This window comes from Lactuca virosa, chromosome 7, assembly GCF_052849685.1.
Source record: "Lactuca virosa cultivar CGN04683 chromosome 7, Lactuca_virosa_CGN04683_v6, whole genome shotgun sequence".
Classification (NCBI taxonomy): domain Eukaryota; kingdom Viridiplantae; phylum Streptophyta; class Magnoliopsida; order Asterales; family Asteraceae; genus Lactuca; species Lactuca virosa.
Window position 1 is genome coordinate 256,858,319 of NC_136432.1, and position 72,089 is coordinate 256,930,407.

General features: G+C 38.8%; 1 protein-coding gene across 1 annotated transcript; it reads left to right on the top strand.

The window, feature by feature from the left end:
- The first annotated feature begins 33,427 nt into the window (after positions 1-33,427).
- On the top strand, positions 33,428-38,669 carry LOC145124195 (RING/U-box superfamily protein). The gene is made up of 6 exons (XM_079059453.1): positions 33,428-33,939; positions 35,232-35,401; positions 35,509-35,558; positions 36,422-36,447; positions 36,532-36,964; positions 37,868-38,669. Exons 1-6 carry the CDS (start codon positions 33,783-33,785, stop codon positions 38,334-38,336), a joined length of 1,305 nt encoding a protein of 434 aa, XP_078915579.1. The 5' UTR covers positions 33,428-33,782; the 3' UTR covers positions 38,337-38,669.
- The last annotated feature ends 33,420 nt before the right edge of the window (positions 38,670-72,089 follow it).

Genomic DNA, 72,089 nt, shown 5'->3' on the forward strand with positions numbered 1-72,089 from the left:
AATCGAAATGCGGCTTGGTTTTATACGCTTTACTTCTCTGTCCATTATCTCAACTGGCTCTTCGACGAACAGGAGATTCTTGTTTACCTCGATCTCATCCAGGGGAACAACGAGGGTTTCATCTGATAAGCACTGTTTCAGATTCGACACGTGGAACGCGGGGTGTACGTTGCTGAGCTCTACAGGTAGCTGCAACCTATAAGCCACCGGACCAATCCGGGCAATAATCTCGAATGGTCCGATGTATCGCGGATTTAGTTTTCCCCGCTTCCCAATACGGATCATCCCCTTCTAGGGAGAGACCTTCAACAGCACCCGATCGCCGACTTGAAATTCCAGAGGCTTTCGTCGTTTACCAGCATAACTCTTTTGTCGGTCTGGGGATGCTTGGAGTCGTGCCTTGATTTGAATTATTTTCTTCGTAGTTTCCCGAATGATCTCAGGTCTTGTAAGAGTGCTATTTGGTGTTTGTCCCCTTGCCAACTGGGTGTTTTCCCACCTCAGCCCAGCAAAGAGGCGATCTACATTTGCGACCATACAAGGCCTCAAAAAGAGCAACCTTAATGCTCGTGTGATAGTTGTTATTGTACGAGAAATCTATTAAGGGCAAGTGGGTATCCCATGCCCTGCCGAAATCAATCACATAGGCTCGGAGCATATCTTCAAGCTTTTGAATGGTTCGCTCGCTTTGGCCGTTGGTTTGAGGGTGGTAAGCGGTGCTCATGTCTAGTTGTGTTCCCATTGCCTTCTGGAGCGACTGCCAAAATCGTGAAGTAAATCTACTATCTCGATCCAAGATAATGGATATCGGCACTCCATGGAGTCTCACAATGTCTTTTATATAGATTCGTGTTAATCTCTCCATTTTGTACCTCTCCTTTATTGGTAGAAAATGGGCGGATTTAGTTAACCAATCGACGATTACCCAGATAACATCCAATCCGTCCGCTGTCTTAGGTAATTTGGTTATGAAATCCATGGTGATCCTTTCCCATTTCCACTCGGGTATTACTGGTTGTTGTAACAATCCCGAGGGCTTTTTATATTACACTTTAACCTTGGCACAAGTGAGACACTTGCCCACGTAAGTGGCAATCTCTGCTTTCATGTTCGGCCACCAATAATGTTGTTTAATGTCCAGGTACATCTTATCAGAACCTGGATGGACGGAGTATCGTGTTTTGTGCGCTTCGTTCATGACTACATCCCTGAATCCTCCATATTTTGGGATCCAGATACGTTCCATGAAGTAGTAAGCTCTGTCTCCCTTAACTTCTAGATTCTTATCCATTCCGCGCAGTGTTTCATTAGCGGCGTTCTCCGGTTTTAATGCCTCCAATTGCGCTTCCTTGATTTGTGAAGTTATATGAGAGTGGATGGTTATCGATAATGTTTTCACCCGGTGACCTGAGTATTCTTTCCTGCTCAGGGCATCGGCTACCACATTAGCCTTGCATGGGTGATATTTGATCTTGCATTCATAATCATTTAACAGCTCAACCCACCTTCGCTGCCTCATGTTCAACTCCTTTTGATTTAGAATGTGCTGGAGGATTATGTGGTCCGTGAAGATGGTGCACTTTGTACCGTAGAGGTAGTGCCTCCAAATCTTTAGGGCGAAGACCACGGCTCCCAGCTCGAGATCATGGGTGGTGTAATTTACTTCATGCGTCTTCAACTGCCTGGACGCGTAAGCTATCACCTTTCCACGCTGCATAAGGACACAGCCTAACCCTTGGTTCGAAGCATCACAATATACTATGAAGTCCTCGGTTCCCTCTGGTAAGGATAACACTGGAGCACTACAGAGGCTCGCTTCAAGGTTTGGAAAGCAGCTCCTTGCTTGTCCGTCCAGTTGAAGGGTACACCTTTTGTGTTAGAGTGGTGAGGGGCTTGGCTATCTTAGAGAATTTCTGAATAAACCTTCGGTAGTAGCCTGTGAGTCCCAAGAATTGTCGGATTTCTGTTGGTGTTTTCGGAATCGCCCAGCCTTCAATAGCCTTGATCTTGGAAGGATCCACATGGATTCCCTCATCACTGACTACATGACCCAAGAAGTTCACACGGCGAATCCAGAACTCGCATTTGGAGAGTTTTGCATAAAGCTTTTCAGCTCTTAGTGTTTCCAAGATCTGATGGAGGTGTTGACCGTGCTCCTCCTTACTTCGAGAGTATATGAGAATATCATTGATGAAGACGATTACAAAGTTATCGAGGAATGGGCGGCAAACTCGATTCATGAGGTCCATAAATGTTGTGGGGGCATTTGTCAGACCGAAGGGCATAATAACAAATTCGAAATGGTCATATCGGGTTCGGAAAGCAGTTTTTAGAGTATCCTCTTCCCGGACTCGGAGTTGATGATAACCGGATCTTAGATCTATTTTTGAGAAATAACTAGCACCTTTAAGCTGGTCAAATAGATCATCAATTTGTGGAAGTGGGTATCGGTTTTTGATAGTGAGTTTGTTCAATTCTCGATAGTCGATGCACATTCTGAAGGATCCGTCCTTCTTCTTGAAAAACAAGACCGGAGCTCCCCAGGGTGAGAAGCTTGGCCTGATGAACCCTTTGTTTAGAAGTTCACTTAATTGACTGGATAACTCCTGCATTTCGGCGGGAGCTAACCTGTAGGGTGATTTGGCAATTGATGTGGCTCCCGGTATTAGGGTGATTCGGAACTCAACCTGTCTTTCTGGGGGTAATCCCGGAAGGTCTTCAAGGAAACACATCCGGAAAGTCACATGCCACTGGAATATCTTTGATGTTTATTTCCTCCTTTGCCTTATCTACAACGTGAGCGAGGAAGGCATAATTTTTCTTGTGCATGCATTTTTGTGCCTTAATACACGAGATAAGACGAAGATTGGCGTCATGTTTATCACCGTAGATTATTAAGGTTTCGTGGTTGGGGAGGTGAAGGCGAACGGCCTTCTCGTGGCACATAATATCGGCATGGTGGGGGCTTAACCAATCCATGCCAATTATAACATCAAAACTCCTAATATTAACTGGCATCAAATTTGTTTGAAATGAGTGGTTCTTTAATGTTAATGTGCATCCTACATAAACGTCTTTGGTTGTTTTGGTTTTCCCATTAGCCATCTCCACCGTGAAGGCTTTGCTTAGCTTCTAAGGTTGTTGGTTTAGTAATTGTTTGAATTTATTACTCACAAAACTCCGCTCAGCTCCACTGTCAAATAGAATGCATGCATAAGTGTTGTTGAGGAGAAACGTACCAGTGACTACCGTTGGGTCTTGAACTGCCTCTCCTTGGCCCAAGGTCAGGACCCTGCCCGATCCTCCTACCCCTTGGTTGTTGGATTTGGGGCAATTGCATATGAAATGGCCAGTTCCTCCACATCCATAACAAGTATGGCCGGCCCGACGCTGTTGTTGTTGTTTGGCTGTTGGTTCTGTTGGGGTTGAGATCTGCAGTACCGGGTGGTGTGCCCCTTGCGGTTGCAGTTGGTACACTGCATTTCTCTGCACTCTCCATGGTGGTGAAAGCTGCATTTGTTACATTTTGGTAGAGTTCCTGAGTATTGCCTGGTAGTGGTTTGCGTAGTTGAGGCTGGAGCAGTTGGTGCTGACGCAACTTGAGCAGTAGCAGCGTGGACTGCTACATTTTGCTGCTTTTTGGAGTTTCCCTGGTTCTGTCGCCCCTTTCATTTGTTGTCCTTGTTTTTCTTGTTATCCCCTTCCTTCTTGGTCTCAGCTTCAGCAGTTTTGGCTTCTTTCTTGTTGCCATGGTCGTAGAGCTTTTGGGCTAGCCTCTTTACACTGTCAAAAGTTTTCGGATTCGCCGTAATCACATTTCCTTGAATTGGAGAATTTAATCCCCAAATGAACCGCTCGATCTTCTTCCCTTCATATGTGATGATCCCTGGGCACAGAAGGGCTAGTTCACTGAACCTTGAGATGTAAATCTCGATATCTGAATTTTGTACTGTGAGGTTCCATAACTCCTGCTCCAATTTCTGTATCTCCGCACGGGGACAGTACTCCGCCATAAACATTTCCTTGAGCTCCTCCCATGGCATGGCATTCGCCAGTGGGAGTGTCATAGCTTCCACATGACCATTCCACCACGAAAGTGCTTGATCGACAAACGTGCAAGCTGCAAATTTCGCCTTGCATTCCTCAGGGCATCCGCAGATCTCAAAGACTGAATCGATCTTTTCCATCCATCGCTTTAAAGTTATCACGCCTCCCGTTCCACTAAATGTTCGTGGTTTGGAATTTGAAAAGTATTTGTCGGTACAAACCTTGGTTCATTCCTTGATTCGAGCTTCCAGTTCCTTGACCGTTACCGCCACCATTGTTCCCAGTTTGAATGTGCGCCAAGGCTGCTGTGACTGCAGCCGAGACTGCTGCTTGGAAAGCAGCAGAGTTCACTTCTGGTGGAGGTGGTGGTGGTACCGTGTTGTTGTTTCTGCGATTCGGTTTTTGAGGCATCTTCTGTCATGGAACTGAAAGATGATGAGCACATAGTAGTTTGTGGTTTCGAATTTCTTTGGCATATAGCGGTTTTGGTGGTTCGGTGGTGCACATAAGTGAATTCATACAATATCATGTAATAGGGAGAATAGAACACATAACAGATAACAACATCACCAATAAAACACAACTGCTTCATTAATAATATAATATTCGTAGTACAGAGCATAAAAATTTGCCTTTTAAAAAAGAGCATACAGTACATAGAGAAAATCTATAATCCGTCAGCATAACGGCTTTATGAGTACTGTAGTCACTTAATCATAAAGTCGATAGTACATATAATAGTACATAAAAAAGAAACATAATAGTAGTGATGAGAGGTGGAGTGGGTCCTAATCGCGACGGGAGGTGTCAGATGCCGAAATAGCGCACCAAACGGTCAGCTAACTCACTCATCTCCCGAGTGATTTCGTCTCTCTCTCCTTCCGCCTGAACTGCTCTTGCTTCTACTGCAAAAAGTTGTTGCCTGAGAACAGCAACTTCCTCCTCCAAGGAGCGCGTCTGAGCTGTGGGGTCCTCTGGTGCTGTGTGTGGATCTGATATCATCCCTAACGGGTGGGATTCACTAAATACTTCCTCAACTCCCTCTACTTCTTCAGCCTCCTCATCAGATCCCTCGTCCCTGTAATCCGTCTCTAGGTACTCCTCAGGTTCTATCCCTGGACCTGCCTCCTGAACCATTTCAGGTTCCTCCTCGATCCATCCATGGGCCACCTGGGCCTGATAATAGAGGTCACCTTACTGGTGCTCGGCCATGATGTCTGTGCGAGAAATGGAGGTATGAAAAGTGCATAAGGGAAGTGTATAGCATACCAAAATGCTCCTATAGTATTTTAATTGTTTATGTTTGATTCCTTAAAACTTTTGGATAATTAGATGGTAAGTTTCTAGATTCATTGCCCACCATGATCACTCCCAAACACATGTTGGTCATATTTTGAATAAATATAGTTGATCAGGCTCTATTTATCCCCAATACGACTACATAACTGTCCGGGTTTAACCACGATGTTCAATTCCTCCAAGGACTCTTATTGTTATTGTAATGATGCACACATAGGTATGTATTTTAATTATTTTGTTCAGAGTAGTTTAGTCCCGTTGTATTTATAGTTGCATATCTTGTATGATTAGATATGTCATTTCACTATAAACAATGCTCTGATACCAATCTGTCACACCCCCAAATCAGGCAGCGGAAACGTCCGGGGGTTGGGTGACTTCATCTTGTAATATCATCACAGTGAATATAATAGAAACAAGGCAAGCATCATCATCACACGTATAATAATACAACAATACTGAGTTTACATCATTGTAATTGTTTACAAAAGTTACATCCCAAAAATATATGGTTTTAAAATAGCAACATAATGCAACAAATTCCACATTTTCTCGTTGTCCACTTGCTTAACGATTTCCTGAGAATACAAGTTATTTTGAAAACGTCAACATATATAATGTTGGTGAGTTCATAAGCATGTTTGAATGAAAAGTTTCGTATCATTTAGTAACACCAGAAAAACCGATATTTTCTGTAAAATGGTTTGAAGGTTTTGTATCAAATCTTGCGTAAAGCATGTGTGTTTATGTTTTGAACATGTATAAAAAGAGTATTCCAGAAATTCCTATATTTTCCGTTGTAAGTAGAAGGTACTGTATAATTGTATGTTTTCCCAGAAAATCTGATATTTTCTATTTATAAAAGTATTGTGGTCTCAAAAACCCTAAGACCGGGTACCAGTGTATGTATGTTTTTGTATCATCAAATTAGTATATGTATTCCGTAAATTTATAATGGATTTATTCTCTATGTGAGTCGTTATAACCATACTTAATAATGACTGATCCACCTGTCATAACGTTTTTCAGACACCGACTTGTTTAAGGTAAGGTTTCTCACCCTAGACTGGCCTAGTCTAGCTGTAGCGATCAACTCAGATGTGGGGTGTCACCCCCGTATAAATCTATACACAAACTCTCGCTCTCCCTCCAGAAGACTCTGGTTATAACTACAGGCTTAATGTTGTACACTAGATAGGTACGAATGAATGAAATGTCTCACAAGAGCCTTAAGTGTATTCACGCGAATATTGTATTACACTATGTAACGCAGTGAATAATGGTCCGTGTATGTTTTACGTCTACTGGGCCCATCAAGCATGTAAATGGGCCAAAAATGCCCAAATAACATGTAATGTATATTCCAGGCCCAATAAGCATGTAGTTGGACCACAAAGGCCCAATAGACATGTAAGGTGTTTTCCAGGCCCACTTAAACATGCAAATGGGCCAATAAGGCCCAATAAGCATGTAAGGTATATTCCGACCCAATTAGAACATGTAAATGACGTATTTAGTCTGTTTGTTGTTACGTTGGTTATTTAAACTCAATTGTTTACCAAAATGACTTAAAAGTCCCAGTTTTTGTAATAATGACATTTTTGGTCCATAAAACCGAAAATTTACAATTAAGGCACATTTTTGGTAAAAATGACACTTTAAGTCCCTTAAGACCAAAAATTTACATTTAGGGCTTGTTTCAAAATAAGACGACATTTTTAGCCCACATTTATTAGAAATAACATTTTCGACCCAATTTTATGAAATTTGACACTTTCGGTCCAAATGTGTATAAATTACCTTTTCGGCCCAAGTTTGGAATTTCCAGCCCTTTTAACCGAAAATTAACAGTTTTGGCTCAAATTTGTTTAGAATGACAATTAAATCCATAAGAGTAAAAAATTTACAAATTTAGCCCATGAAACCGTGAAGGCCCAATTTGAGGCCAATTTTGTGAAAACTTACACTTTCGGCCCTTTTAAAACCATGAATATCATAAAGACCCATTTTTATTTAAAAATGACTCTTCTAGTCCTCTTAAAACCGTGAGTTGACAAAACGATCCTCACTTTTGTTTTTTTTGTCAAATTTTGGCCTTTTACATGATTTTACTTAGTTTCAAACATCCTTAACATGTTTTAATCCTTTCATCTTCATAATCAGTTGCATGGAGTGTTTTAGTTTACTAATATCACCATATTTTAGTAGATCTATCGAAATCTATGATGTTCCAACACATAAGCACAACATATAACATGAAAGAACACACATAATCATGCTTAAACACATAGATCTACACAAAGCAACTTGTATCCTCCCCTAAAACATAGTAAAAACCGAAAATAGGGGGTATGAACTCACTTTGGGGTTGATGGATCGGTTTTGGAAGAGAATTGGAGGAGTTTTCTGTCTTGATGCTTCCTTGAGATGAGATCTTCGAATTCTAGGAGATTTTAGGAGCATGAATCACGATTTGGAATGTTAATGTGTGAAAGATTTGTCATATGATGAAGTTAAACACTAGAATAGAAACTATCTTACCAAAATGATGAACCTTGATGATGTATTCTTGAGTACACACACACAAGCATACACGAAATTTATGGAAGAATGGATGGATCTTGCTTGGAGTTCTTGGAGGAATTTAGTGACTTAGTAGTGAAAAATGAAGGTGGTTGTGGGATGCACCTTGGCTAAGATTAAGAAGAAGAGAGATAGAGGTTTAGTTAGGTTAATACATGGAGGGTTAAACATAGATGTATGGGAGATATTAATGAGGTGTCATCCTCAAATTATCCCCATAATATCCTTTTTTTATATACAATGTGTGTGTATATATATATATATATATATATATATATATATATATATATATAACCGAGAATGAGAGGAAGGAAAGAGGAAAAGAAAGGAAATGTTTGGGCTAGTTTTGGTTATACTCGAAATTATAAGGCCCAATATGGAAGTCTTCGGCCCATTGGGCCCTCTTATGAATTCACGGCCCAAAAGGGGTAAATACAATGGGTTTTCGGCCCAATAAAATTCAAGAAGACATTTATGGCCCATTAAGGCCTATGCAGACAAAGTGAGACATTTTAGGCCCAATAAGGCCCATAAAAGTATTATGGCCCCAAAATGTTATAGTTTAATGAATGTGGGTCCATTTAGGCCCCAAATGTGGGTCCATTAGGCCCAACACATGATTCCTGGCCCAATAAATGTTTTGAACCGGGAAGTTAGGGTTACAAACCCAAAGTCGAGTGAATGTAGTATATTGAATTAGGTTTAGGGCTTCATGAGAGATTTTTGATTTGAATAGTTGTTTTTTGAATGAGTAATATGTATATCATCAAACTTTGAATTACAACATACATTGAGAGTTGCTCATCCATGGATAGAATTTCTTAGACAGAAATGCTAGTTGTGACAAAGTGCAAGCGGCAAATTTCACCTTGCTTCCTTCGGGGCACGAGCAATCTTAAAGACTGCTTTAGGTTTCTCTATCCATTGAGTTAGATACATAACTCCCCCAGTCTCATTAAAGGTCCTAGGTTTGGCATTTGTGAAATCCTTATATGTACACTCCCGTGGGTGTCCATGACTTTCACCATGATTTAAGGGATGAGCACCACTCCCAGATCCACTGGCACCGGTTGTATTTATGTGTGACATGGCAGCTGTCACAGTTGCAGTGACCGCTGCTTGAAACATAGGAGCGTCAAATTATGGAGGTGGCGGCGGAGGAGGTGGAGATGGTATTGGTGCTGCCTTGACATTGAAACATCTTGGATTTCTCCTTGGAGGCATCTTTTGCTTTAAGATTCAAAAGATAAAAGGTAGTAAGACATCAATATAGATTTTAAATCAGATGTCTTTGAACAAAATACACTAGTCCAGCATGAATTCTGAAAGGAGTTTATATAGAAGTCTACCACAAGGAGTAACTTGCAAAGCGATTATATGAAATAGAATAGTGAATTTTCAAAGGAAATAAGATGTCTGTATTTTCATTGGTATATTAGATACATAGAGTTCGGAAAATTTGACCTTGAAGTAGGTCTACAACATACCAACTTAGCGGAAAACTTGACAGTATACCGACCTATCGAAAAGTGAAATTTCGAGGTCGTACTATGTACATGAAAACATCACTAGTATATGTACGTAGACTTAAACTATATACGAAAGAGTGAGTAGAGTATGCTCTACTCGCGAGGAGTGTTGTTTGATTTCCTACTAGATTCAGCCTTGGATTTAGCCAACTGGCGTTCTGTTGTAAACATACGGCTTTCTAGTGTCGGTTGACGTTCTCGAAGTTCTCCAATTTCAGTTCGGTTTACAGCCAGTTCTCTTTGCAAGACTTCGGTATGATTCCTGGTCGTTCCATGGTTTTCAATCACATGGTGAAGACGGACTGTGTTGACTCTAGTGATAGCATCAACCTGCATGACTCGATCAATGACAGCTCTTCCTTGTTCGTCATTACGCGTAACTCGAAGAACTAACACAGGAAGGGCTCTGTCTTCTTAGCCTCCTTCGTCAAGGTTGTAGAAAATTCGATCTCCATTGTAAGGACGGTCCTGACCCTGCTCATGACTCCACATATCTAAGTTCACTGCCCATTGCGGCGTCGGACCTTGAAAGTTCTGACGGGGATTGAGATTTTGGGCAATTTGAGGTGGATTATAGACTTCTGGTTCTAAGTCAGAATCTTCTGAAGAATCTTCTTCGAAGTCTTCTTCAATCCAACAATTGTTTTCTTGGTTAGGAAAGTACGGGTCTCCCGGTAGATGAAATCCAACCATGTTATCTATGCGCGAAATAGGGGTGTAAGAAGCTTCTAATAGATTTATTTAAGACGAGGAAATACTTTCAAGTTTCTATATAAGAAAACTTACAGTTAACAGTTAATGTATTCTATATGGTATAACTCATACTGGGTCCCCCTATAACCACAAAGTGCATACCAATTATATATAACTTGGGTCAAATAGACCTTCGAATATATGATCCAACTCTACACCCACATCCAAACAAGGAAAAGAAAGTAAAGTTAAACCACACATTCTAAGTCTATAAAACCTTAATTATATATAACCGTAATATATACACTTAGTACGTATAGATCTACCAGTAGGAGTCCTTTGTTTTCACATAGTTGGTTCTTAGTATTATAGTACCTAAAATACTCCTATAGTATTTTAACTTTATGTTCTGTTCTAGAATTCTTCTGTATATGCAGAGTTTGTAAGTTTTAGACTTGTCGCAACACTACCATCACTCCCAAACACATGTTGGTCGTATCTCAAATAAATATAGTTGATCAGGCTATATTTATCCCAGATATGATTACATAACTGTCCAGGTTTAACTGCAGTGTTCAACATCCAAATACTTTTATGTTGTTATGACTATGATGTTGTTCTTGTATGTATGAGTGTTAGTATACTTCTTATAAAATACTTAGATTTTAATAGTATACTTGTAGTCAGTGCTCTTTAGCCCCAATGTATTTATAGTTGTATATCTTTTATGTATTGATATACTAAGTTCGCTATAAACAATGCTCTAATACCAATCTGTCACACCCCCAAACCGGAGCGGCGGAAACGTCCGGGGGTGGATGACTTCATGTTAAAGTATCACAACACATGCATCATAGTAATCAAAGTACAACAACATTGCATTAATAATGTATAAGTTTTACATATGTTTTTAAGTCATTGTATATATATGACATCAAAAGTATTATAACAAAAGATAGAAGACATGACTCTATACTGCTCCGTCTTCTCAAAAATACCGGGAAAGTACCTGTCTACTGGTTCCCTGAGAATACAAGTCTTTTGGAAAGAGAGTATCAACATTTAAGTTGAGCGAGTGCATAAGTATTTATGTTTAGAAGTTTGTTGTTTGTTTCTTGAAATAGTAATCTGTCACACCCCTGAACCGGAACGGCGGAAACGTCCGGAGGCGGATAACGTCATTGTGCAGTATCATAACAATTGAATATAAATGAAACATTAGAAATCCAAACATCATACATTGAGATAACAAACTTACATTGTTTTTACATCATGTATTTGTTTTCACATTACACAAAAAGATATTAGTAAGTAACTTCCAAATTACAGCAAAATAATCCAGAATCCGCGATCCATAACCTGCTCACTGAATTCCTGAGAATACAAGTCGTTTGAAAAGCGTCAACATATAATATGTTGGTGAGTTCATAAGCACTTTTGTATAAAAAATCATGATAGTTTAGAAACCCAAAAAATCCAATATTTTCTTGTCAAAATAGTTGTAAGTCTTGTTTCCAATCAAGTATAATTACGTGTGTGTTTTAGTTATAACTTTTCGAAAATTGTATAAACTTGCTTTTCCCCAGAAAATCCTATATTTTCTGATATACAAAGAAAAATAGCAGTCTTAAAACCCTAAGACTTGTGTGATAAAGTTTCATTCAAGTTATTCCAAAATCATATTTGATTATGAACAAAAGGTGTGATCAGCGTAAATTGTGTAATCGTTTGTGATCTTAAAACCCTAAGACCAGAGTAGTGTGAGTAATCAACGGGTGTTTGTGGATAATCCGCACAATGCATGTGGACGAGCAACACAACAAATGTGGACAATCAATGTCATGCATGGGGATGATCAACACAATGTGCAAACTATTCGAAATGGGTTCTCACGTAAATTCCAAATAATATTGTTATATTCTAAGTGAGTCGTTATAACCATACTAATATGACGGAGTGCCTGTCTAGACATTCTTCAGGCGTCAGATTCGTTGAAGACATTTGTCACCCTAGACTGGCATGTCTAGCTGTAGCGAACATCGAAGGTGCGGGGTGTCAACCTCGTATAGATCTATACACAAATTCCCGCTCTCCCTCCAGGAGACTCTGGTTATAACTTTTACAGGACTTTAAACGTACGCTATTATATAGGTACATTGAAGATGCGTCTGACTAGAATACTAACAGATATTTATGTAAATAGTTGAAATCCGTTATTTATTTAATAAATAACAATAGTTGTACTCGTTGACCGGATGTTTCGTTTCGTTTCATAACCTTAGTTGTGCTCGTTGACTAGGTGTTTCGTTTCGTTTCATAACCTTAGTTGTGCTCGTTGACTAGGTGTTTCGTTTCGTTTTGTTTATTGAAATAATTCACTTTGAATCATATTTGTCAAAACTGACTCAATATTATCAATGTGTCAAAGGTGACCCTTCCTTTTTATAATTTATCAAATAAGACCCACAATTTTCAAAAGTGTCATGAGTGATCCAAAAATACGAGGGTTGTTGAAAATAGCCCATTTCTTCTAAAATACTCATTTTAGACTCATATTTAAGAAAAATGTCCAAAATGACCCTTATTTATTGGATATTTCCATTTTTGGCCCAATTTAAAATCGAAATCTCAAATTTAGCCAACATTTCAAAAATGACCTTATATATATATTCATGGCCGAAAATGGTCCAAAATAATACAAATTTTCATAATTTTACATCTACCAAAATTTTTATGCCAACAACTTTGGTTAAGCAAATTTTGAAATAATTCCTTGTGGTTCTTTGCATAAGGTTTTATGGATTAGTTCATAGTTCAAATAAACACTAGTTTTTGTTTCAAATCAACAAATAAGATGTGGAATATAGTCCAAACTCTTGAGACTTAACCAAAACCTCGAGTTTTTGGACTATTCATATGGAGTTTCATAACTATAAACATACACAACATAACATACATGTATAGACAAGCAATTATACCAAGATTTCACAAGACCTTGGACTTGTATACTCCCCTAAAATAGTGAAAACTCAAAAATAGGGGTATGAAGCTCACCTTGGTTTGGTTTGGTGGATGATTTGAAGAGATGTTGGGAAGTTTCCAAGTTCTAACATTTGAAGAGTTTGATAAACTCTTTGAGCCTTAGAACATCCTAAGAATATTAACACATGACCTTATGTGTAAATATGATGAAATAAACGAAATAATATGTAGAATCACTTTACCAAAACTTGAAATGCTTACTAGGATCTAGGAAATGCTTTGAAGGATTAAGACTTGAAACTAGGATATGTTTGAGAGTGATTTAGGAGTTCACAGAGAGTGAAAATGAGTTTGTGGAATGAAGAATGGGGTTTACGCCCCTTTCATATGGAATAGAGAAAATTGATTTGATATATGCTTGGATTACTGGTGGATAAAGCTTTGTTATACTTGGGTATTGCATGGTAAAATGGCATTTGACAACTCACCATCCGTAAACACTTAAAATATCTAAGTGTTTATGCCCAAGATGCTCTTAGGGAAGTGTTCATGGTCAAGTTTTGGAATCTTTATGGAGTTTATGCCCTAGATGTTGCCTAGGAAGGTGTTCATGGTTAAGGTTCGGAGTCTTCATAGAGTTTACGCCCTTACCTCACATCATGGAGTAGTTTACGCCCAAGACACCTCCTAGGAAGGTGTTCACGGCCTAAGTGGGTTTTTCACAAGTGTTTACGGCCAAAAAGGTAGTCCCTTATGGAGTTCACGGCCAAGACTCATACCTTAAAGGTGTTCACAGTCAAGGCTTTGATGTTTAGGGTGGTTCACGGCCAAAGGGGTCCATTAGGAGTAGTTCACGGTCTTGGTTAGTTTCTAGGGAATTGTTTATGGTCTTAGTTAATAGTAACCTTAAACATGTTGTCCTTATAATTCAAGTGCTCAAAATTTGTGACACCATTACAAGTTCTTGTGTCTACACCCTGTGATCCTTGTTTGATTGCATTGAAGATTGAATCCCAATTTATTTGTCCCACTTTGTCTTGCTTAACTTGTTTATTTTTCCAAGAGGTTACCTTATATGTGACTTTCTAAGTGTATACTTCCATATACGTGCACTTATACTCTCATGGTTTTCAAGGTTCTCATTGCAATAGGGTTACAATTTAGACCCTGCTTGATCCTAATATTTCGGGTTGTCACATCATCCCCCCGTTAGAGGGAATTTCGTCCCGAAATTCAAATTCTCTGTGGAATATCAAGGGTTGAGGAAAGATGTGTGTACTTCTGTTTCTTTTGATTCTTCATGTGGCCTTCCAGCGGATTTTTGCTATTAGTGTTTGACCTTGTTCTTTTGGTTTCCTAGCCTATGATCCCCACGTGTTCCTCTTCGGGGCGTGGGTTCTTGTTTACTAAATCTTGTCGAGTGGGGTTTGCTATAGCTTTGGTGCTCAAACACTCATTAGTGTTGAATACGTGGAATGTGAAATGTACAAAGTTGAGTTCTTATGATAACCGAAGGTTGTGGGTTACCGGACCTATCTTGGTGAGGATCTCGAATGGTCTTCTAAGGAGCGTGCTCCTGATGTCCTAGAAGTAGAGTTCATAGGCCTTATGGGTTGGCACTATTGTTACCAAGGTTGAGGTTGCGTGTGGTGTAGCTGACCTTATGAGTCTTAGGTTACCTTAGGAGTTTTCTTCCTATGGGATCCCGAGCTAGAGGTAGGTCGACCTCTGCCCGTTCTTTGATGTTGGCCGAACAAGTCTCTGATTCGGGGTAGGGAGTATCGATCCTTGAGGATGGGTTTGTTTGACTTCTTAGTAGTCAGTGGTTCTATGGGCAATTTACTTTTCCCCTTGTGAGTCATATGGGTGCTTCCTGTGGTTAGAGGCTTGGTCTAATGTTTTCCTTACCTATTATATCGTTCTTGTGGTCAACCACTATCTGTTTTCGTGACGGTGCTAAGTGGTATCGGTGGTTTGGTTATTGGGATGGTTCCAAGAGTCGAGTCGATTCCAAACTCGACTTATCACATGGTTGAGGTTTCCAGAGGGATTTAAGGAATATCTGGGGGAAGTTGTAAACCTATGGGATTCCCTTGCATGACTTCTCTTTCTTGTTACCATTTTTATTGTGGTGGGGGGGGGGGGTTAGGAAGGAGCGTGATGTCTCTTACATAAGTACTCATGTGCCCGAATGTTGGGGGTTTGTCATTATAGGTTGAAAGAGTTTTGTTAATCGATTGGGTAAGGCGGAAAGTCTCTTTGTAGTGCTTGAAATTGGTATGGTGAGGATCAACCAGTTCGTAACAAGTGACGAAGTTGGACTTCTTATTATAACAAATTTTACGTCGTTTGGGAAGAAATGGTTGTTAAGAATGATAGGGTGCTCTTCGTTCATGCTCTTATCACTACCAGTTTCGTGCTTGTTGTTACCACTACGTCTATCTTGTTTATGCCTTTTAGGTGTTCTAGTAATACGAGTGCTCTGATGTAAAATGATGGAATTTGCAGTCTGATTTCTACTAGGTTTTTCAATGATAGTTGGGTGTAACCTAACCATATATAATTAGGATTGAAAAGACAGTCGACTGAGTGGCTCAGCCCTATTCCAAAATCAGGCTAGAGGCAGAAAATGAGGCGGGATCACTCACTCTTAGTTCGTAGAATCCTAATTATATATGACCCTAACGCTTACACGGAACCATCCTGGTTCACCTGCATGGATCTCTAGTTTCTTAGTGATTATCATGATTTGCTCGGATGAGGAAATAAATTTGTGATTATGTTTTTAATTTCCAAAACCTTTTGTGAAAATCATAAAGTTTATCATTTGGGAACGTACCAAAAATCTCGGTAGGGTTCCTTGTTGTTCCTTCATGTCCAGTTGTCAAACTCCTCCGGCGCCTCCGTCATTCTTTTCTGTTGGACACTCCCTTTTGAAATGTCCTGTTTCACCGCATGCATGGCATACTGAGCATATATGAGCGTTGGGGGTTGGAGTGATGCATTGGGTCGGGGCTCTGCAGAAACGGGCGATGTGCCCCTTCTTGTTGCACCTATTGCAGTGTAACTTCCGACAGTCTCCCTTATGATGGATGTTGCACTTGTTGCATTTTGGGAGGTTTCCCATATAGGGTTTCCTTGGTGTTGAGGTAGTAGGATCAATGGGGTGGGGGCTTCTAAAGCTTATTGCCTTTTGGTAGGTCCTTGAGTTGAGTAGTTCCTTTCCTTTTTCTGGGACTTTCGTTTCTTGTTCTTAGATTTGTGGGTTGAGATATCCTTGTAAGCAGCCATTTGTTGGTGTCCTTGGTTACTATTATGGTTGGGATTATTGCCACTGTTCCTATTTCCGTATGGGTTGTTAGCGTTGAGTAGCGCCATGATGGCTGTCACGGCAGCTGTGACCGCGACTTGAAATGTGACGGAGTCTATCTGTAGAATTGGTGCTTTGCCGGGGTGCTGGTTATTCTCATGGGAGGGCATGATTCTGTTGCACGGTGAAAAGCGAACTTGTAAGGAACCATGGTCATCTTTAGTCATTTATATTTATATATAACTTCACGTGTTGTTGTACGATTCTCTTGGTTTCAACTTACATCCCTATGATGTATTTACGATAGAGAGTAGAAATAAGCATTGTATGAATGTTATGTTTTATCAAAATAAGGTATAGTCACCTATACAATGATTGGATTCAGATTACATGGGTTCTTGGAGGGCGTACCTCTCTTGGTTTACTACTACTGGTTGTGGTCTAAGACATTATAAACCTAAGGCGAGTAGTGGTGATTCTCCTATGCCGAAATGGCGCACAAAGTGCTTGGCCATTTCACTTATGTTATGAGTGCCCTTTTCCGTTCTTTACTCTGCTAAGGCTGTCCTAGCCTCGATTACAATGAGTTGTGGTCTCCAGATGACCACTTCTTCCTTTAAGGAGTGTAGATGGTCTGCATAGTTTCCTGGTCCTACTTGTGGGTTTCATAAGGCTTTGGAATGGTGTTCTTGTTACTCGTGGGGGAGTCGGGTTTACATTGTCGTATATTGGGCTTTGCCTACAGTCTCCATTACTCCATGACGGAGAGTTGGAAACCGGGAGTCTAATCGGGTTACTTGTGGCCCAAACGGAGGTGATGCTTGATTTGTGAGGGTGTTGGGGATCGGAGCACGGTGCATGTCTATCGTGGATTGTTGGCTATTAGGCGTGTAGTTGGGTTCCCCCTGATGGCAAGGCATTTTAAATCCAATAGGTGTCGGTCACGAAACTTGTACTTGCATGGGCATTAATTTATTACTAGGTATGTCTACTCCAAGAGTATTTACATTGGGTGCGCTACGTATCTTGGGAGGAAGAGGTGAAGGGTTTCTTGCCTACCTTTGATAGGGTAAGACTCGCTAAGAATTTCTCCATCGTCTTCATCTTTATCCGATTCTTTATTAGAATCCTCCCCCTTCTTAGTCCATTTCTTGGTATTCTTCAAGATTCACTTCTAGGCTCTCCTCAATCCACCCGTTGGTCATCGCGGTAGGGTAGTAGAGGTCTTGGTGAGGAATTTCAGCTATGTTGTTTGTGGGATCATAGAGGTACGAGAGCTACTTAGAGGATTTAAGTATGGGAGGTTCTATAGGATCCTAAAATGCTCCTATAGCATTTTAATTGTTTATGCTTGATCCTGGAGTTTCCTTTGGTATGTATTAGACTCGTTGTTCACCACGACTCTTTCCCAACATATGCTAGTTACACCTCAAATAAATGTAGTTGATCAGGCTACATTTATTCAAAGTCTAATTACATATCCCAGGGCCTACCCGTAGTGTTCAACTCATCACTACTTTTATAACATACTTATTATGACACTGCTCCTAGCACGTATGCATGCAGGTATACTTTTATGCTTATTTTTAGAAAAGTCTATTTTTAGTCAGAGTGTCTTAGTCCCGTTGTATTTATAGTTGTATATCTTGTATGGTTCGATATACTAGTTCACTATAAACAATGCTCTGATACCAATCTGTCACACCCCCGAATCGGAATGGCGGAAACGCCCGGGGGCGGATGACGTCATTGTGCAGTATCATAACAATTGAATATAAATGAAACATAGCAAATCCAAACATCATACATTAAGATAACAAACTTACATTGTTTTTACATCATGTATTTGTTTTCACATTACACAAAAAGACATTAGTAAGTAACTTCCAAATTACAGCAAAATAATCCAGAATTCGCGATCCATAACCTGCTCACTGAATTCCTGAGAATACAAGTCGTTTGAAAAGCGTCAACATATAATATGTTGGTGAGTTCATAAGCACTTTTGTATAAAAATTTGTGATAGTTTAGAAACCTAGAAAATCCAATATTTTCTTGTCAAAATAGTTGTAAGTCTTGTAGGGTTTTGACTGAAACCCTAGCAGCACACTTATAAAAGGAACCCTAGGGCATCCAAAATCGGCTACCAGTGAAACCCTAGAGTTCTTAGAGCCGATTTTGTGCCTCCATCTCCTCTCTCCAAGATCATTCTTCTTGCTTTGGTGTTTGTTAGCCATAAGAGGTATTACATTTGTGATACTAAGCTCTTGAAGATTAAAGATTCTTGCTACTCTTGAAAGGTATTCATATAAACCAATTTGGTTATAGATTTCGATTTTAGTATGCTAGAATTAGGTTTTATAAGCTTTGGATGATTTGAATGTACAATAGAGAAACCAAGATCCAAAGCTTTAGGGTTTTGCATGTGCACCATAGGATTGATGATTTGCTCAAAACCCATCAGTGGTATCAGAGCCTTGACTGGTTTCTATTGTATTTGATGTTTTTTGTAATCATTCATTGCTTGAAAAATGAATTTTTCTGCCTTCTGAGTAGGAAACTCTTCGAGTCACCTGATGAACTCGATGAGTCCAAACAGTGACTTGGCGAGTCGGAGTGTCAGACAGCAGAAATCTCGGGATTTTGACTTATTTTGACTTGGGATAATTACCAAAAATGTTTTTGATTGATAAAATCCGATTTCTATTAATATGATGTGATTATCCTTGTCAAAATAAAAGATAATTGTCAATTAATTGGATAATCATAGCCTTATATGATAAACTTTAATTATTTAAATTATTTGATTGAATTATCTTGCCATGAAATTGGATTAGGTCAAATTTAGATAATCACTAACTAATTGTTTAATTAAATTATTTTTAATTTGATCTAGATAGTTTTGAAAAGTTTCAAAACTTACCCTCAAGTTTTGGAATTTAAATTTTTGATTAAAAGTTTAATTTTGAAATATTTAAATTCTAAACCCTAGAATTTTACAAGTTTAAAATTCAATCCTTATACTATTATAATATTACAAGATTAATAATATATATATATATATATATATATATATATATATATGTATAAGATTAAGCTAGTCTTACCGTTAGTAGGCCTCATTCACAAAGCCGATCTATAAGGGGGGTATAAGGTTGCTGCCTATAAAATGGCAGTTTAATGGGTGTCCACTCTTACCCACCGCTTCCTTGATTGGTGGAGGGTCATTAGCCGAACGGGTAGGATAGGGAAACTAATTCCTCATTATAAGTATAATGATTAATAAAGTAACTAAATGTTTTTACAAAATTCTCAATCTTAGTTACTTTAGGAAAATGTGAAATTGTAAGCTATTCCATGAAATTGCACTTTGCACCTTGCCACGTCGTTAGTGGAGCGTGCGTGGCTAACCAGCACACTAATTTGGGACTAGCTTGGGTGGAAAAGGGTGGCTCGATGTTTATCATAGACTAATGGAGCGTGTGTGGTTAACCGACACATTGGTTAGGTGGTAAATGACATCGAGAGCACCAAGCACATTTGCATGGTTATTCACACCTTGTTTGTGATCCTCGGTATCCCAGTCACAAACTTGAAGGGCATAATCGAGATTTAAACATGTCATTGAAAAGTTCAATGAATCTCAAAAGAATCTAGGAATTTCAATTCATTTAAAACTTAAAGTCTTTTTCGTTTTTCATGGTGGAAATTGGTAAATCGTCATTTACCTACCTTCAAATTATTTACAATTAGATTACAGCATCCCTCTTCTGAATTAATGTTGTTGGGTCCTAGCCCTAATTTCTCATTTGGGTGTTTAATTGGGGATTCATATCTAATCAAAACTTTGTCTCTTTTCTTTCTCAGATGTGTAATCAGAACAACAACGCTTCAAGCTCTAACGCTTTTGGCTCCTTCTCTCTCATGAACCTTTGTGGGAGAGTGATCTTCAATGGCACCAACTTTAACGAATGGATTCGTAACATCAGAATGGTGACCAGATACGAGGACAAATAATATGTTCTCGATAAGGAGCTCAAAAGGAGGTTAATGTCAATACTGCAACTCCTGAAGAGATAGCTGCCTATGAGGCACATGAAAGGGATGCAACGAAAGTCCATTACATCATGCTAGCTACTATGACTGCAGAACTCCAGAAGTCCTATGAGGACTACTATCCCTATGAGATGCACCAGGACTTGATGGAAAAATACCATCAAAGTGCCAGGCAAGAGAGGTATGAGATAATTGCCTCGATGATCACTACCAAAATGAAGGATGGAGAGTCCATCACGGCCCACTTGCAGAAGATGTAGAGATATGTGGACCGCTTGCTGAAGTTAAATGTTAACTTCGATGAGGAGCTGGCGATTGATATCATTCTCCACTCCTTGCCTCCTTGCTACGACCAGTTTCGTATGACTTATCACATGAACAAGGAGGAGGTCACACTAAGCAAGCTTCAAGGCCTCTTGCGAACTGTTGAGAGCAGTTTAAAAGGCAGATCTGTTGCATCAACTCCTGCTGATGCTGCCCCTGTCCTGGCTATTGGGCAAGGTAAAGGGAAGAAGAGGAAAGCTCCTTCTAAGAGCTTCAAGGGCAAGACCCATGATGGATCCTCTTCTAATGGGACCAAAGTTGGTTCTGCTACCCCCTCCACCAACCCTAAAGAAGCAGAGTGCTTCTACTACCATGAGAAAGGGCATTGGAAGAGAAGTTGCCCGAAGTACTTGTAGGATATCAAGGATGGTAAGATAAAGCCCTCCTTCGCAGGTATTTATACTATACAATCTAATAACTCATCACAAGATATTTCTTGGGTCCTTGATATAAGATGTGGTTTTCACATTTGTTCTGATTTGCAGGGTCTACGAAGAAGTAGGGATGTGGAGCATGGGAAGATGAACCTGATCATGGGGAATAGGAAAGCGTCGCCTGTCACCAAGATTGGAGTTTACTCTTTAGTGCTTAGTAGTGGGTTAGGTTTAGATTTAAATGATTGTTGCTACTCGTCAGAAATGGCGAGAAACATTATTTCTTTTCATGGTTTGTACAGACAAGGTTTTAGATTTTCGTTTAATAATGAAATTGGTTCTATTAATGATTTATTGAATGGTACTTTCTATTTTGAAGCATTGCCTTGTAATGGAGTATATGAAACTGTGAATATTGTTGATAACTTAGGAAATAATGTGTTGCATATAGATTCGTCCAATAATTTGGACAAAGCATGCTTGTGGCATTGTCGTCTTGGACATGTTAACAAGAAACGCATGGCCTAACTCCAAAAGGATGGAGTGTTGGAGTCATTTGACCTAAAATCAGATGACACTTGCGAGTCTTGTTTACTTGGAAAGATGACCAAGTCACCCTTCACTGGTACTTGTGAAAGGGGTGAGGGTTTGTTGGATCTCATACATACTGATGTATGTGGGCCCTTCAGATCCACCACAAGGGACACTTGTCGCTTCTATGTGACTTTTACTGATGATTATAGCAGATATGGGTATATCTACTTAATCAGGCATAAGTCAGAAACTTTTGAAAAGTTCAAAGAGTTTAAACAATAAGTGGAGAATCAGTTGGGCAAGAAAATCAAGATTCTTTGATCCGATCGAGGTGGTGAGTACCTTAGTCTTGAATTCCATGATTATCTCAAGGAATGCGGAATAGTTTCGCAATTGACGCCACCTAGAACACCGCAGTTGAATGGTGTGGCTGAAAGGCGTAATCGAACCTCGTTGGACATGGTTCGTTCCATGATGATTCGTGCTTCGTTACCTATCTCATTCTGGGGGTATGCCTTAGAGACTGTCGTCCATATCCTTAACCTAGTCCCTACAAAGAAGGTTGCCAAAACACCTCACGAGATGTGGACAGGGAAAGCTCCTTCGTTGGCACATATCAATGTTTGGGGTTGCGAGGATTTCGTAAGATGAGAGACTCACGACAAGCTCGAACCTCATAGTGAGCGGTGTATTTTCATCGGCTATCCATAGAAGTCCTTTGGATATCTCTTTTATAGACCAAGTGACAATGTTGTCTTCGTTACGAGGATAGGGGTTTTCCGAGAGCGAGAACTCATAAGCCAAGGAGACAGTGGGAGGCAAATCGATCTTGAAGAGCTTCAAGAATTGAACGATGAAGGAACCTCTAACGCTGGCGTTCAACCTGAGGAGGAAACTCCTGTTGAACCTGTTGACGAGTCCCTGCCTCTTAGATGTTCCAGTAGAGTTAGTGTTCCACCGGAGTTTTATGGTTTTCATATTACTACTGAAGGTGATACGTTTATTAGTGATAGTACACTAGTAAATTTGGATGAACCTAACAGCTACAAGGAAGCCATGGCAGGCCCGGAGTCTGCAAAATGGAAAGAGGCTATGGATAGCGAGATTCAGTCCATGTATGACAACGAAGTTTGGAATTTGGTTAACAATCTGCCACGTAGTAAGACGGTCGGGTGCAAATAGATCTTCAAGAAGAAGACCGACATAGATGGGAAGGTACACACTTATAAGGCGCGATTGGTTGCGAAGCGGTTTACTCAAACTCCTGGAATTGACTATGATGAGACCTTCTCACCAGTTGCGAAGATAAAGTCTATTAGGGTGATGCTAGCCATAGTTGCATTTCATGATTATGAAATATGGCAGATGGATGTCAAAACCGTTTTCCTTAATGTAAAGTTGGCTGAGGATGTTTACATAAGTCAGCCAGAGGGTTTTGTCGATGTGAATCATCCTAATAGAGTGTGGAAGCTTGAGAAATCCATTTATGGATTGAAGCAAGCATCTCGCAGATGGAATCTTTGTTTCGATGAGAAAGTTAAAGAGTTTGGCTTTACAAGGAGCGACGATGAGTCCTGCGTATATGTCAAAGCTAGTGGGAGTATAGTTAGCTTTCTCGTGTTGTATGTGGAAGGCATACTACTCATAGGAAACGACATCCCAACCTTGCAGGAGGTTAAGTCCTGGCTTGGGAAGTGCTTCGCTATGAAGGAACTCGGAGAAGCTGCCTATATTTTGGGGATAAGGATAATGAGAAACAGGAGTAAGAGACTAATAGGACTTAGTCAAAGTACTTTCTTGGATAAAGTGCTGAAACGTTTCTGCATGGAGAACTCAAAGAAGGGGGAGTTACCAATCCAAAGCAATACCAAATTGACTAAGACTCAGAGCCTGAGTACAGAGACTGAGATAGCAGAGATGAGCCGAGTACCTTACGCTTCCGCAGTTGGCTCAATCATGTCTGCTATGACTTGTACTCGCCCTGATGTGGCCTTTGCTTTGAGCATGGTCAGCAGATATCAAGGGAACCCTGGTAGATCCCATTGGACCGCAGTCAAGAATATTCTTAAGTACATACGAAGGACCAAGGAATGGTTTCTTATCCTCGGTGGGAGTGATGACTTAAGAGTACGAGGGTATAGTGACGCCAGTTTTCAGACAGACCGAGATAACTACCGATCTCAGTCAGGCTGGGTCTTTATTCTCAATGGAGGAGCAGTGACTTGGAAAAGTTCCAAGCAGGAAACTGTGGCTGATTCAACGTGCGAATTAGAGTACATAGCAGCGAGTGAAGCGTCAAAGGAGGCAATATGGCTGAAGAACTTCATCGGAGACCTTGGAGTTGTACCTGGCATAAAGGAGCCTATGAAAATTTTCTGCGATAACGAAGGTGCGGTTGCCTTGACCAAGGAACCAAGGGATCATGGCAGATCCATGCATATCGACAAGAAATATCACTTTATTAGACATCGCGTAGAAGAGCGACTCCTCGTAGTGAAGAGGGTATCATCAGAGGATAACCCAACAAATCCCCTTACGAAGGGACTGAGTAGGGTCAAGCACTTGCAGCACGCTAGGAGAATTAGGCTGAAGGATGATATTAGTTTTTGTGATTAGATAACTTTTACAGGACTTGTAATAGATAAATTGTGATCAACATTTGATGATTAAATAAAAGGTGTTTTATTTATAGTAAATTTACTGTTTTGTGTTAATTATTTACTATTATTTCATTTCGCATGTTTTGACTTCCTGAATAATAAGATTACTCGAACCATCCACAGTCGATCATACATTGGAAGTAGGTATGAAAGAAGACTGTCATGAATTGGCTTGTAGACTGTCTAAAGTGTTTGGACATAGCAAAAGATTGCTACAACGTTAATGAGTGCTTATGAAATAAGATTTGAGTATTGGATTAAACTCGCGCTTACCTGAATCACTTCATGGAATTTAATCACGAGTGATTGTAAGATGATAATATCATATAATCTTTAAACCTAGATATATGAGTTGTTGTTTGTGAGTTAGTTGTGCATTGATAATGCGTAAACGCATCAGTAACTTGATGTTATAAAACGTATTGTTGTGTACGATTTGATAAGCAAATAGTACAAGCATATGAGTCGAAGTTTATTTGTTCCTTTTATCCCACAAGGATAAAAGCGATATCTTGGGCCCCTCGATGATTTGGTTTGACTTATGTGTCGGGCCCGGTCAGGACTAAGTTGATGTGTTCAATTAAGTTTTATGTCGAACAAATCAGAGATCGAGAAACAAACTGCTGGACAATAAGTATGACTATGTTCAATGTGATTGTCCACATGATATCTTGTGAACGGAGGATTATACGATCCCTTATCTATAGGACGTTTCATTTGACTGGATCAGGGTTGACAGAGGCTTTTTGAGAGCTACGATTGTTGATCAGATTCTGAAGTCATACTAGCAATTATAGTTATTAGACTTATCCAAGTGGGAGACTGTTGGATTAGGTGTCTAAGCCCATAACTATATTTGGTATGTACTTGACCCGATTATGAGCATGGTCCTTTTGGGTTGCCTTCATCAGAGCAACTTGATTGAATGATTAATGGAGAGAGAGGATAATATGGTTTATTAATATATTATAAGAATAATATATTAAAAGAGAAATCATATTAGTTAATTAATATTGGTCAAGAATTAATTAAGAATTAATTTTATGATCAAAAGATATTAATTGAACTTAGGGGACTGGAATTGCAATTATAAGATAATTGGATCTTCGGCTGTAGATCCCTATGGATCAAGGGGTGGACGAAATTGGGGTGAAAGCCCAACTTGAAATCGTCCAAGGCCTTATTCCAGAAGGTTCTTTGGACTGCTTAAGGCCTAAGTTATCCAATTAGGGTTTTGACTGAAACCCTAGCAGCACACCTATAAAAGGAACCCTAGGGCATCCAAAATCGGCTACCAGTGAAACCCTAGAGTTCTTAGAGCCGATTTTGTGCCTCCATCTCCTTTCTCCAAGATCATTCTTCTTGCTTTGGTGTTTGTGATCCATAAGAGGTATTACATTTGTGATACTAAGCTCTTGAAGATTGAAGATTCTTGCTATTCTTGAAAGGTATTCATATAAACCTATTTTGTTATAGATTTCGATTTTAGTATGCTAGAATTATGGTTTATAAGCTTTGGATGATTTGAATGTATAATAGAGAAACCTAGATCCAAAGCTTTAGGGTTTTGCATGTGCACCATAGGATTGATGATTTGCTCAAAACCCATCAAAGACATCGGGTGGTCATGACACCATTTGGGTAATTGTCGATAGATTAACCAAATCTGCTCACTTCGTGCCAATAAAAGAAACATACAAAATGGAGAAATTGACCTGAACTTACATCAAAGAGATTGTACGACTGCACGGTGTACCAATATCTATTATCTCGGATAGAGACAAAAGATTCACCTCGCGATTCTGACAGTCATTACAGAAATCCCTGGGAACTAGGCTGGACATGAGTACAACCTACCACCCACAAACCGATGGGCAGAGTGAGAGAACTATTCAAACCATAGAAGACATGCTGAGAGCCTGTGTGATTGACATGCTGAGAAACCTAGATTCAAACCATAGAAGACATGCTGGGATACCCATTTGCCACTTGTAGAGTTTTCATACAACAATAGCTATCACACTAGCATCAAGGCTGCCCCGTTCGAAGCCATGTATGGCCGTAAGTGCAGATCCCCTCTATACTGGGTTGAAGTGTAGCTAAAGGGCAAGTCCCTGACAGCACTCTCACTGGCCGGAAAATCATTCGAGAAACCACATAAAAGATCGTCCAAATCCGAGAACGATTGAAAGCCTCTAAAGACAGAAAAAAGAGCTACGCAGAAAAAAGACGAAAACCCTTGGAATTCCAGGTTGGTGACCGCGTTCTATTGAAGGTCTCACCTTGGAAGGGCATGATACGCTTCGGAAAGCGTGGAAAACTAAATCCAAGGTACATAGGGCCGTTCGAGATTCTTGCTAGAATCGGCCCAGTAGCTTACAAACTCCATCTACCACAAGAACTTAATAACGTACACCCTGTCTTCCACGTGCTAAACCTAAAGAAGTGCCTATCCGATGAGACTCTTGTGATTCCACTCGATGAAATCGAGATAAACGAGAGTCTAAACTTCGTGGAAGAACCAGTAGAAATCATGGATAGGGAAGTAAAACGAACAAAACAAAGTCGCATACCAATAGTGAAAGGTTCGCTGGAATGCCAAGCGGGGACCTGAATTCACTTGGAAGCGAGAAGACCAAATGAAACAAAAGTACCCGCTTCTTTTTCCCTAGTCCATGATGTACTCACTATAGAAATAATTTCGGGACGAAATTCCCTCTAGCGGGGGGATAATGTAACAACCCGTTATTTTGAATCAATAAAAGTCAACAAAAGTCAAACCAAAAATCGAAAATAGTCAACTAAGTCAAGCAAGGGTCAAATAAGAGAAACCATTTGATTTAATAATAATTATATTTATTTATTTATGTGTATTTGTTAAAGGAATCAAATTGCCCCAAAACCAAAACACCTTTCCTTTAGAACTGAGAACCCTTGCATAGGGCCCCACCCTCAGACCGAAATCAGGTTTTCGGTCAAGACCAAAAGCATGAGAAGGGACCCACTTCGGACCGAAAACAGTTCTCGGTCAGGACCGAAATCAAGTCTTGCGAGGACCCACCTAGTGCACCGAAATCCTTCGTTTTTGGACTACTTTCACACCGAAATCACTTCTAAAGCCCATCCAAACAAACGAAATCATTAAGTTTTGGCCGATTAGGACCGAAAACACATCTTTTATATATATATATATATATATATATATATATATATATATATATATATATATATATATATATATATATATATATATATATATATATATATATATATATATATATATATATATATATATATATATTTATATTTATGTGTGTGTGTGTGTGTGTTTTGCCGAAAACATAATTCATTTCTCAACTTTTAGGCCGAAAACACTCCCATTTTGCTCTCAAGTATCATCCGAAAACCCTCAAATCTTCATAAGGTTTGGCCCAGAATCTTCAAATCTTCAACCGAAATCATCAAGAACATTCATCACATCTTCAAATCTTCATTAATTCTTCATATCTTCAAGATGTTTCCCCAAGAACACAAGAACATCATCAAATATTCATAACTCCCACCGAAACACCCAAACACACCGAAAACGCCTAGAACACTTCTAAATAATTCCTAAAGCCTTTTGTAAGTATTTCTTACATTATTAAGTGTTGTCTAACACTTTAATTTGTTATTTATTATTTAAATCAATATCTTATTAATTTAAATACGAAATCGTGTATAATTATTATTAGGATACGACTACGCACACGGGTTCTAACCCGAAGATCACCTCTACCACTTCGTATCCAAACGAGAACGCACATTCGAGGTGAGTTCATACCCCTACGTTTTCACTATTTTTTAATGTTTTATGGGGGGAATACAAGTAAAACACAAGGACTCTTGTGTTAATGTTCAAACCGTTTCAAACCATTTGCAATTGTTTCAAACCGATTTATGGCTGCATTTTATCAATATATATATATATATATATATATATATATATATATATATATATATATATATATATATATATATATATATATATATATATATATATATATATAAGGTTCAACAGACTTAGAATTGGCAATTCCGCCCTAAATCCTGTTCCTTGTCTAGTTGTGGGTTTAGGATATAATTACTTATTCGACTGTCTTTTCACTCTTATTTATATGTGTTGTGAATATATATGAATATAAATTGTATTTCATTATATTGATAACCCTTTTTGTAACATGTAGAGCAAAAGGGTATTTTTCACAAATCTCTTACTACCGCTTTATACACATCGTTAAATTGCAAAGGTTTTTTCGTTCATTACAGAGCATATATTTAAACTATAATAGGTATAGTTTGAGAAACACTACACTATCTTACAAACTCAAGAACACTATACAGAAACAAGTATATAAACTATAATAGGTATAGTTTATGGAACACTACTCTATTTCACTAATTCAGGGATACACTACTAAAATAATTATTTAAGTATAATTATTTTACATCACAAAGTGCACTACTACAAGGTAATACATACAGTTTCAAGTACAAAAGAACACTATAATACTACACGTAATCTAGTTAATACAGGGTTGTGAGACACTCATTTATTGTGCCTGTCAGGGTACAAGTTCAAGTCCTACAAATGATAACCAGAATCTTCTGGAGGGAGAGCGTGAATTTGTGTATAGATCTATACGGGACTAACAATCCCGCACCTGAGTTGTTTGCAAGAGCTAGGCCGACAGGCCTGGGGTGACAAATGTCATAACATTCCGACGCATGAAGAACGTCGTAGAGGCCACTAGTCATTTTAGCATGGTTATATGAAACTCACAATAGTATCAACTAAAACATTATTTACGGGATTTACACTACTTCAAAGGTTTTATTTTAAATGATGAAACTACAGTACACTATTTACACTACAGTTGGTGGATTCCAGACACTCATACAAAAGGTTTTCATACAAACACTACTATGATACACTACTTTCTAGTACAGAGCACACTAGTACAACATACAATTTAGGGAAACATTTATGATATGGTTTTATTTAGTAATAAGACTACCATATACTATTACAAAGTACAATAACAAACATACGTTTTGGTCTTAAGGCTCAAGACTACATTTCATTTACTATAGAAAATATTGGATTTTCTGGAGGAACATACTAATATTTTTCAAAGAACAATGACAAGCTTTCCATTACAAAAACATACTTATGAACTCACCACCTTAAATGTTGATACACTTTCAAAATCACTTGTATTATCAGGGAACCGATAGACAGGTGCACTACAGGTTTTTGAGAAGACGGAGCTTTATATAGTCGTGTCTTTTTACTTTTGCTATACATTTTCGGTGTCATACAAACAATGTTATGAACAGATGTAAAAACTTTACTTTATGAAAGTAATGGTTGTGTTTGCTTTGATTACTATTATACAATTGTTGTGATACTGTACATGACGTCCTCCGCCCCCGAACGTTTCCGCCGTTCCGGTTTGGGGGTGTGACACTAGTTCAAGTGGGGGAGAATTGTAACACCCCGACTCCCATGTATAAGTTTTAAAACCTTATATACATGTTTATGGACCTACTCGACGAGTTGGTTGCCCCCAACTCGTCGTGTAGAGTCGGGTTAGCCCGCGTGGATTATTGGACCTACTCGGCGAGTCGGAGGACCCATACTCGAGGAGTAGGAGATGGAAAATGAAACCCTAATTTCCGGGATTTTGCACCCTATTTAAAAGGTCATTAGCCTCCCTTACCGTCCCCCTTGAGTCCAGAAAACCCTAATCTCGAATACCCTCCATTTGTGTGTGTGAAGAAGCTTGGAAAATGGTTTTTGTGAAGAAGGCTTGAAGTTTAAGGAGCTTGGAGCAAAGGAAAGCTTGTAGATATGACTCTACTTTATCTTGGAATCATTTTGAAGGTAACAAGTCGTTACCTTGACTTTCCTCTATCTAGATCTCTCCATGCTTAAGTTTAGGGCCATTTTGGCATGTATGTGAACCAATTCGGGTATTAGTCATGATATGAAGTTGTAACATCAGATCTGGACTTCTCTAAGTCTCTATAGCCATAAAGTTATCCGATTTAGCAAGCTTGGGCCTTTCTCTTTGGATTAAACCTTTCCCCTTAGTTTGGTTTTGGCATTTAGGACCATGCATGTACGTAACGTTTGCAACTTTACGTGGGAACCATGCCCTAAGAGGTTAGATATGCAATATGGAGCTTTGGGGTGGTTAAAAACGTCTGGATAAGAAATGGACTGCATGAACTCGACGAGTTGGATGAAGATTGCCCGTAATTGATTCTGCATGAAATCGATGAGTCAGTAAGAGGACTCGACGAGTCAGTTACGGTTTTCCCCGACATCTAGACACGCATGGACTTGACGAGTTGGTTGGAAACTTGGCGAGTCAATTACGACTTTAGTGATTTCTGAGTTCTTAAGGAACTCGACAAGTTGCTAGCTGCACTCGACGAGTCGGGTCAACATGGACTGTTGACTTTGACCGTTGACTTTGACCTTGACCAAGGGTTGACCAATTGGACTTTTGAGGGTATTTTGGTAATTTGGGATTCTGATGGATTTGGTCTCATGGTGGTTATAGGTGGTTGAGTTTGTGGCTGTGATTCGAGAGTTTGATTTTATCATTACAATTCGACAGTTGTGAGGTGAGTTTTCCTCACTATACTCAAGGGTCTAATGCACCAAGGACAACCCTTTTGGATTGTTATCCTGATATGTTATGTTGTTATGATCTGTTAGATCGGTATCCTGGTAGATAGGATGTTATTATGCTGTTATGATCTGCTAGATCGGTTTGACTGTCTATAGACTGTTATGTGATTATCTGATATATGTGCACATGTTTGATTGGTGGTTGAGGCTTATCTGCTTTGTACGAAAGTCAACAGACCTGGGCATTCCAACCCAATGGTTGTGGGCCGTGAGTATTCCATGCCGAGGATGATTGGACTCGTAGTATGTGGGCATTCCAACCCGATGGTTGTGGGCCGAGGGTATACCATCCCGAGGATGACTGGACTCGTAGTATGTGGGCATTCCAACCCGATGGTTGAGGGCCTGGGGTATTCCAACCCGATGGTTGATTGGACCCATAGTATGTTGTTTGTGTTTATGTGTATGTTGTTGTGTGTATGGGTATTTTGAGGGAACCCACTAAGCTTCGGGCTTACAGTTGTTGATTATGTTTCAGGTACTTCTGATGATCGCGGGAAGGCGAAGGCGTGATCGTACAACTCCTCATATTTTATGATTTTGATTTCTGGGATACTCTGACATGAACTATTTTGAAAACAAGTTTTGTAATAATCATTGGTTTTGAAATGTTTTAAAAAGTTTAAATTTGGCATGATTTTTATGGATGTTACATTACGTGATGATTTGTTAACTATGGTTTTATTAGTAATTTAAAAACGAAATTTTTGGTCCGTATTTTTGGGATGTTGCACATATTTTGTTTCTTTTATCATGAATTTGGTAAAGGGTATCGTGATATGAGAATTTTTTTTGAATGATATGACGATAATATCTTGTTAAACCAAGAAAACTTTGAACCTCAGTTGGAGTCCTTAGTGTCCATTTCATCACCACTTCAATCTTTGCATTATCTGCTTTAATTCCAACATTGGATACGACATGTCTGAGAACTTGGACTTCTTGTAACCAAAAATCACACTTCGAGAACTTATCATATAATTTCTCATTCTTTAAGACTTGCAACACTTTCCTTAGATGCTTTTCATGTTCACTTTCAGTCTTTGTATATATGAGAATATCATCAATAAATACTATAACCGAGCTGTCAAGAAATGGCTTACACATGCAATTCATCAAATCCATAAACACGACAGGAGCATCTTTAAGACTGAATGACCTCACCAAAATTCATAATGACCATAACGAGTTTAAAACGATGTTTTTTCAACGTCACTACCCTTTACGTGGACTTGGTGATAATTGAAACGAAGATCAATTTTAGAGAAGTAATAATCTCCTTGAAGCTGATCGGAAAATATCATAAACTCTCGATAATGGATACCAATTCTTGATTGTAACTTTATTGAGCTCGTGATAATCGATGCACATTTACATGGATTCATCCTTTTTTAACGAATAATATTGGTGCAACCCACAGTGAAGAACTCTGGCGAATAAAGTCTTATCAGGAAGTTCTTGAAGTCAAGACATCAATTTACGGATTTCTATGACTGTATTCCAAAATTTTAAAATGTGTATGGATGTACTCCAACATGTATTATGAAATTCTAGTAGAAATGTGTATGTAATATCTTGAATGATTGCATTCTATAGTTGAGTTATGGAAAATGCTAGTAATACCAAGCCTTTGGACCATAATGAAGAAAGTGATGGCTCAATTGAAGAAATTGTACCCACGAACTCGAATTTGACCCGTGAACCCGTATAAATAATTGAGTTAGACAGTTCGTGTTCAGGTTTGGCTTATCTGTGTTAGGGTTAAGCAGGACGACACTAATATTTATATGGTTCGTGACCGGGGTAAGCTTTTGACCTGCTAACCCGTCAATCCGAACACGATATAATTGTCACTCCTATCAAATTCTAGTTTAGAGATAATTTCAATGCTCTCCGAGACATTACGCTTTATCTTGTCTACTAGGGCTTATGAGGCGATGCTTACTCTCAGTTACCTCAAAGCTGTAGACATATAGGAAAATATTTTTATTTTGATAACATATTGAAACTATAAGACTAAAATCAATACTCTTCTCATCCTTGTGGACTAGAACAACATTAAAATAAATATCAAGGATCCATCTGAGCTAAATCGTATTCTCGAAGGTATTGTTATAACATTTAGAAAAAAAGCTAAACGGAGGATCCGGGGGGTGTACGTAACGTGTTGTGTCATCTCATCTAAATCTATGTTACGTCAGGCATCGGCTAAATCCTGACCGTCGAAGGGAAATTATTACAACAAACAGCGGTAAAATTATCTGGTACGGACCAAATCCAACGGCCGTAAAACAAGCAACGAGAGGTGTGAAGAGGAAAGAGAAAATGCGCTAAGGTTCAGTTTCATTTCATACAATCGTGAAATGATCTCTTCGTTTTCTCATTTCTCTCTCATCGGCACTTGCGATTGTTAAATTTCAGCTTCCAACTCTGAAACCCTAAGATTTGAGAGCTATAATCGGTTCTCTTTTTCGTATTTTATTGATTAATTTAAGATTTAAGATAGAAAGACCTAAAAAGGGGGATTCTTGATTTCCCGAAGGTGCTGTCGGCCAAGTAAGGAATTTAAGGAGATTTCTCTTTGTGTTGGAAGTTCTAATTATAATTTCCATATAGAATAGGGCTAGCGATTTGCGTGTTTGGGAATATATGGGGTTGGAGGATGCAGATCTCGTAGATGATGGAGATGCTGCCGGAGGAGGAAAAGCTGCTTTTTCGGTTTCATGCTCGATTTGCCTCGAGGTTGTCACCGATAACGGAGATCGTGGTTGCGCAAAGCTCCAATGCGGCCATCAATTCCATCTGGGTCAGTAACTTCTTTTCTTTTCCTTCAATTCATCAAAATTTAAATTGATTGTCACCTGAAATCGTTGTTCATGGATTAGTTGTATCCCTGCAAATTCAACTCGTTTTGGTGGTTTGATCTTTATGAACCTTGGGAATTGTGAATTGTCTCGTTATTTGTTAACCTTTCAGTGGTAATAAGATACAAAACATGGTTTATTAGGGACCTCGTTGTTATTGATTTGCTTGTTGTTAGGGATTATCAGATAGCATGTAAAAGGATCCTCACTTTGTAATTCAACAGTTGAAGGTGTTCAGGGGAGTTATTTTGAAGATGCGATTGGAATAGTTGAACATCCTTCTTTAGCATTAATCTCTGTCTTTTTTATCAAAATAATCAGTGTAATGCTATGTTGTTACTAAGAGATTGCTTTATGGATGCATTTCACTCACTAAACCCCTATACTTCTCTTTGATCTGGGATGTGTTTTCTTGGTTTCTTATAAAACAAACAAGTTATCATTGCGAGCTCGCTATTATTTCCTTAAAAGGAAAGTTCTTCAAATGGATTTGATATAGGGATAAAAGTAGATAGCTAATCTATGGTATAGGAAGGTGCAAATATATGGAAAACACTAAGAATATTGCTGAATTTGTTTGAAAGGGCACTTACTGAAGTTACTAATTTACTATTATGAATGGATTATATTTGTAAAGATGAAGTAGTTGCTTAGGTGGCCCTAGCGCGAAGTTATTAGACCTTTGTTCATTGATTTATAAATTGTCGGTTTGTACGCTTTTTGGAGATATTTTTTCGCCAACTTTTCGTGATTAATTGATCATGTCATGGTACTTTGATTATATCGTGATACTTTGAATTTTGTGCTATATGTTTGAATTCTTTTGAGAAACTCTAATTGTTCTAGGGACAATTTTGTAATTTAAAAATATACCTAGACAAATTTCAACCCATATCACCTGTTTCCTTTTTAGCTAAATTCTTTGATTTTCCCATTTGACTCGATAGAGTTAAAAACAACCCAAATCAACTCATTCATAAGTAAATGGGTTGAAATTGCTTCTAGTGATTAATATGACTAACCATCATTTTCGTGGTTAATATACGTATGTTTTGTTTATATTCGACTTAAATGCTTACTTTTTTATATCCCATACATAAAGTCATGTACTTTAAAATAGTCGAAGCAAATTCAAGATCCGATATGATTTATTAATACATATTGTGTAGATCTTTGGGTTGGAAAATTAACTTGAAAAAGTGAAATTACATCTGTAATTTGTTTACTATTACAGATTGCATTGGGTCTGCATTTAATGTGAAGGGAGTGATGCAATGCCCAAACTGTAGGAAAATTGAGAAAGGTCAATGGCTTTATGCAAATGGTTGTCGACCATATCCTGAGTTCAGTATGGATGATTGGACACATGATGAAGATCTGTATGATTTAAGCTATTCTGAATCAGTAAGTTTCATTTCTTTTATACCTTTCATATGATATGATATGATGTATATAACTCATTACATGTTTACATATTTTGCAATCTTCATTGGTCTTTCCTTTTTTGGCAGTCAATGTGGTGCCCCTTTGGTGGATTTACTCGGCTTGCTGCCTCTTTTGAGTAAGCACATTTACTCTTATATTTTATCATCTTATCAGTTATCATCTCTCTTTAGTGATAAAAATGCAAGAAATAGCAACGGGATTTCATTTATTCTTTACTGCAGCATCCTACTTTCATAATCTTTCACTAAAGAATTGTATATCTTTTTTTTCCTTATTAAGGCATTGTGTACTTTCATTTTTCTGTTATTAGGACGTTGTGCTTTGAAAAATCTACCCAACTGTAGCAATAAAAACTACTTTGTATTTGGATGACTTTGCTATAATTGGGTAGATTTTTTATAGTACAATGTCCTAATAACAGAAAAATGAAAGTACACAATGCTTTAATAAGGAAAAAAAATGAAAATACAATTCGGTAGTGCAAAGCGCAAAGACTATATTGCAATTAATATATAGTAATAAAATAAGTAATATCTTGTGTTAACCCTGCAATTTTGCTTATCTGTTGAATATTTTATTACTATATCAATTACAATATAGTCTTGGGCTTTGCACTTAACAAAAATTGTAAACATGGTTGAATAAAATTCAAGTGTTGAAGTTCCCAAATGAGTCTGCTATATTTCATGTTTATTACTTGATATATCTGTACAGATGTTATTTGTACAGTATGCGTACGATTAGTTATTATTTAATTCTACTATAGTTTTCAGTAAATAAAGTAATATATATAAATAAAGTTGTAAAGCTACTTTGAATATTTGTTTATATAATGGAAAAACTAACTATAATATCTTTAATCAACGCGGTTTAATACATCAGCCTTTACGTCCCTGAAATGGATGCCATCTTTTTTTTAGAATGACAATTTTGCCCTTAGTTGTATGTTTGTTTTGATAAGTGTTTTTCTTTTTGCAGTGAAGGGGAATTTCCAACAACTGCATGTAAGATTTGATCCCTTTTGAAACGAATTAAACTGAAAGTCATGTCTAGAAAAAAACTTATAAATTCTGTGAATTTTGTTTTAGATCATGATCTTCTTGGACAACATGCGATCTTTACTGAACATGCAGCTGTATCATCTGCTACTCATCTGTGTCCATACATTGCATATGTTCAACCGGTTCACCCATCATCATCATCATCATCTTCAACATCCAGTGCAAGTGTTGGTGATGGTCATGGTCATGGTCATGGTCATGGCCATGGTGGGACCTACAACAACCAATGGAACAACAGCCAATCAGCATCAAGTGAGATGCCAAATTCTTATGGTCTGCCCACCATGGATGTCCGCTATCATACCACCCTCTTTCCTACTTCAACCACCCGTCTAGGTGCTGCTGCTGCTGCTGACCAACCCTCCATGTCATCTGTCATGCCGAGAAGGCCGGTCAGGAGTAATGCTGACATGGCAAGATCTGGGGGCTCTTATGTGCATCCGTTTCTTCTCGGCCAAAGGTAAACTTCTTTTTTATATATTCGACACAAGGGTAAAATCGTCATTTACGACTCTTCATTCGGTCAAAGAAACAAAACACTTCTTATTCAATATTCATACAGGATACGACACTTACTATGTTTGGACACACATCACTTTACATGTTCATTACTTAATAACAGATTTTTATTAGGAATGGCATTGGCAGCATACTTTCATATATTGTTTTTTTTATAGCATCTTATTTTATCTTGAAATTTTCCTTTAAAATTTTCTTTTATTAAGCCCCTGCAGGATATTTCATTCCACTTTTAATCTTTTTCTGATTAAAACATTGTACTTTGAAAAAATCTACCCTATTATAGCAGTGAAAATACTATAATAAACAAATAAGTGAAAAGACATTGCTATTTTTTGTTCTACTTTTGACAAAGACAATGCCAGAGGTTTTCGGGTCATATGTGCAAAATTATGCAACATTTAAAATCACATTACAATTTTACCTTTTTTAGTTTATGCAACAAAATATGCAAAATCATGTTTTTTTTTAGGACCAAAAGATGTGATATTTCTACCTTTAAGGGGTTGCATAAAATGGTAGGATGGTAAAACAAATAAGTATTCGTGGATGTGAATTTTGGTTCATGTTATAATATTTCATATTTTGTGTTCTAGAATGAAACATGTTTGCATCTTTTATTCAAACAACCAGTTTGTTGCACAAATTGGTAAATTTTGGAAACCATGTTTAAAAGTTAAAATGCAAATTTAACCCATTTTCTCGGTAGTTATTTTCTCACTGCCTTCATATTTTTTTTGGAAAATATGATGCTGTATTAGAGAACAATGAAGGTAGGTTGCTGTAAATATGATAAACAAATAAATGCATTTAATTTTCAAAGTTATGATGATGTTCTGTGCAGTTCTGGTGGTAGAGCTCCGAGTGCGGTCGGGTCATCAATGATTCATCCGTATCCGGGCAGTGCTGCCCGGGCACGTGAGCGGTCCCAGGCTCTTCAAGCCTATTTTCAGCAACCCAGCAATCTACCGGGATTACGCACACCGATCGTCTCCGGTTCCCGGAGATCCAACAACCCGCCACAAATTGGCGGTCCGGCAGGGTCATCCTCCGACCAGCTCCGTGGCGGCGGTGTCTATTTTCTCCCGACTTCCGGTGGCGGTGGCGGTGGCGGTGGTTCGTCAAACGGTAGAGCCTTTCAAGAAGCGGAAAGCTCAATGCAGCCTAATCCCTTCCACCATGGGTGGGAACGGGACCCACATGCCGGATGGGGGTTTCATCAGGCGGGCGGCGGCGGTGGTGGTGGTAATGGTGTTTTCCGGCAGAGGCATGGGTCAGATAGGACTCCGGGACAAGGGCATTATCGGTCGTAATTTATTTGTGGTTGGTTTTTTTTTTTTTTTTTAATGATGATGAGAATGAAGTGAGAAGTGAAATGAAAACTTGTTTGGTGTCTGTCTTGTTTTTACCAACTGTAAGAAAAATGAATGATGATGGATTTACATGTTTGAAGTGTTGGTAAGAGTTACTTGTTGGATGGAGGCTTTGCTTTTGCCTTTTCGGTTGTAAGCAAAGGCTTTCTTTGTTGTTGAATCAAATGGCCTTGAAATGAGTCCATTGATGCTTTGTTCAGCTTTGTGTGATTGATGGACTTTTGGCTTTTTCTTGCCCTGGAGATATAAAATAAACCTTCTTCTTGTGTTCAATGACATACAAAATTCCTAACATAATTCAACATGTATGTATGTATGGGAATAATCAATGCATGTCTTTATTGCTTTGTCATGCGTTTTTGCGTACATATTTGTTGTCCTACTTACAACCTACATTAAAGTAAAAATTTTATATTCGGGTGTCTAGCAATCGGTTTTATGGTCAACATGGAGAGAAGTCGTAGAGTTCAAGTGCTTAAAATCGGAGGCTAATAAAGAAAAAGTACGATGGGACGATGTAACTTGCGGAAATGAAGATGCTCAAATGGACATTGGATAGAACATTGTTGGATAGTATCCTAGTGCACAAATTAGAAATATGTTGAGGAGTTTTATCAATCACCGAAATTTAGGAAAAAAGATTGTGGTGGTATCAACAGGGGTTTGGTACAGTTTCTGCAGTGGTGAATCTAGAACAAAAAATCATGTGGTTCCTTATATGAGTGAAACCGAAAAAATGAGAGTAAATAATACTAGTGGTGGACTAGCATCTGGCGGAGGGGCGGTGTTAGGCCGGTAGCGATGGTCGGGCGACAAATGACAAAGGGCGAAACTGGTTAGGTGAGAGCGATCATCAGGGCGACATCGTATAATGTTGATCACGCCTCAACCCAAGCGATGTTTAATAATTCAAGCACTATTTTTTTTTCTATTTTTTGTTTAATTTTAAATGGATGAGACATTGAATTATTTTAAGTGGATTGAAATATAAATGATAAACTTCATATATTTTGATCCATTTTCGTTTTGGTAAAGTTTATAAGGTAGGTTCTTGAAAAATTATAAGGCAGTTCTTATTTTTTTCATGCATAACTTATACATTTTTTTAGAAAAAATAGGCGGGTCTTCACTACACATAGATATGCCCTGAGTTTCTGACTAAACCAAAACCGAAAATGTATATATCGGTTTTTTGATTTTCAAAATTGGAACCGCATCAAACTGATCAGTTGCGTTTTTCCGGTTTTTAGTTTTAACCAATACAATTCGGTTTTTTAAACCCAAACCACAACTATAAAATATTATAGTAAAAAAGAAATTTTAGTCTCCCAAATTAATATGTAGTTAACTTCAAAATTTTCAGGTTTATAGGTCATTATTGTAATTTTATAGATGAAGAAATAAATGATTTTATATCTCTCGATGGATGTGGGATTAGATGTAATGTAGTGTAAAAGTTTGCAAATAGATTAATACATTCATAACTAGAGAGGAAATTTGAGTTTTGCGGTTTTCATATTACTAAAACCGAAACAAAACCGAATTTTTCAAATTTTGAAGAATTAGAAACCAAACCATAAGTTTTATGTTTGGTATCGGTTTCGTCTACGACTTTTAGGTTTGCAGTTCGGTTTTTGCTCATAACTACTAGTGTGTGTGTGTGTGTATATATATATATATATATATATATATATATATATATATATATATATATATATATATATATATATATATAGGTTCATGTGTTTCTTATATTTATTGTATGTTAGAATACACCAATATGAATTTAGTAAAATTAAATAATTATTTAATTAAATAAAGATAGATATTAAATGATTTCCATAAATGTATGTATATTAAATGATATCCATAATTATAATTCTCTTTTTATGGAAACTAATTAAATTCGTCATTAATGTCAGCAATAACATTATTTCAGAATGAATTCGCATCTAGGTTTTCATGTATGTGTTCATGTTTTGTTTATAGACTCATTCACTTAAAATATAACAAAGTTACATAGAATATGAATAACGAAAGTGTATTCTACTAGAATACACTCTCATGATGTTAGAATACACTCTTATTTTTCTAGAATAAACTCTTATTCTCCATGTTTCATGCAACTTTGCTGTATTTTGAGTGAGTTGGTCATTAAACAAAATACGAACCCATATATGAAAACCTAGATACAAATTTATTCTGAAAAAATATTATTGATGATATTAATGACGAATTTAATTAGTTTCCATAAAAAATGAATTATAATTATGGATATCATTTAATATACATATAATTATGAAAATCATTTAATAGATATCCTTATTTGATTAAATTATAATTTAATTTTTACTAAATTCTTATTGGTGCGTTCTGGCACATAATTATAATTTAATCAAATAAGGATATCTATTAAATGATTTCCATAATTATATGTATATTAAATGATATTCATAATTATAATTCTTTTTTTTTTATGGAAACTAATTAAATTCGTCATTAATATAAGCAATAATATTCTTTCAGAATGAATTCGCATCTAGGTTTTCATGTATGAATTCATATTTTGTTTCATGACCCACTCACTCAAAATACAACAAAGTTGTCTGGAACACGGAGAACGAGAGTGTATTCTAGCAGAATGAGAGTATATTCTAATATAATAAGAGTGTATTCTAGTAGAATACAATCTCGTTCTTCATATTCCATGCAACTTTGTTGTATTTTAAGTGTGTGGGTCCATAAATAAAACACGAACCCATACATGAAAACCCAGATGTCAATTCAATGATTCATTCTGAAAGAATGTTATTGCTGACATTAATGACGAATTTATTTAGTTTCCATAAAAAAGAATTATAATTATGAATATCATTTAATATACATATAATTATGGAAATCATTTAATATCTATCTTTATTTAATTAAATAATTATTTAATTTTACTAAATTCTTGTTTGTGCATTCTAGCACACAATAAATGTAAGAAACACATGAACATAGCCACACACATACACACACACACACACACACACACATATATATATATATATATATATATATATATATATATGTATGTGTGTGTATGTATGTGTGTATTTTGGATCATAATATATTCAATTAAATAAAGCTTTTGTTCATAACACATTTTGGATCATGACTTAATTTTGAATTATAAAAGATATAATTAAGGATCGTAGAATATTTGAATCAAAATATTTTTTTTGATTATAACAAATTAAGGATCATAAAATGTTGAATCATAACTTTTTTGAATCATAAATATTTTGAATCAACTTTTTTTTATCATATTATGTTCAATATTATTTTTTTTAAAACTTGTAATTTTTTAAAATTTCTTATCAAAAATTTCATAATATATGATATATAATAAACCTTTAAAAAAATTTTAAATTTGGAGAACGAAAATTTTTACACTTTATTTTTCATAAAAAATTAGACTCGTTTAGACAAAAGATGAGTATCCTTAACAATTTTTGAATTCGGAAAACAAAAATTCCTCTACATTTTTGTTACGTCCCGAATTTCAAAGGTATTTTTTTCATTTTTATTTATTTAAAAATATACGTCTTACATAAAATATTACAAACAATTATTACGTGATTAATTATAAAATAGTGTTCAACGGAAGTCTTATAAAATTTTATTGATGTTTCGCTGTAGATACAGTCATGTGTGAGCATTTTCACAGTCAGATGAACAACCTGTAAAACAGTTATTCAACAACTGTAAGCCGAAGCTTAGTGAATTCCCTCAAATATTCCATACCACAACATATATATATATATATATATATATATATATATATATATATATATATATGCATACACACAATGACCTTCAACATATAGTTGGTCCGCCCCTCGGCCTTCAGCATATAGTCGGTCCGCCCATTTTTTGCCTACAACGTTTAGTTGGTCTGAACCTTGGCCTTTAACATAAGGGTAGTCTGCTCGAGTCTATTGGCTTTCAGCACGGGGCTGGTCCGCCCTCAACTTCATATATAATATATATAACAATAGTCTACATAACAGGCAACTAACTATCCTAGTCTAATTGCCTAAGCGTATACTACATGATAACTATATCCTAACATACAGATGATACATATTGGAGTATAAAATATAGTGAGAAGAACTCACCTGGACGGTTTCTTAAGGGATAAACAGTTAACCAGACAATTTAGCTGACGACCAACACTTCAACGAGGATTAACCTATACTGCTATAGTTTATTTGTTCTTATGGTAAACTAGCATGGACCTATCACTTATCCAATGAATACCGGCAGCTCTATCAAATAAGGATCAGCCATGCATGGCAATTGGGAGGCAGGATCATTTCGACATATAGCTTTTCATAAATCCAACAACCAAACCAACATGACCATTCTAGACACCTCTGCCGTAAGTAGACCAATCAATATAATGACTTGGAGTTACTGAAAAATATTAATTATAGGTTCCTAGTAACAACTTATAACTATAATTATTAATTACACGGAGGTGGAGAGAGAGAGAGAGAGAGAGAGAGAGAGAGAGAGAGAGAGAGATTTGAGGGTGTGAAGAACAAACGAAGAGATGAAACCTATTTATAGGGATTTTCTTGGGATGTGTGCCATGCAAGGCCATATGCACGACGTCCGAAAAGGGGTGGGTTCCCAACTGTAGCTAACAGCCAAGGTGTGGGATTGTCAGTCCCGTATAGATCTATACACAAACTCACGCTCTCCCTCCAGGAGACTCTGGTTATAATATATATAAGACTTAGAAACCTATACCCTGATGGGTACGACCAAGTAGTACCTCACAACTCTGTATAACTAGACACAAAGAGAATACTAATGTTCTTTTGTACTTGAAAATGTATGAATTATATTGTACTAGTAGTGTACAATAATTATAATTTAAATAATCATTTTAGTATGATATTCCTGGCTTAGTAAAATAGTATTAGTGCTCCCTAAACTATACCTATTATAGTTTATATGTATGTTCTATACGCAATGAAAATCTTAGTAATTTAACAGTTTATATAACACGCTTTGAGAAAGATACCTATTACTTGACATGTTTACAAAAGGGGTTAAAGCTTTATTTAGATAAGTTTCATGTTCAATATATATATATATATATATATATATATATATATATATATATATATATATATATATATATATATATATATATATAATTGAGATCAAACAGGCAGTCGGACAAATGGTTCCAACCCTAGTCCACAACCAGACAAGGAACAGGAGATAAGGTGGAAACACCAATCCTAAGTCTGTTGGATCTACATTATATATATATATATATATATATATATATATATATATATATATATATATATATAAACATGTATTTTGGAAAAAAAAGTATAAACCAATTTAAGTAGTTTGAAAACACTTTTTAAAATAGTTTAAATTGGTTGAAATAGCTTGAACTGTTTAACAAAAGATTTCATTGTGTTTTTACTTGTATCCCCCCCCCCTTTTAAAACTTTGAAAAATAGTAAAAACATAGGGGTGTGAACTGACCTTATGTGAGTGATTCGATAGAAGGTTTGATATAAGATGTTATTTCCACAAGTTAAGTCCCGCAACAAAACAGGGTCCTAAAAGCATTTCATCTAATATATAGGTATACAATTAGTGAATATAAAGCAAGTATGTTAAGGAAGTAGCCTAATTTGTAAGTTTCACTTATAAATAAGAGTGTTAGAAGCGAATTCGTGAGGCTACAAGGTGTTTTCGGCCAGCCCTTGGGTTTTCGGCCATATGAAGATCTTGGGATGTTCTTCGTGTTCTTGGTCAAACCAAGAAGATTCAAGGGCTTTCGGCTAAGGATCACCAAAAAGGAAGGTGATATCTTGATGAAATGAAGAACACTTGATGTTGTAAGCAAGATCTGAAGGAGATTCAAAGGATTTTGGATGGTACTTGAGAGAGAAAAAGGGGTTTTCGGTTGGTGTTCTTGAGAGAATAGATACTGTTTTCTGTTGGATGTAGAAAAAGTGAGAGTATGTTTTCAGTCCGTGATATTTATAGCAAGAAACTGACGAGAAGTGACACATGCGTGGGGATGCGAACCGAGGGGATAAGACCGAGGGTTCTCGGCTGCAAACCATTTACGGTCCGAAGGAAATGGTCAGATGCGAGGGTTTGCAGCCCTGACCGAAAACTCGTTTTTGGTCCGAGGAAAGTGATTGCGAGACTTCTCAGTATTCATAGGAAAGGCATATTTTGATTTCAATAACACTTTTATACCATCACCTAATTATAATAATGATTTAATCAAATGGTTTCTAGTATCTTGGCTGATGTTGACTTTTTGTTGACCTGAAATAACGGGTTGTCACATCACCCCCCGTTAGAGAGAGTTTTGTCCCGAAATTAGGTTTCTAAGCAGGACTTCAGGGGTTATGCTCATCCGAATGGTAGAATGTCCACTCATAGTCCTGGGCATCTTTGACCTGAAGTTCATAGTAGGATTCATACCTGGTCCATCTATCATTACCTCGTGTATACAAGTCGTATATAATTAAGATTAATAAGACGCTCGAATGTACAACTCTGCCCCAGGTCCACAACCAAACAAGGAACATGAGATAAGGCGGAAACACACATTCTAAGTCCGTAGAATCTTAATTATATACTACTCTCGCGTATACACTTAGTAGTGATAGGTTAACCGTATTCGTCCTTAGCCTCTGTGCTTGAACTTGACCTGTTGCACGAGTGGTGTTCCCGAAGGGTCTGCTGGGTATACATTAGAAAGGTTTCGGAGGGAAAAGTACTTCTCGCATGAGTACTTCGGGGTATAGAATGCGAGAGACGATTCTGAGGTCTATGACGGGTTTTTCGTTATGAGTGACGAGGGTTCGTCAGTCGGTCGGTTAAGGCGAGGGGTTTTCGCAGTACATGAACTTGGTATGGTGAGGACCATGCCAATCCACGTCGAATGACAACGTCGGACTCCTTATAGAAACAAGTTTTAAGTTGATTCGAAAGAAACGTTTTTTATAGCGATAGTGTATTCCGTGTATACTCGATAGTGCATTCTGTGTATACTTTCTAGTGCTTTCAGGTTTCTCCTTGTTATTACCACTGCAACATATCGTACCGCAATAAGCGAGTACTAGCAGTAAAAGTGTTCCGATAATTAGTAATGATACTTCATATTATGATCCTTATCAGGTCCCTCTATGATCGCTTGGTGTATACAAGTCATATATAATTAAGATGAATAAGACGGTCGACTGAGTGACTCTGCCCTAAATCCACAACCAAACAAGGAACAGGAAATGGGGCGGAATCACTCATTCTAAACCTGCAAAATCTTAGTTATGCATAGCCCTGATGTACACACTAAGTCATCATAACTCACCTGTACGGATCCTTAGTTCTTATATGAATGTTGTGATTTGTTCGGACGAGTGAGTAATTTAATTTTTTAATTGGAATACTAAGTTTTAAAATTTTATTATTATTTAGAAAACGTACCGTTGTTCACAGTTTGCTCAGGGACAGTCTCTCCTGCGGTGATCATCAGTATTCGCCCCTCCCCGCCAGAGTTCTTCGTTATTGGGCAGTCCCTCTTGTAGTGCCCCGTCTCACCACACCCATAACAGGCCTGATTTACTTCAACTCCCGGGACCTGGGAGATTGGTTGTGCCGGCGCCCGGCAGAAACGGGTAGTGTGCCCCTTCCTGCGGAAATTCTTGCACTGCATCTCCCGGTAAGCTCCGGTGTGGTGGTAGTTACAATTACTACACTTCGGGAGAGCTCCAACATATCGACTAACAGGCGCTGGAGTGGCAGGTGTTGTGGCAGCGTGTATAGTAACTATTTGTTTCTCCTGTGGGGAAACCTGTGTTGTTTGTCCCTTCCTCTTATTCCCCGACTTTCATTTATAGTCTCCTCCATTTATTGGCTCAGGAACGGGGGCCACCACGCCATGGCGGACTCCATGGTCAATGAGTCGCTGGGCTAGGCGTTTGGCGCTATCAAAGGTAGTTGGGTTGGAAGCCAGTACAATCCATTTAATCTGGGGAGATAAACCCCAGATGTACTTCTCTATCTTTTTACTCTCCGGGGTAACCGTCCCGGGGCACAATGCTGCCAGGTCACTAAACCTGTCAATGTAGGCTACTATGTCTGAGCCTGCCATGGTATGGTTCCACAGCTCATGCTCCAACTTTTGTATTTCGCCTCTTGGGCAGTACTCTTCCATCATCTTCTCTTTCAGGTTCTCCCAGCCCATTGAGTTAGCCACTAATAGGTTCAGTGACTTAACATGGCCATTCCACCATGTTAGGGCTCTGTCGGAGAAGGTGCAGGTAGCAAACCTCACTTTGCTCCCTTCTGGGCACGTGCAGATTTCGAAAACTGAATCTGTTTTCTTGAACCATTGCATTAGAGCAATGACTCCCCCATCTCCATTTAAGGATTTGGGTTTGCAGTTCATGACGTCCTTATACGAACACTCCCGTGGGTGTCCGAGGGTAACTCTGGGGTTAGTTAGGTGGGTACCGCTACCAGAACCACTGGTACCACTTGCGCGGATTTGAGTTATAGCGGTTGTTGTTGCGGCTGTTACTGCTGCTTGGAAAACAGCAGGATCGTGTTGTGGTGGTGGATTTTCTATTGTGTTGTTGACTATGCGCCTTATAGGTCTACTGCGAGGCATCTTTTTGCTATAACGTTTACAAGATGAAACGGTGATAAGTCTATAGTAGTGGTTATAAGTCGGGTGTTGATTAAACTAAGTTATCCTAGTTCTGAGTGTATCTTGTTCCGACTTTCATAGCGTTCTGAAAACAATCCATAATGGAAGTCTATATAAAATAAACTTATGAATTAGTAGTGATTACCCTTGAATGAATTTCTGTGAATTGTATAACTGTTACAAGTTGTTACGAAAGATGAAATAATCCTAACACATAGTGTGAGTAGTGTACTCACTAACTCACTAGGTTATATTAATTTATTAGCTATTAGTGTGACACATAAGACGCTTGGTCTCTTCGGCTGATCCCTTCTCGGAATCCTCCTCATGAATCTCTTCTTGTTCCTCCTTGACTCCTCTGCTGACTGCTATGATGGCGTGGTTACATCTATCTAGGTTTGTCGTGCGAGAATGGGAGCGTCTAAAGAACCTATGAGATTATATGAAACATTATGGGGTGATCCTTACCGGGTCCTTCTATAATCACGCATTGTATACATGTTGTATATAATTTAAGATTAAATAGACATTCGAATAAGTGACCCTACTCTAAAACCACAACCAAACAAGGAACATGAAGCAGAGCATAGATCATAAATTCTAAGTCTATAAAATCTCAATTATATAAAACCCTGGGAGTATACACTTCGAAATTATAGACCTACCAGTAAGGGTCTTTTAATTTTTACATAAGTTATTTATAGTGCCTAAAATACTCCTATAGTATTTTAATGGTATAATCTTGGTAAATTTAAACTTGCTGTTATTTATAGCATCATAAAATACTCCTATAGTATTTTAACTTTATGTTTTGTTCTAGAGATCCTTTGTATATAGAGTTAGGTAAGTTTTAAGCCTGTTGCAACACCATATCACTCCCAAGCACATGTTGGTCGTATCTCAAATAAATATAGTTGATCAGACTATATTTATCCCATATATGATTACATAACTGTGACCGTAGTGTCTAATATTTAAATACTTATGTTTTGTTCTTCTTGTGATACTTGTTCTAGTATGTATATATGTATGTATGTATACTTATATTTTAAAAGTATAACTCTTGGTCAGAGTGTTTTTATCCCATTGTATTTATAGTTGTATATCTTTTTAAAAGTATAACTCTGATACCAATCTGTCACACCCCCAAACCGAGATGGCGGAAACATTCGGGGGCGGAGGACGTCATGTTCAGTATCACAACAAATGTAGAATAGTAAATCAAGAAACAACATCCATTGCATTAATATTAAAGTGCTTACATTGTAATAAAAACACATATGATTGACTCCAAAAGTATGTAGCAAAACAAGACTTGTAGCTATTTTGCTCCGTCTTCTAGCACCTTGCGCGTGTACCCGTCTATTAATTTCCTGAGAATACAAGTGATTTTGAAAGTGTATCAACATTTAAGTTGGTGAGTTCATAAGTATTTTGTTTTAGAAAGCATGTTCTTTGTTCCTCGAAGACCTTAGTATGTTCCTCCAGAAAATCCAATATTTTCTAATGTAATCTAATGTAAGAAAAATGTGACCCTTAGTTCCTTCTACAATCACCTAGTAGATAAAGGTTATGTACAATACAGATCGAATAGACAATCGATTGTGTGGTTCTGCCCTAAGCCCATAACCAAACAAGGAACAAGAAATGAGGCGGAATCCACACATTCCACTGGTTTTCGGATCTACATTATATGTAACCCTGGCGTATACACTAGGTAAACACAGAGTTAACGGTGTTGGTCCTTTTTGTGTGACATCTACATTGTACATAGAAAGTAATATAATATTGTTGTATTTGTATGCAATCCTTTATGTATGTATGTACTTAGTTAAACGTTCCATCCAAAAAGTATGTTTTTGTACTAGAAAATAGTATGTTGTACTTGTAGTTTATGACCTGACCCATACCTGTTTCCCCCTATGATTACTTAGTGTATACGGATTATGTATATATAACTAAGATCGAATAGATAGTAGACTGTGTGAATCTGCTCTAGCCCACAACCAAACAAGGAACAGGAAGTGAAGTGGAAAGCACACATTCTACTACCTATCGGATCCTATTAATATATAACCCTAATGTATAAACCAATGAATCATAGAGCTAGCATTATAGGCCTCTTCTAAACTGTGTGTTCATGTTACTAGGAAAGTTGTGTGGTGTAGTTCTATTGTTTAGTAAAACTACTTGAAGTTATGAACATCCCGTAATCTAAACGCCTTAGTTGATACCGTTGTGAGTTTCATATAACCATACTTAATTGGACTGGATAAAAACACGACGTGCTGTAGGTATCAAAAAAGTTATGACGTTTGTCACCCGTAGACCTGCCGATCCCAACTGTAGCTAACAGCCAAGGTGCGAGATTGTCAGTTCCGTATAGATCTATACACAAACTCACGCTCTCCCTCCAGGAGACTCTAGTTATATATATATATATATAAGACTTAGAAACCTGTACCCTGATGGGTACGACCAAGTAGTACCTCACAACTCTATATAACTAGACACGAAGAGAATACTAATGTTCTTTTGTACTTGAAAATGTATGAATTACACTGTACTAGTAGTGTATAATAATTATAATTTAAATAATCATTTTAGTATGATATTCCTGGCTTAGTAAAATAGTATTAGTATTCCCTAAACTATACCTATTATAGTTTATATGTATGTTCTGTACGCAATGAAAATCTTAGTAATTTAACAGTTTATATAACACGATGAAATAATTTGAGAAAGATACCTATTACTTGACATGTTTACAAAAGGGGTTAAAGCTTTATTTAAATAAGTTTCATGTTCAATATATATATATATATATATATATATATATATATATATATAACATATATAATTGAGATCAAACAGGCAGTCGGACAAATGGTTCCAACCCTAGTCCACAACCAGACAAGGAACATGAGATAAGGTGGAAACACCAGTCCTAAGTCTGTTGGATCTACATTATATATATATATATATATATATATATATATATATATATATATATATATATATATATAAACATGTATTTTGGAAAATAAAAGTATAAAACAATTTAAGTAGTTTGAAAACACTTTTTAAAATAGTTTAAATTAGTTGAAATAGCTTGAACTGGTTAACAAAAGATTTCCTTGTGTTTTTACTTGTATTTCCCCCAACCCACCCCCCCCCCCTTTTAAAACTTTGAAAAATAGTAAAAACATAGGGGTATGAACTCACCTTATGTGAGTGATTCGATATAAGATGTTATTTCCACAAGTTAAGTCCCGCAATAAAACTGGGTCCTAAAAGCATTTCACGTAATATATAGGTATACAATTAATGAATATATAGCAAGTATGTTAAGGAAGTAGCCTAATTTGTAAGTTTCACTTACAAATAAGAGTGTTAGAAGTGAATTCGTGAGGCTACAAGGTGTTTTCGGCCAGCCCTTGGGTTTTCGGCCATATGAAGATCTTGGGATGTTCTTCGTGTTCTTGGTCAAACCAAGAAGATTCAAGGGTTTTCGGCTGAGGATCACCAAAAAGGAAGGTGATATCTTGATGAAATGAAGAACACTTGATGTTATAAGCAAGATCCGAAGGAGATTCAAAGGATTTTGGATGGTACTTTAGAGAGAAAAAAGGGTTTTCAGTTGGTGTTGTTGAGAGAATATATAGTGTTTTCGGTTGGATGTAGAAGAAGTGAGAGTATATTTTCGGTCCATGCTATTTATAGCAAGAAACTGACAAGAAGTGACACATGCGTAGGGATGCGAACCGCAGGGATAAGACCGAGGGTTCTCAGCTGCGAACCGTTTGCGGCTGCGAACCATTTGCGGTACGAAGGAAATGGTCAGATACGAGGGTTTGTAGCCCTGACCGAAAACTCGTTTTCGGTCCGAGGGAAGTGATTGCGAGACTTCTCAGTATTCATAGGAAAGACATATTTTGATTTCAATAACACTTTTATACTATCACCTAATTATAATAATGATTTAATCAAATGGTTTCTAGTATCTTGGCTGCTGTTGACTTTTTGTTGACCTGAAATAACGGGTTGTCACAATTAACTTGTTGTGCAAAGTCTTCGTCTTCTTATCCAAGATTGCTACTGGTTTTTCCACGTAGTTCAGACGCTCGCTTATGTGAATGTCTTCCAAAGGTACAATTGCAGATTCATCCGTAATGCAATTCCTTAATTGGGAGACGTGGAAGGTGTTATGGATCTGACTGAGTTCTTCCGACATATCCAAACGATAGGCAACCTTTCCCACTCGAGAAATGAATCGAAAAGGTCTGATATACCTAGGGCCTAACTTGTCCCTCTTTCGGAACCTGATGACACCCTTCCATGGTGAAACCTTAAGTAGTACTAGATCTCCTACTAGGAATTCAACATCTGACCTTCGTCGATCCGCATAACTCTTCTTCCAACTATGATCGGTATGTAGTCTCTCTCATACTTGTTCAATAAGTTTAGTGGTCTTGATCACAACATCAGTGCTCCCTATGACTCGTTAGCTGAATTCTCCCCAACATATGGGCGTCCGACACTTCCTTTTATAAAGCATTTCGAAAGGAGGTCTACCAATATTGGAGTGGTAGTTGTTGTTGTATGAAAACTATGCTAACGGGAGACACATATCCCAGCTTCCACCAAACTCAAGCACATATGCCCTTAACATGTCTTCAAGAGTTTGAATAGTCCTTTCGCCCAACCCATCAGTTTGAGGGTGATAAGCTATGGTGATATGCAATCGGGTGCCCAACTCATCATGGAAATTTCTCTAAAATCAAGAAGTAAAATAGACATCTCTATCGAAGACTATTGAGACCGGTACTCCATGTCGGGAGACTACTTCCTTGATGTATATCTCTGCAAGCTTCTCAACCGCGGAGCTTTCTTGGATAGGCACGAAGTGGGCACTCTCGGTTAATCTATCCACTATCACCCAGATAGCATCTGCTACACGAGGAGTCTTTGGCAACTTGGTGATGAAGTCCATTGTTATCTACTCCCACTTCCACATCGGGATATCAAGAGGTTGTAATTTTCCATGCGGCATCTGGTGTTCGTCCTTGACCTTCCGACAAGTCAAACACCTTTCGATATACCATGCTACATCTCTTTTCATACAGGGCCACCAATAACTATGCCTGAGGCCCCTGTACATCTTTGTAGCTCCTGGATGAATCAAGAACTTGGACTTGTGTGCCTCATCCATTAGTATTTGTCGAGTTCCTCTTGAGTATGGGACCCAAATTCTGCCATGTAGAGTGAACAACCCACGACTATCTATGTCGAAAGCTGAGATCTTCCCTATAATTCTCTCGCTTTTCCGGTTTTCTTCATTGGCTGCTTCACTCCAAGCTTGCTTGATCATCTCAAGTACTAGAGTAATCACTATCATCCTTAAATAGACACCCTTCATTGGCATACCGGTTGTTTTCCAACTTAATGCATCAGCTACTACATTGGCTTTAACTGGGTGGTAAAGGATTTCATAGTCGTAGTCCTTCACTACATCCAACCATCGATATTGCCTCATGTTTAGGTTCGGTTGGTCTATAAAATATCTCAAAATCTTGTGGTCGATGTAAATGGTACACCGAAATCCATACAGGTAATGCCTCAAAACTTTGAGAGCGAAGACCACTATTCCTAACTCTAAATCATGCGTCGGATAGTTAGCTTCAACCGTCGTGATGCATATGCGATTACTCGACCTCACTGCATGAGGACGGCTCCGAACCCATAATTGACGCATCGTAGTAAACTACCGTCTCGTCAACACCTTCTGAGAGGGCTAACACTAGAGCTTTGCATAAATTTTGCCTTAGCTAATCTCATTCTCTGAAGCTGTTTCTTGTACACATAGTTGTGGTGTTTGTACATTTGAAACACCCATAAGTCAAAACCCCATCTTGAGAAGTACACCTATATTACAAACATAGCTGTACAAATTGTGTAAAAAGATACAAGTCTTGGGTGTGCACAAAGCAACATCAATAGTTTACCATTTCAATAAATGATTCTAAAAAAAAAAACAAATAACAATATACAACAGGCAATGGTATTGTTGTCTCTCTTAAGACAACAAAAGCAAAAGAAAAAAAAATAAAAGATCAGCTAGTCTCATCATGGTGCAGTGCACAATAACAAAGATTCAAATCAGATGGGACCCACACATGTCAGTAGAAAAATACAAGATTAGGCCCCACCTTGGACCATATTCTTCCTCAAGAATTTCGATGGTCTGTTTTCTCCATCCCGTCACCGGCATCATCCACCGGAAACCATGGCCGGACCACCTCCAGTCGCTGATCGTTGATGGCGGCCCAACAAGTGGATAATCACCACTGGTCGCTGCCAGCTGCTCCACCGGAGACCTGCTCTAAACAACAACGACATCTTTAGAACTGTGGTCCAACATGAAGTGTGTTCTAATTGATTAAAAGTCTTAATCAATTCAGAAAAAGTAATAAAAGACACGAGATCTAAATAAGATCTGAGTGGATCAATATATCGTCTGAATAATATAGAGAGAGTACAAAATTTTGTCTAAGATTTTGAATCCTTACTCTAAGTCTAGGTACTTATCTTATTTATAGGATACAACAGACTCAAAAAGTACAAGGACTAAACGTCACATAACGAAACATACAATGCCTTGTAAATATATACTATGTCAAAAGTACAACTGCTGTCGACACATACAAACAACAAATGAAAGATACAACTTTCAACTCTCACTAAACAACTTTCGACTCTACAATCGCCCCCTTAGTGAGAACAGTCGAACCATCAAGCTATAATCTTCATTGTTTGTAAATTCTCTCTTCGAACTTCCGTATACCACAAGATAATCTTCCGTATCTCTGACTTATCTCCCTCATCATTATTTTTGCAATTGTCGATTCGAATCAAGATATTTGCGAAATGGGAATTTGTATATCTTTCTAGATCAGAGACTTGAAACAAAAACTTTTTCAAATTCTCTCTCTTGTTCTTTCCATGGAATACTACACCATAAGGTTGATGAATGATTTCTCCGTCTTCATATTCATCAATATTTAATCTTGCCTTCATCAGAGCTTGTGGCACTTTCGCAGTCTTCTTGATAGATAAGGCAAGATCAATATCTGTAATAGCCAAGTATTCATAGTAGTTATCAAGATAAGCCTTAATATGACTAAATCCGAGAATGAAATCATTTATGTTCGTCTCCGGAATCTTTGACACATCCACATTGATCAATATCTTTGTGATTGATATAAGATCATTCAAATTCATTAGGGGAAAACCAACAATTGTGAACTCAAACTCCATATTATTTGCTCTTACAATAGAATAAAAAAAGTTCTAAAGCAAACCCTCGAACAAAGTATCCCTTTCGATCATCACCTTAATGATCTTCACCAAAGACCATACATCATCTTCATTCTTTCCTAAGATTACATGAAAGTGAATCTTCAACTGTTTGTATTCGCTTTTTTCTTTAAAGTTTTCTTCCAATTTAAACTATGGAGATGTGAAAAGCATATTATTGACCGAAAAATCAAGTTTATTGAAATCTGAATTTTCAGTCTCAAAACTCTTCTTCGGTCTTTTGAGAAAATCATCATTCTTCCCCAAAACAGCTATTTCTATTGTTTCATAACACCAGTGCTTGTTTGGATCACCTTTGTTCAATTCTGGTGGGACATTCTCTCTCTGTCAAAGAATGTTGTTTATTTCTCTTTGACGTTCCATCTTTGCTGCTTGTAACTTCTTCTTTTCCTCACCCGATTGTTCAATTAGAATGACCTTTCATTTGTATTTCGGATCAACTATTGAAGTTGTTTTGACAAGAGCATTACTCGAACCTCCTTCACCCTCCTTGATTGAAATCCATTTTAATGGAAATTTCGGCACATTCGTTTTTGTAGAAGTTGTTATCAAAGATACAGTTATAGGCTTCATTAGGATTGTTGTTGGAATTTGAGTCAAAATAACCTTCCCAACAACAGCTCATGTATCATCATCAGAAACTTTTGATGATCCAGCTCCTCCAACTCCTCTTTTCCCCCTTTGCGAAACTTGCGTAGCACGAGGAGCATTTATTGGTAAACGAAGTATCAAACTAAGGATTGGAGCCAACTCAGGTTTGATGTTCGACTCAATATTCGAAACCATCTTTGAGATTGATTCTTGAGAGATGGTAGATTGATTCGAAATATCCACCTTAGATAATGTATCTTTAATCCCAGACAAGAATTCCTTCACTTTCTCAAACACCTTTTCCTCCTTCTCAGACTTAGCTTGAAGCTCCTTTGTATACTTGTTGTTGAACTCAACCAAACGAGTTATTGCACTAGCAATAACATCCACTTTGCTATGCAACAAATTGTAATTTTCCTCTGGCTTCTCGAATTCTTTCGACAACAACGATTGTATCTCAACAACCTTGAGATCAATAGATTCCTTCATTGCATTCACCTTTTCCATAAAAAGTTCATGACGTTCCTTAGCAACATCACGAAGCTTTTGAATCTCATAATCAGAACTCTTTGAATGAGTAGCGAATCGTTCTTCTTGTTTCTTCTCAACACCCTCAATCAAATTCCGCAATTGTGATTCTTGAGCTTTGAAAAAATAATCCATTTCAACACCAATCACACAATTCTTCCCTCTAGTATCAGCAGAGCTCAATCCGATCCATAACACTTTTCATGTCTCTCTGCTGCGGAAATGTTTGGATGATGATTCTGTAGTGGTTCTATTGGAGGAGATTTAGGTGGATGACCACCTGAATTATATAGAGAGGCCAGTGGCGATCCTTGATAGGAGGACGAAGACTCTGCGAAACAAGGTTGTGGATCTTGTAAAGGTGTAGTGGCATCACCGAAAGGTTTCGGAGTGGACCTGGGAACCTGAGGACGCGATGTGGGAGCTCTATCCAGAGTTATTTGCAACATTGGACTTTGAGGACGAAGTGTAATTCAATTTGGGGAGAATTGTAACACACGATTCAAGGTATTTTTCATTTTGGACCCTTGGTGTGTAATTAGTTTGCAATTTTGGTCCTTAGGGACATTATTGTAATTTTGGGAGGAGGGTGTGTACGCTAGGAGTTCCTCCTGAACTTTGGGAGTACGTAATCAGGGGACAAACCCTAATTTTAGGGTTTGGACCCTATTTGAGCAACCTTATGTACCAAGGTTCTCTCATTTCCAGCCTCCATTGCCCTTTTGAGTCGCATTTCGAAACCCTAGCTCATTTCAAGAGAGAGTTGACATTTGTGTGTGTTTTGGTGTCTGTTTCATGTAACTCCAAGAAGAAGAAGCTTGGAGAAGGAGCTTTGATCAAGGAGGGGCTTGTAGATCCAAATTCCACTCATCATTTCCAGCTTCATTGAGGTATAAAGCTTGGAATTTGCTCATTTTATGCTTAGATCTAGTTATTATGGAGTTTTGGTCACTTTTGGGTCCCATGAATGAGATCTAGTGGAATTTTACCACTCCAGAAGTTATGAATTGCTCGTCTTGATGTTTCTGAGATCCCTAGTTGTAACAACCCAAATTTTACAGAAAATTTGAACTTTTATTCATATAAAAATCAACCAGAATTGTTTCTAAAATAATCCCATTATATAGCCACAATTTTTCAAAAGATCATAGTATCAAAAAGTAGATGCAAAAATATTGGAGAATGCATGTCGCACCATCAAGCCGAGCCCTTGCCCTTAGAACCAGAAGTACCTGAAACATCCACCAAAACTATAAGCACACGCTTAGTGAGTTTCCCAAAACACGCAAACATAAAATCACATAATATCATGGACACATACATATACGTTTGCCATGGATTCCCTCCATGGTCTTCATTGGAATGTCATGGGCTACCCCCATGGTCTTATATCCCCGAGACATGGACTCCTTCCATGGTCTTGCGAAATGCCTTGGGCTCCTCCCATGGTCTACACATAAGTCCATATATAGATCAAATAGCAAACAATTACATACTCCAATACAAATCATCTCATAACCATTAATGGGCCAGCCTTGGTGCCTTCGACCCATGAGTGTAGTGAGAAGACTCACCTAGAATACTGAACGATAGCTGACTAGGTCCCGACTCCGAATATCAGCTCTACTCAACCCCTAAACAGAAAAAATTCCTTAAATACAATTCAAAATGCCCCAAAACCCCTTATAATTCAAAATTGGTCCATGATTAAGGTCAAAGTCAAAGTCAACGGTCCGAGTTGACCCAACACGCTGAGTTATCCTTCAACTCGTTGTGTTTCTCCTTTAACTGCACAGATCGGGAAAAATCTTATCAACTCGTCGAGTTCACTAATGAACTCGCCGAGTTAGCCAGAAATCCAACAACATAATGCATTAAGCTGTTTCCATCGAATCCAGGAACTCCAAATCTCAGATCTCTTCCAAAATGATGTCTAGAAGGGTAAAGTTTCCAACTTTTCCCTTAGGAACCGCCACAATGAGTCAAACCCGAACCCTAGACTCATTAGAGTGAGGCTTGACCCATTAAGCCCTTAAACTCCCAAGACATAGTCCCAAAATACAGTCTGGAATTCAAAGGCTGGAGAATCACGTAAAGTTTTCAACTTTATGTGCATGCATGCTAAAAAGAAACCCTAGGGCTCAAGATGGGCTAATAAAGGAGTTATTGCATAAATGGGACCTAGAACTTAGTAAAGCTTGAAACTTTAAGCCAAAATAGGCCAAAAAATGGTCAGATCTAACATAATTACCCCTGGAACACTCAACTTCTTGGACAACCCAACCATGAGCCCAAAATCAAGATAAACCCCAAAACAAAGAGATCTATATGATAACAAAGCAAGGTATAAACTTGATACCTCCAAGAGACTGCAACAAGTGGGGAGATTTTGGATCTAAGTCTTCCCTCCAAGCTTTACACCTCTAACTTTCAAGCTTCTTCAAAAGAGCACAAAAGATCAACACTCAAGGCCCTCCACAAGCTCACATACTCACAAAAGAAGATGATACATGCTTTTTAGGGTTTCTGGATAGAGGAGGCTAGTAAGGAGGCCAACCAAGGGACTTAAGACCTTTAAATAGGGTGCAACACCCTAAAAATTAGGGTTTCCTTCCCATCCGCCAAATCGCCGAGTTGGGACACCCGGACTCGCCGAGTTGGTTCATTAATTTCCACGACTAAAACCCTCTCGACACGCCGAGTTGAAGCTTCCAACTCGCCGAGTCCCAAAGGAAAATATAAACAATTGGAGAATTAAACTTATACCAGAACCAAGTGTTACACTAGTCCGTAAAGTTAGCATCTTGGTGGTTGAGGATCAACCATGCATGAGTTTATGTCCACTTCGTGAAAGTAGGATGCTAAATCTAGGGTAGGAGTTCATTTGAGCCATGCAAAGGCATCAAGTTAATGACTTTATGGGTTAAGACGTTCCCCAAGGTCTGGATCTCAAATTTGGAGGTTTGGTCTTAAGCATTAAGTGATTAATGGCAAAATGGATTAAGGGGGGTGTACGTCGGGCGTACGCAAGCGTACGTTGCGCATATGCATCTGAGTCCCCAATCAGGTGTAGCCACATAGTATGCCGGTCGTACATCTGGTACGCTTAGCGTACTCGGCCCGGTCATGGGCTTTTACGGTTTGGTCCATCTTTGGACTTTAGGGTTTTGGGCCTTTGTTGGGCCATAAGTCTTTCTGAGTATGGGCCACTGTTAGGGCTTAGGCCTTCTTGGATTTGAGCCTATATTAGGATTTTAGTGTCCTTTAGGAATTGGGCCATTATTTGGGCTTTTGTGCCATTGAGTGTGGGCCTCGACTTTTAGGCCAGTTGAGGGAAGGGTAAAATGGTCTTATTCCCTGGGGTTCAGGATTAATTGATTAAATTTCTGATTATGGTTTATGATCCAGTTATTAATTAGGGGTTTATTTGATTGGTTAGTGCGGGGATTCTCCGGTTCAGCAACCCGATCATCTATTTGACGGACATCAGACTGAGGTGAGCTTGCTCACTATACTGTAGGACACTATGGATTGTATGTGCTTGTAGTCTTTGTGACTCCTTCTGTATGTGTTGTATGCGTGTGTGTTTGTTTGCTATATGTATGTGGGGTGAAATAGACCCGGGGGTAAAATAGACCCGGTACAGCCTTGTGCAGACATATGAGTTAAAATAGACTTGGGGTGAAATAGACCCGGGAGTGAAATAGACCCGGTACGACCTTGGGCTGACATAGGAGTTGAAATAGACTCAGGGTGTAATATACCCGACATAGCCTTGAGTTGGCATATATGTATTGTGACATCCCCATTTTCACGGCCAGAAAAGACCGATTTTGTTTATGCTTTATAAAAATCAGAGTACCTCTTTTAATAAAAATGTTGCGGAATTTGTTCCCAGTAAAACATGATAAATACGTTATCAAAGCATTTCCGAAGAAAAGTATTTTTATTCATTTTAAAACATTTTGGATGTCATCGCCAATACAGAAACATAAGCATAAACAGAACTTACATTCATTATCACTAGCGATTTATATCTCCTTAATCTCTCAGTGTAATGTGACTTCATATCAACACCTGTGATATAAATAAACTGAGTGGGTCAGGTTGGGAAACCTGGCGAGTACATAGGGTTTTCAACCCACAATAAATAAGTTTATTAACTTTATCAAACCAAACAAACCCGATTACCCGTTCCCGTTATCCTCACTTTACGTCCCTAAAACATCTAACACAAGGGACCTAGTCTAAGGGACTTTCATCGAGGTGAAAACACATGCTTCGGGGGTTCCTCAACAATTCATGTCAAATAAGGCAACCATGTGGGGGATGGAGTACTGCTGGTGAGCACACAGTTCAAATAAACACCTACAGGTTGCAAGCCTGCTAGCGTTCCACTGGACTGTCTAGAATAGTCTGTGGTCGTCATCTATACTCCACTAGATGGCTGGATCATCAATAACATCTATATCGAGGCCTCTCATTATTTTATTTGGTCACACAGCAACTATTACATCTACCCATGTTTTATCCAACACGATTTGTAGATATAAAATACATATACAATTTAAATCATTTAAAACGTGTATAAAAATATTTCACCCAGCATAGACAGCAAGTATTCAGACAATATGCACACATAGCACATAATTTATATTAAATACTTCATATCTATGTGTAAGATGAAAGGGACCATGCACTCACTTGAAAAGGTGGTGATTCCGAACTCAGACAGCGCTTCGCTTCTTAAAAATAATTTCCTTCCATGAAACCTAGTATTATTACCACTAGAGTTTAGTATATTATTCGCCGAGACTAATTAATAGTCTAACTATTATTACTATTATATAAGCGTTAAAAAATACTTATATAACCCATAATAATAGCCCAAGTACTTATTATAAGTTCCTAATAACGTTACTATAATTAAATAAAAGCTATATTAAAAATAGCGTAGGTGTAGCTCACATACAGCGGGTTTTATAGAAAACCGAGCTTTGCTTGGAGCAGCGTTCCCGAGCCGAAAATCTCTTCTTCTCGAAGCCGTCGAGCACTCCGGGGCTTCCGCCTCGTGCTAGGGAGGTTCCCTAGGCTTTTCGGGGGGTTTCGGGGCTAGAGAGAGGTTCTAGAGAGAGAGAGAGAGAGAGAGAGAGAGAGAGAGAGTAAAGAGAAGAAAGAATGGGAAAGATGTGAAGAAAATGAGGGTGGGAGAGGTTCTATTTATAGGGTGAAAAATGGATGAACTTGGTGCCACATGTCACCATCTAGTGGCAAGACTTGGGGAGAAAGCAATGGCCAAGATTGTGCCACATCACCCATTTTCGCACAACACACTTCCGACTTCTAAAATCCGTAACTTTCACATACGACCTCCGTTTTTGACGTTCTTTATATCCACGCATAGGTAAAAATAATATCTACAACTTTCGTTTTGCTTCCGTCGGCTAATTCTCGACGGATCTTAAATTTAACAGTACGAGGAGATTATACTGTTAAATGTCTGCGTAAAATTCATAACTTCTACATACGGACTCTGTTTTCGTCTGTCTTTTTACCGTTGAGTTCCTATTAATGAGATCTTCAATTCTCATTTAGGTCGCATAGGCCAAAAACCGCTCGATCTAAAATTCGAGTTTCGGGCTGTGCACTGTTAAGCCAAATCTTAGAAAATTCATAACTTCCTCATACGAAGTCAGATTTGGGCGTTCGTTTTTTTGTATGTTCTCGGTTTAACGTATACTACTACTTTTGTTTAGATTTATAAGGCTAAAAAGTCCTCCATCGTAAATTCACTATTTACGTCTCCCGGTGTCGTGCCGGTTTTGCCGTAAAACTTCGACGGACCATAACTTCTTCGTTATAACTCGGATTTCAACGTTCTTTATATGTACGGAACCCTTGAGACGTATTCTACAACTTGGTTAAGATTATTTATTCTAAATAATCTTTTGTCAAAAAGTCGTTTTCGACCCCTATTATCTCTAAATTGACTAGCCCGGATCTACGGGTGTTACAATTATCTCCCCCTTAGGATGATTACGTCCCGGAATCATCAACGAAACAGGGCTCACATGATGACTCCATACGTTATCTCTTCATCCTAAGTAATAACCGTAACTTTGATGTTTCTTCGAATGAATATCTAACTCTAAGACTTCCTGATTGCAGGCGGTGCTCGATGTTGCACTTGCTCCCTATCTCACATTAGACTCCAAATTATGACATTCAAGTCACAATCTCGATCCTTACTGGAGACTGCTTCTTCTTCTTAACAAACTTAAGATAAGTTATTTTATTACTAAAATGGACCGATGTGTCATATTCTAATGACTTATCATCGTATGTTCCCACGCTTAGACTCAGGTCTTTTAGAGTCTTCCAGAATAGACTATACATTTCTTCATGTTCTAATAACATCTTAAAAGGTAGCATTTCTAGCTACAAGCAACTATCGCGATACCTCTACCGATCGCTTTGATTATCTTTTATTTCAATTTTCCGACTTAAGTCAGATGCTACATCAAACTTGGTTCTCTGAACCACGTAACATACTTATCGTAGTCGGACTCAATTCGATATGACCACTAGGGTCGGAATAACAATCATCCTCTTAGACATTACCGAAACGATGGTAACGACATATTTGAATAAAATGGTATCAATTACTAGCTTCTTGGTAACCTTGTGAGTTTCCCTGATCCAAGCGTGAGTCCTGTGCTTCCGGTAGTATAGGCCTCTACTACCTTTCACACCTACTCATACTCGTCCCAAGTATTGTCTTGCAGTTCACCCAAGTCACCGTACAAGAAAATCACATAACAACTTGACACATTAGATAACAAAACGAAGGTTTTATATTATTCCTTGAAAGGATTACATAGGTGTTCAAGTTCAACCTATACTATGCCTCTAATAGGCTACACCACGTGGTACTATTTACACGACTACTTCATAGATCCTCATTACTGATCCCTTTCATTTCCATCTTCGTCAAGGATCATATGGAACGCTCTTGCCTTCGGTTTCGGTGGAATGTTTGGTCTTGCCGCCTCTTTCTTCTTCGGGAAATCCTTAGCAACGTGCCCTTCTTCACGGCATTCATAACACACCCTTTTTCTGGCGGTGCACTCGTTGGCGTAATGTCCGGTCTTCCCACACTTGTAGCAAGTCACTTACTCGCTACATTTCCCGAAGTGCTTCTTCTTTCACTTCTCGCACCATTTCACTTTGTTTCCTCCTCCGCTAAACTCCTTTGAACCAGACTTGATCTTCTTATTGGGCCTCGTAGACCCCTCAAACTTCCTCTTTTCGCCAACCTCAATCTTGTTGGCAGCTCTTCCCTTAATCATATCCTCCACAGCCTTGGCAGCCCAGATAGCTGCCTCCAAAGTAGGTGTCTGACGCACTGGCACCGCGTACTCCCATCGAAGTCCCTTTGCGTACTTGTCGATTTTCGTCAGCTCATCCGGAACAAGACGCAAGGCGAACTCCATCTTCTCTGTGAAGTTGTTGGTGTATTCATCAATTGACATGCTTCCTTTCTTCAAGGTCAGGAACTGGTTCTCTAGCTCGAGCAAGTTTTGGGCTGAGCAGTACTTGCGTTTGAACTGCACCAAAAACTCTGGCCATGTCAGTTGTAGGGGCTCAGAGTCTTCCCCAGAGTATTCCACCAGCACACAACACCTTCTCGGAATTGACGTACTGCAAAGGTGGTCTGTAACTTGCCTCTGCAACCACACGTCATGAAAGCTAACTCCATCTCCGAGATCCAATCCATGACTCCGATCAGATCTTCCTTTCCAGTGAAAGTCGATGGATTGCAAGTAAGAAAATCCTTGTACTTGCATCCATTCCTCTCGACTCCGTCATACTGGTTGTTTTGTCGAACTATTGGTGGGTTGGCTTGACCAACGGTCCCACTGTAGTTCCCTCCTTCTGACTGCCCATCGTTCAATTCGGGCTGTTCAACTGGCATTGTAGGTTCGTCCCTATTTTCATGCAACATTTGCCTCATCTCTTCCCGTTGTTCAGCCAACATAGCCCGTATCATGGCTTGTACTCCGGCCATTGTAATTGGCTCAGGAGCATCTGCTACAACAAGTATTTGTTCAATAACTGGTGGTTGATTCCTGTTCCCATTTGCATTCCCGTCTCCACTACGAGTTCTTGCCATTTCGATCTATATACCAAATCAGACGTTCGGTGTGCAATGACGAGAATTAAGATAGGAAAGATTTTATTTACGATCAACGTGTAATTCTCCCTATTTCTCCGAAAAGTTATATGCCGTTTCTAATACCGTAATTAAACGTTTAGAAATCTGAACACATAAAGTTTCTAGATCCGGTCGGCAACAGACCATAGATCCGATCATACAATGCATATCATAAATCATTTAGCACATAAAAGCATGTTAGGCGTTTTCCCTAAATTAGCTAGTGTTTGTGTCTATTCAGGTGCTTTATCTAAATTTTATTAGACACACTCCTCACAATCCTTGCTTAGCATTCTATGTTTAAGTCTAGAAATAAATCCATATTCCTAGTTCGCTTAAACTAATGCTCTGATACCAACTGTGACATCCCCACTTTCACGGCCAGAAAAGACCGATTTTGTTTATGCTTTATAAAAATCAGAGTACCTCTTTTAATAAAAATGTTGCGGAATTTGTTCCCAGTAAAACATGATAAATACGTTATCAAATCATTTCCGAAGAAAAGTATTTTTATTCATTTTAAAACATTTTGGATGTCATCGCCAATACAGAAACATAAGCATAAACAGAACTTACATTCATTATCACTAGTGATTTATATCTCCTTAATCTCTCAGTGTAATGTGACTTCATATCAACACCTGTGATATAAATAAACTGAGTGGGTCAGGTTGGGAAACCTGGTCAGTACATAGGGTTTTCAACCCACAATAAATAAGTTTATTAACTTTATCAAACCAAACAAACCCGATTACCCATTCCCGTTATCCTCACTTTACGTCCCTAAAACATCTAACCCAAGGGACCTAGTCTAAGGGACTTTCATCGGGGTGACAACACATGCTTCGGGAGTTCCTCAGCAATTCATGTCAAATAAGGCAACCATGTGGGGGATGGAGTACTGCTGGTGAGCACACAGTTCAAATAAACACCTACAGATTGCGCGCCTGCTAGCGTTCCACTGGAATGTCTAGAATAGTCCGTGGTCGTCATCTATACTCCGCTAGATGGCTGGATCATCAATAACATCTATATCGAGGCCTCTCATTATTTTATTTGGTCACACAGCAACTATTACATCTACCCATGTTTTATCCAACAGGTTTTGTAGATATAAAATACATATACAATTTAAATCATTTAAAACGTGTATAAAAATATTTCACCCAGCATAGACAGCAAGTATTCAGACAATATGCACACATAGCATGTAATTTATATTAAATACTTCACATCTATGTGTAAGATGAAAGGGACCATGCACTCACTTGAAAAGGTGGTGATTCCGAACTCAGACAACGCTTCGCTTCTTAAAAATAATTTCCTTCGACGAAACCTAGTATTATTACCACTAGAGTTTAGTATATTATTCGCCGAGACTAATTAATAGTCTAGCTATTATTACTATTATTTAAGCGTTAAAAAAATACTTATATAACCCATAATAATAGCCCAAGTACTTATTATAAGTTCCTAATAACGTTACTATAATTAAATAAAAACTATATTAAAAATAGCGTAGGTGTAGCTCACATACAGCGGGTTTTATAGAAAACCGGGCTTTGCTTGGAGCAGCGTTCCCGAGCCGAAAAGCTCTTCTTCTCGAACCCGTCGAGCACTCTGGGGCTTCCGCCTCGTGCTAGGGAGGTTCCCTAGGCTTTTCGGGGGGTTTCGAGGCTAGAGAGAGGTTCTAGAGAGAGAGTAAAGAGAAGAAAGAATGGGAAAGGTGTGAAGAAAATGAGGATGGGAGAGGTTCTATTTAAAGGGTGAAAAATGGCTGAACTTGGTGCCACATGTCACCATCTAGTGGCAAGACTTAGGGAGAAAGCAATGGCCAAGATTGTGCCACATCACCCATTTTCGCACAGCACACTTCCGACTTCTAAAATCCGTAACTTTCACATACGACCTCCGTTTTTGACGTTCTTTATATCCACGCGTAGGTAAAAATAAGATCTACAACTTTCATTTTGCTTCCGTCGGCTAATTCTCGACCGATCTTAAATTTAACAGTACGAGGAGATTATACTGTTAAATGTCCGCGTAAAATTCATAACTTCTACATACGGACTCTGTTTTCGTCTGTCTTTTTACCGTTGAGTTCCTATTAATGAGATCTTCAATTCTCATTTAGGTCGCGTAGGCCAAAAACCGCTCGATCTAAAATTCGAGTTTCGGGCCGTGCACTGTTAAGCCAAATCTTAGAAAATTCATAACTTCCTCATACGAAGTCAGATTTGGGCGTTCGTTTTTTTTGTATGTTCTCGGTTTAACGTATACTACAACTTTTGTTTAGATTTCTAAGGCTAAAAAGTCGTCCATCGTAAATTCACTATTTACGTCTCCCGGTGTCGTGCCGGTTTTGCCGTAAAACTTCGACGGACCATAACTTCTTCGTTATAACTCGGATTTCAACGTTCTTTATATGTACGGAACCCTTGAGACGTATTCTACAACTTGGTTAAGATTATTTATTCTAAATAATATTTTGTCAAAAAGTCGTTTTCGACCCCTATTATCTCTAAATTGACTAGCCCGGATCTACGGCCGTTACATGTATGGTATGCAATATTTTGGGGAACTCACTAAGCTTCGTGCTATGATTTTCAGTTTATGTTTCAGGTACTTCCAGATCGAAAGGGAAGAGATCGGGATGATTGCATTGTAACGACGTAAATTTTAAAACAATTTTTCATTTTTCAAACACAATAAAACTCATATAATATTCTCAAAATCTCATGTGTATCAAATATCATCATAATAAAACATATCCCAGAATCTCAAAAACATAATCCTCTGCCAGTGTGTACAAATCATGCCGGCGCCTTCCCACGATCCTCGGTAGTACCTGAAACACATATCACATAACACGGTAAGCATAAATGCTTAGTGAGTTCCCCAACATACCACATACAGCACATAAGCCACTCAAGGCTATAACTCGCTAAGACCCTCTGGTCAATGTGTCTCAGCGGGACCGTCCAGTCCCGTAGCTTGTTGGACCCTCCGGTCCGGTCTAGCTCGTTGGACCCTCTGGTCCGGTCTAAATCGTTGGACCCTCCGGTCCGGTCTAAATATCACATAGCATACATAAATCACGATGCACATAATCTCAAGTAAACACATAACACATAAGACCCTCCGGTCTGCACATAGATACCACTCTAAGTAATGTATAGTGAGAAGACTCACCTCGTACGATGTCTAGTAAGCTCTCGTGCTCGATATCCTCGATCTAGCCTCCGCCTAGCACAATGATAATAATTCTAATCAATACTCTCTTTACATCCTCATCTCTAGAGAATGGGTAGAAGACCATTCTACCCCTCCCTGACCCCTCTTAATCAGTTTGATCAAACCCTAAGGTCAACTGAAGTCAACTCCAGTCAACGGTCCCATTTTGACCAGACTCGCTGAGTGCACTCGTGTGACTCGGCGAGTTCATGTGTATCCTCTGAATCCTTCTAAGGCCTCACTCGGCTCGTCGAGTTAACCTCCCAACTCAACGGGTTACCACTGGTCACGAATCGCAGGGCAACCCGATCCGACTCGTCGAGTCCTCTTATGGACTCGGCGAGTTTCCTCCATGGCAATACTCATTTGGCCTTCTGAGGTCATATATGTTCCTCTAACTTATAGATCTGGCCTTCTAGCACCCAAAAGTCACGTAAAGTTTCGATCTTTATGTCCATGCATCACACATCAAGCTTTATTTGAAAAAATAACCCTTATAATGATAACTTAGGCTCAAAACTCTTATGGGACTGCATAAAGCTGGATGATTGGGACTCTCTGGACCTCTCAAGGTCCAGATCTGATGTCCATGCCTCAAAGGGACTTCACATACTCCATAACTCAACTAAAAAGGGGAAAAATAAACCCTAGATTCATGAGATCTACTATTCATACGAAAATGGGCATGGATTCATACCTTAAGCAGCAACTTTGAATGAAATGGTAGAAGATCTGAGCCCCTCAAATCAGCCTAGCTTGGATTCCCTCCTTCTTCCTTGCAAGAATGCTCTAATGGTGAAGAAATTAGCTCCCTCTCTCTCTCTATGCTCTCTGGTTCGAATGGTGTCTCTCAAGGGTACGTGTGGCTGCAAATGAAGGCCATAAGGACCTTTCAATAGGTCTCAAACCCGAGGATTTAGGGTTTTCACTCCCAGCGCCTACTCGGAGAGTCTACTCCCGGACTCGTCGAGTAGATCATTAAACCCACACGGCCATCCCGTCCCTACTCGGCGAGTTATAGCACCAACTCGTCGAGTAGATCAATAAACCTCAAAATAATTACTTAAAACAACATACCTGGGAAATCCAGATGTTACAATTCTCCCCCACTAGAATCAGACTTCGCCCTCGAAGTCATGCTCCGCAAATAACTCTGGATGCTGCTCCCGCATCTCCGTCTCCGGCTCCCAAGTTAGCTCGGACCCTCTCCGATGTTGCCACTGGACCTGAACCAGAGGCACCTCCTTGTTCCTCAGAATCTTAATCTTCCGATCCAGGATTGCGACCGGTCTCTCGATGTAATTCAGGCTCGCGTCCACCTGAATATCCTCTAATGGTACAACTGCCGTCTCATCGGCCACACACTTCCTCAACTGGGATACGTGGAAGGTGTTATGGATCTGACTCAACTCCTCAGGTAGCTCCAAACGGTAAGCTACCTTCCTCACTCTGGCGGTCACTCTGAAAGGACCGATGTATCGGGGTCCCAACCTTCCCCATTTTCTGAACCGAATCACCCCTTTCCATGGGGAAACTTTCAGGAGTACAAAATCTCCGACCTGGAACTCGAGCTAGGATCGTCGCCTATCCGCATAACTCTTCTGGCGACTCTGGGCTGTCAGTAACCTCTGTCTGACCTGCTGAATCTGCTCAGTCGTTTTCAGCACTATCTGAGTGCTGCCCATAACTCTCTACCCCACCTCTCCCCAACAGATTGGGGTACGACACCTTCTCCCATACAGGAGCTCAAAGGGAGGCATACCAATGCTCGAGTGATGGCTGTTGTTGTAAGCAAACTTAGCCAAGGGTAGTTATGTGTCCCAACTCCCACCGAAGTCCATAACACATGCTCGAAGCATGTCCTCGAGCGTCTGGATCGTCCGTTCGCTCTGCCCGTCTGTCTGTGGGTGATACACAGTACTGAAATGTAAGTGCGTGCCCAACTCCTCATGAAATTTCTTCCAGAACCTAGAAGTGAAACGCACGTCTCGATTCGAAACGATAGAGATTGGCACCCCATGCCGTGCTACCACCTCTCTTACGTAGATCTCTGCCAATTTCTCCGCAGAAGAGCCCTCACTAATAGCAAGGAAGTGAGCACTCTTCGTTAGTCGGTCCACAATCACCCAAATCGCGTCGACTCCACGCGCAGTCCTCAGTAATTTGGTGATGAAATCCATCTAAATCTGTTCCCACTTCCACTGGGGAATCTCCAGGGGCTGTAATGGACCATTCGGACGCTGGTGCTCTGCCTTGACCCGACGGCAAGTCAAGCACCTCTCAACTATCCACGCGACATCTCTCTTCATACAAGGCCACCAGTAATCTCTCTTCAGGTCCAAATACATCTTAGTGGCCCCAGGATGGATCGAGAATCTCGATCTGTGCGCCTCCTCCATCAGTATACGCCGAGCCCCGCCCGTATAGGGCACCCAAATCCTCCCTCGGAAGGTCATAAGTCCTCGGCTACCTGTCACAAACTCGGATACCTGTCCAATCACCCACTCCCTCTTGCGGTTCTCCGGTTTCACGGCCTCCGCCTGGGCCTCTCGAATGGTGTCCAACACCAGAGTCATAACTGTCATCCTCATGCACATCCTCATGCACACATCCCGAATCGGGGCACTCTCCGTCCTGCGGCTCAGAGCATCGGCTACCACGTTAGCCTTGCCCGGGTGGTACAGGATCTGACGGTCGTAATCCTTTACCACATCCAAGCATCTCCTCTGGTGCATATTCAGGTTGGGCTGATCCATCAGGTACTTCAAGCTCTTATGGTCCGTGTATATGGTACACCGAACCCCATACAAATAATGGCACCATATCTTGAGGGCGAAAACCACTGCCCCCAACTCTAAATCGTGGGTGGGATACCTCGTCTCATGAGGCTTCAGATGCCTCGATGCGTATGCTATCACGTGTCCTCTCTGCATAAGCACCGCACCCAATCCCGATATAGACGCATCATAGTAAACCAAAAAATCCTCCATTCCCTCGGGAAGGGCTAGCACCGGGGCTTCGCATAATCTCTGGCGAAGAGTCTCAAATGAGGTTTGCTGCTCGGGACCCCAAATAAAAGCAATGCCCTTCCGGGTCAATTTGGTGAGGGGAACGACAATCTTGGAGAAATCTCTGATAAATCTTCCTACTTTAAAGGCAGCGACTGGCCAAACTCCATACTCCTTGGTGTTTTGGACGGAAGCTGTTGTAACATCCCAAAATTCAAGACCAAAAATTTCATTTTTAATTAAGTAATCATAAAACCAGTAGACTAAAAACATCGATAGTATCAACCCATATCATAATCAAAACCAGTACGTCAAGTAACCAAAACATGTCATAGTAAAATATTATCAGAGTCCAACTCCCAAAGATCTCATATGCGGAAAATCATAGTGTGATGTGCTGCGATCATGCCGACTCCTTTCCTTTCGAAGAAGAAATACCTGAAACCAAAACTAAAAACCGTAAGCACAAAGAGTAGTGATTTCCCCCATCATACCACATACCATACAATAAACATATTGCCTAGCATATCCGGGTGCTGGCCTACCCCTTCGGTCTCTTTCAATCGGTAACCGCCTAGCATATCAGGGTGCTGGCTCACCCCTTTGATCTCTTACATCCGGTAACCACCTAGCATATCTGGGTGCTGGCCTACCCCTTCGGTCTCTTTCAACCGGTAACCGCTTAGCATATCTGGGTGCTGGCCTACCCCTTCGGTCTCTTTCAACCGGTTACAGGGACTATTTCATCCCTACCACTACCACATAATATCGTAGCATATACACATAAATCACATACTGCCTAGCATATCCGGGTGCTAGCCTACCCCTTCGGTCCTTTCGACCGATTATGGGGACTATTTCACCCCTACCACTACCACATAATAACATAGCATACAAGCACATAAATCTCAACAGATAGTGGCATACCATACAATTATCACAAAGACAATCATCTATACTATAAATAACTACTAGTGGGCCGGTATTGGTGACTTCGACCCACTTATACCGGGAAGGTAACTCACCTCACACTGCTGGAGTTCACTGCAGGAAATCCTTAGCTGCTGCCCTGGCAACTCCTTGAGCTATTGTTGAATCATAAAAGTGACCCTCTTGAACTTGATCTACCGAAGTCATCAAAGAACCGCAGTCAGCAACCCCATCTGAAGTCATCAGTCATCTGCAGTCTCACTATCTAGTTTCTTAGTTTAACTTTTTATCTACTTAGTTAGAATACTCTCTATTGTCCAGTATGCCTTGCATGGCTACTCTTTGAGATTTGATCCAATGTAATTCTTGAGTCTCTATAAATAGAGCTCAACCTTCCTTATTGAAAACAATCTGTTTACGCATCTTAAATCTCCTATCTTATGTCTTTACTCTCTTTCTTTCTCTCAAAGTTCACTTGAATATAACTGAGTATTATTTCTCTTCGGAGCAAGTCACTTGTGACTTAATCACTAAGTTTGATCTCACTTACTAACTTGGTCTGAATGCATTCCTTGTTAAGAATCAACTTATGTGTATACTTGATATAACAACTGCTGTCATTTATATTTCCTTACATTTCCGCAACTAACTCTCTAATCATCTAACTCTTTAACTTATTATTATTGTTGAGCTTTTAGATCCTTCGAGATAAACTATTCCGCAACTATACTTGTTCTAACGTTTGTTCAAGTGTGTCTCAAGTTTTTCTCTCAACAATTGGTATCAGAGCCATAGTGGTTGCCTTTTGAAACAAAACTCTGACTTTCAAAAAGCCTTTTATACCACTGAAGCTCACTTATTTATTAAAAAAACTTTTAAAAAATAAACAATGAAATATGGCACAATCGTTATCTCTGAATGTTTCCAACAGTGTTGGTGGTTCTAATCGAGCCCCAATATTGGTGGCAAATGAATATCATCACTGGACTCAGAGAATGGAAAGATACTTAAGGAGACTTGGTAGAGATGTATGGCGATCCATAGAAGAAGGTCCACATGTA

What these genes read in the sequence shown, in the direction of transcription:
- LOC145124195 (XM_079059453.1), top strand. Translation starts at nt 33,783, where the DNA reads ATGGGGTTGGAGGATGCAGATCTCGTAGATGATGGAGATGCTGCCGGA. An exon ending in CGGCTTGCTGCCTCTTTTGA is followed by an intron (nt 35,559 to 36,421) that starts GTAAGCACATTT and finishes TTCTTTTTGCAG; the next exon opens with TGAAGGGGAATTTCCAACAA. An exon ending in GGAATTTCCAACAACTGCAT is followed by an intron (nt 36,448 to 36,531) that starts GTAAGATTTGAT and finishes ATTTTGTTTTAG; the next exon opens with ATCATGATCTTCTTGGACAA.